This window comes from Malaclemys terrapin, chromosome 21 (genome assembly GCF_027887155.1).
Source record: "Malaclemys terrapin pileata isolate rMalTer1 chromosome 21, rMalTer1.hap1, whole genome shotgun sequence".
Classification (NCBI taxonomy): domain Eukaryota; kingdom Metazoa; phylum Chordata; order Testudines; family Emydidae; genus Malaclemys; species Malaclemys terrapin.
The window spans coordinates 5,887,132-5,958,392 of record NC_071525.1 but is presented as its reverse complement, the minus strand read 5'-3'; the positions used below and the strand labels follow the sequence as shown (position 1 = coordinate 5,958,392).

Genomic DNA, 71,261 nt, shown 5'->3' with positions numbered 1-71,261 from the left:
CAAAGCAATCCCTGCTCCGGGTGGAGAGTATCAAGCAAACACGTCCCAACATCTCACGCCTTGCAATGCACCTACAGGCTATTAGCCAGGAATCCGCCAGCCGGCCCCTAATGCTTGACCTGCTTGACTGGATTTTTGTAGTACTGCCTGACCAGGATGATTGATAAATAAGGCTGCGAGCCTTTCACGGAGGTCACGGATTCCACGACTTTTGGAGACTTCCGTGACTTGTGCAGCGGCTGGTGCAGCTGACCCCACGGCCACCCGAGCAGCTGGGGCGGCCCCGGGCCAGCCACACTGGCCACTGCTCAGACGGCTCCAGGCAGCTGGTCCCAGGCGTACCCCGGAGCAGCGGTCCGGGAGCAGCAGCGGTGCCTGAAGCTGTGTCCCCCCGGGCCACCCCCAGCCATGGCAGGGCCAGGAGTGCCTTCCCCCGGGATCAGCACTGTCCCCAGAAGCGCCCCCTGCCCAGCACCTAAGATTGAGTTTGGGGTATTTTTAGTAAAAGTCATGGATAGGTCACCAGCCCGTGATGCCGGGATTGCAAGGTAGACCGATGGGAGATCACGTGTGCACACGCATACACATATGTGCGGACATGCACAAACACGTATTCACAGGCATACACACTTTGCACGCACACATGTATGCGCACACTCAGTGCACACACACGCTCATTTACACATACATATACACTCATATGCATGCATATGTACACACAACACACTCATCTACACACACATACATGTACATAGGCTCACGCACATACACTCACACACAGAGTAAGCAAACACATACACACATATGCACTTGCGTACGCACATACATGTGAACACACACACATGCATATACACACATGGGTGTAAACACACACACATACAAGTATATAGGTGCATATGCACACACACACTTGTACATACACACACATACCCAACCACATGCACACACACATGCATGCATACACATACCCCCTATGTGGGCACACACATATACACACACACCTTGTATACACACACAGTCATTTGCGTATACTCCCATGCCCAAGCACATGCCCTTTGCAACAGTCTGGTTACCTCTCTGCCCAGACCAGGTGCTCAAACTTTCCCTACTAAAAATCATAAAAATCCTGGCAGCGCCACAGGGCCTTAAAGTGGTCAGAAACGACCTCCCCACGCAGATGGAGCATAAGGGCCTTGCTCCCACCAGCAGAAGGGGCGGATCAGGGGCGTCGGGTGGGCCAGAACATGCTGCGCTACTGTGGCTACACTCTGCTTCTAGGGGACCATAGGGGACCATGGGCTCTGAGGGTAAAACAGAGCAGCCCTGAGAGAGAGAGAGAGAGAGAGAGAGATGAGGTATATGAGGATAGATAGATAGATAGATAGATAGATAGATAGATAGATAGATAGATGGGGTGTATGGAGATAGATAGATGAGGTGTATGGAGATAGATAGATAGATAGATAGATAGAGGGGGTGTATGGAGATAGATAGATGAGGTGTATGGAGATAGATAGATAGATAGATAGATAGATAGATAGATAGAGGGGGTGGATGTAGATAGATAGAGGGGGTGGATGGGGATAGATAGATAGATAGATAGATAGATAGATAGATAGATAGAGGGGGTGGATGTAGATAGATAGAGGGGGTGGATGGGGATAGATAGATAGATAGATAGATAGATAGATAGATAGATAGATAGATAGATAGATGGGGTGGATGTAGATAGAAAGAGGGAATGGATGGGGATAGATAGATAGATAGATAGATAGTATTTCTAACTGGGTTGAACCAATCTTTCTCAGCCTATGAGATGCTCCCAAAGCATTCCCCCGACTTGTTATTATTTGCTCATTCCTGATGTGCAATTGGTCACCAAAATCACCTGGCGCTGTTTCTGTTCCCTCATTGGACAACTGAACCATTTTAAAATTGGGGAATAATGAGCAGCAAATGACACTTTCTGCACTATAAGCCATCCAGGCGGCTAATATTCATGAACGCTTCGGGAGCCCTCGACGTTCTCACAGGTGCCCAGCAGACGCCTGAACATGACCCTGCGACTCACGACAAAATGGACTCAGTGCCTTGATCTGCCAACCCCACGTGTTCCAAAATCATCAATACAGTGGACTCCAAAGGTAATGAACTTAATTCAACAAGATTTAATTTAATTCAGTAAGGTTCATCCAGGATATTGCAGGATATTTTCAAAACTGTCACAAGCTGCCTCAAAACTCATTAAAATTGAGCAAATATAGGGTCCTGTATATTTGTCTTCAGCTCCTAGAGGTTTTATGGGTCATGTTTTCTAATGTCTCTATAGCCACAAGGGCTAGAAATATACTTAAAAAAAAAAAAGAAAGCTGAAATTCTCACATAATAACAGGACTCCAGCAGTTGGGGGCCTTCAAAATCTCAAGACCTGTGATAACATCATGTCAGAGGGCAACACCACTGTAAAGTTCACCCCATACACACAAAGAAGTTGGATAAAAAGATAGATTCTGTTGCTGGAATGAATAACACAATATTATTTCTTAGAATTCAGAATGATAATACACAAGAACCCAAAAACAGAGAGAGAGAAAACAGGCTGCTCCCTAACACAGAGCGCCTCATCTCACCCCATCTTGATTTAAGGCTGGCTCTTTCCAAATTGACTCTGCTCTCACGCTTTGCTACAGAGCCCCCCAGTCTGCAACCCAAGCAGCAAAGCCTCCCAGTATTAAAGCAATACCTTGCAATCCCAATGTGGTCCTCAATCCACCACAACCGCAAACCCAATCTGAAATCGATCGTCCCTTTTACGCTGCTGTCGTTTATTTCACTCCTCCTGGCAGTGTTGCCTCTTTCTGCTGTCTCTTTCCTTGCCCTCGAAATGATGCAGATTCTCCATTGCGCTACACTTGTGCCTCATTTTACACCCAATCCCCAGTGATGTAAATAACTACACCACTGGGGCTGAGAGCAGAATCCGAATTTACACCCGTGGGGGCGGCTGAGAGCAGAAACTTGTTGTCCCCCCGCTTTTTTTAAATACTATCCTGGAGAGCGTTTGCAGTGTCTTGAAAGCTGCTCTTGCTTTCACCAGCTCCTTTACCCCACTGATTTAAGGCTCTGCTCCTTATCTCTCATGGTGCCTATTTTTTGGTGAGCGCCAATTCTGTATGTAGCAAGACTCAGCCTTGGCTGGGGAAAGGTGTCCTGCTAGCGCCATGCAAGGCCACAGCAATCCATCATTACTGATTTCTATTCCTGTCATTCCGAGAGGCCACAGCTGAGAGCAAGGCCCGCATCGCGCTCGGAGCTGCACACGCTCATCGTCAGAGACAATCTAATGCCTGGCTTTTCAAAGAGCCTTCAGCAACCAACTCCTGGGGTTTCCTTCGAACAGCGCCAGCCTAAACCAGACAAGGATGGCATTGTGCCTTTTGCCCTTTATGCAACCAAAACAACACAAAGAAACCCACGCGTTGTGCTTACGAAACACACGCAAGCGGGCCTTAACTACATGCGTCCTGCGGCTTGGGCTGATTTCTCTGGCCTCTTCTCCAAGGCTAGAACTCAGCAAGCCACTAGATGGCTCACAAACTATGTGAAGAGAGGCCATCGCGAGCCTGCACACTGGGAGAAGAAACAGATGCATAGGGAAGAGGAGAAGCAACTTGCTTAGGTGACACAGCACAGACGGGACTGGAACCTAAATGTCCCGATTCCTAAGCGAGCGCACTACCCACTAGGCAACACTGCCTCTCAATTTAGCTGTTTTTTTTTTATCTACAGACTTTCTAGCCATCAGGCTCTGGCAGCCTGGCGCAGCATCGGAAGGGCTGCTTATGGGGCTGGACACTGATGCTGCAGGGATGTGCTGCCATGTGGGAAGCAGAGCGGGTATTTCTCCTTCTCTGGTGTCTTCAGGTGTTGCTGAGCTCAGAGAAAAAAAACAAAACCCTCAGCCAAGGGGGGAGGTGAACAGGCCGTGGGGCTCTGCCTCCCTGGGGCAGCTGGAATGCAGGGCTGTGGAATGCACAGAAGGCATGACCGAGCATGTCATGCAAAGGGCACCGGGGGTTGCGACCTTTGCTGGGGAGGGGAGGGAGGGAAGGGAGGCGAGTGGGGAAGACAAGGGAGCCCCTTGTTTCGTTTCTGACAACAAGGAGGGTTATTCTGCGGGAGGATGGGATCATGTGCCGGGCTGGGGGGAAAGGCGGCTGAGCCACAAGGAACCCCGGCACGCGCAGCTACCAGGAGGAATCGCCCACACCGGCGTCGGTGAAACCGACGAGTTCAGGGTGGCAAGTGAGACACTGGGAGGCAGAAGGGCCGGAAGGGAAGACACAGGCCCCAGGAATTGTGGGACAGCATTGGAGGACTCTCCAAACATCAACTTTAGCTATGTCCTCACTGCAAAGTAAGCAGGCTGGGTTCGTACCTGTACCCCTGGACGAGCCAGCCAGCTCTTGTGTAGACAGGGTGCAGGCATGTCTCAGAGGGCTTTGTGTGTGGATGGTAGGACATGTGTCAGAGCCCGGGTCCACACACACCACAGGAGTAGACAAACCTTAGGTTGCGGCATAGGCCTGTACTTGGGACTGGGTCTGTACCCGTGTCCACACTGCTGTATTTAGTGCACTAGCGCACGTCTGTCTAGTCGGGCTGGGAAGCACTCCCCAGCTGCAGTGTAGACATCCCCTTAGAGGCAAAACAGCTGCAGGGCTGAGAAATCAGATCCAAACGGAGAAGCAGGGAGTTGGAGTGACTCGAACCCAGGACACGTGCATGCAGCATTCAGGCTGGGTCACCCGTGGGGTGGTTGCTAGCTTGGAGGCAGATTAACCGTAGGGAGCTTCCATTCCCCGTGGAAAGGCATCCAGCCTGGAGCACAGGGAAGAGGGCCCCCAGGGACTCCAATGGAGTGACGCTGATTTATGCCAGATGGGGTCAGGGCCCATTGAGTTAAAAGGGAAATAACAGCATCACAGAAGACTGAGCCCTGGCCAGTCAGTTTCCCTACAGTCCAGTCCCCAGGGATCTGGTTTAAAAGGCCTACCCCTGCCTGTATGCGGGTCCACCAGCAAGTTTTGCCCAATATTCAGGGTCTATTTTCCTGTCGTTCATTCAACCCTTAGCCCTTTGTTATCCCCCTGGGGGTAATGGGCTGCAGCCAGGCACTTTTCCCTTGTCCCCTCAGCGCAGAAATCTGAGCGATGGGGCTGGGGTGGGGTCAGGAGGAGGCCCTGGGAATTTTCCCAAGCTCGGCCAATGACCAAACCACCTGTTGCTGAATAACTCAACCCTGATGTCCAGTCGCTCAGCATGGCTCTGGCTTCACCTGTTCTGGGGGTGGAGGGCCGCAGGGGTCTAGAGACCACTCAGTGGTTTCCAATAGCACAGAGGGGCAGTGAGGTCAGATGGATAATTTGGGCAGACGATGGCCCACTCCCTTTCCAGTGTATCTGAGAAACTGCCCGGCTGGTCAGAAATTTTTCGTCAAGACTTTTTTTCCAATGGCAAACGCAGTTTTTGTTGAAACCGAAACTGTTGGAAAAAGCGTCGGTGGCCGCAAAGTTGCATCTTGAAACCGCCCCCCCCCCCCCATTTTGATAACATCAAACCTTCCCGTTTCGACATTTTCCTGAAAGGACCCTTTCGATTTTCCCTTTGAAATGAAATTCATCGATTCTAAAAAAACAAAACCAAAGAAAACCACCGCCCATTTTAGACAGATTTAAAAGGCCAGAATCAGAACCAAATCAACACTTTCTCTTGGAATGTCACGTCGTGGATAATTCTGACATTTTGTTGTTTTCATAGAAATGGACAGGAAGGAACCTCAACGGGAGTTTACTCCACCCCCTTGTGTTGAGGCTGGACCAAGAATACCTCGACTATCCCTAACAGGTGTTTGTCTAACTTGGTCTTAAAAACCTCAAATGCCACAACCTCCCTAGGACGTCTATTCCAGTGCTTAACGAGCCTTAGGAACTGCTTCCTGAGATCTAACCCATAGCTAGTTCCCTCATCCCTGAATCGTTCCATTTCTAAATGGGACGCCGTTCGAAATGGCAGCCTTTCCCGTGAAATGGAAAATCCGGTTCCTGGCCCGCTCTACTCGCCAATCAGTTCAAGCTGTGTGGTAGCCAACAGCCCCTTCCGTGACTGGGGTAGCCAGGCCGGGAACGAGAGAGACCCCATGAGGGCGGAGAAGAGGCCAGACAAGAAGAGAGGATGTGCCGTTGCTGCAATCAGAAGGTGTGATTCAGATCAAAGCTAGCTGGAGGGATGAGAGCCGCGAAGCCACGGCAGCATGGGCTAGCCTCCATGGCATAGTACAACCCCATCCAGGACCTGGGTACTCACTGGAGCCTGCCAGGGCTATGCTGCCAGCTAGATCGGGTGCCACCACACCTCCTGCTTGCAGTGTAGACACACCCGGAGAGAGAAACGGAAAAGGCCGGGACTAGCCAGCAGGCCACATGCTCTGCGTCCTAAGCAGCTGGTAGAGCAGCGTGGGGGTCTGATGTGGCTGGGGGATACAAGGGGTATCGTATGAAGGCTCCAGGAAGTGGGGGTCTAGTTCGGTGGTAAGGAATGGAAGCCAGTGGCCGGACTGCTCTCGGGCAAACATCCCAGGCCTCTCTGCATGTAACACCGGCCTCTCTGCTGGCCGAGCAAAGATCTCTCTCCTGCAACTCTGCCTGCCCACCGCACGGCTTGTTGCTAATGAGCCCGGAGGGCCGGAGCTGGGAGAAAGGACAGTTTCTCTTTGCCGTCGCCGCATCAGCAGCGTGAAAGGGTGAGCGCCACTTGCTAAGCCGGCGCTGACACACGACCCTCCTGTTTCCTTGTCAGCCAGGGAGTTAATGATGAGGTTAAAAATATTGCCTGGGCCGGCGTCACCGGGTGGGATTGATCTGTTCCTGCGCTGACCTTGCGTCCTCGCTCCCCGGCCACCAGAGTCCCCACTCCGCCTCTTGTTTGTTTTGGCACTTTTCTGGGATCAACAGCCCCTCCCTCCTGCTGCTCCCGCGGAGAGGGGTCTGGAAAGGTTAGCCCAGCGGGGACTCCGAGCCCTGGGAAGTCTGAGTCCCAGCCCTGCTCCGGGCGCCAGCATCTTTGGCAGATGGCTGTAGAGTGGGAGAGGCCACCGGGGTGGGGGTGAAGTTAAGGCTAAACGGGGCTTGAATCTACCTAAACATCAGGGTCCCAGGGACAGCTCCATTGGCATGAGAGTGGCTGAGATCAGGGCCCCTTTGTGCCAGGGGCTGCACAGACACAGAGCGGGAGACAGTGGCTCCCCCGTGGGGTCCGTCTGCTCTGCAAGGAAAGGTGTGATTGTAGCATGGGCAGGCCTACCCGGTGGGGTAGCTTTAAATCTAGTTAGCCCGGGTTACAAGACCAGTGTAGACGTGGCGGCAGGGGCTGGCCACCGGAGAACAAGTCCAGGGATCTTGGGAACACATTCAGGCTGCTAGCCGGCGCTTCCACGTCTACATTGCTCCTGGAACCCGTGCGAGCTGGATTAAAGCCCACACGGGTACTCCTACCTGTGCGACATCACCCACGCTTGCAGTGTAGACATACCCCCAAAATTTCCATTTCCCCCCTCCCCCACCACCATTTCACAGGCGAGGAACCAAGACACACAGGATATGTCTACACTGCAAAAAAAAAACCCCCCAAACCGCATCAGCGAACCTCAGAGTCTGGGTCGGTCTCAGAGCCCAGGCTCCAGTGTGAGCCCAAAGTCCACGCGCTACTTTTAGCCCCATAGCACAAGCCCGAGTCAGCTGACGTAGGCTCTGAGCCTCGCTTCGAGGTGTCTTTTTTGCAACATGGACGTCCCCAGAGGGTAATTCTACGCTGCAGCTGGGAGCGAGGCTTCCACCTGCCTGGAGACAGGCTGGTACTAGCTGGGCTCACGCTCGCGAGCTAAATAGAGCAGCGTGGCCGGATGGCTGCTGGGCACCTTCTCCACCACGCTCCCTTCCGCTCTGCCATGACGGGCTCACCCATCCACTCCAAAATGTTTGATCTTCCAGGCCAGCCCAAGGAATTAGACTCAGTGCCGGGCTCCTCAGGACCGGCTGTGAAGCAGCTACCATGAGAACCTTTCCCTGTCCCATGGGGCACTTTGGTGTCTGGATCCCACCCACTCACTGCTCCTTGGCTTCCTGATCTGTTTATGTGCAGGACGCTGTTCAGCCTCTAGAGGTCTCTGTGGGTGGTCGAGGGTTCCAGGTAGGGCGTGGTCCCTGGTTAACAACAGAGACCCAAGGTGGGACTTGAACTGCGTGGAAGCCTGTTTGTGGTTGATTTCGTTTACTAACCACCTCCTGTCCCAGGCAGACTGTGATTCCTGTTCCCAGGACAGGCAGCACCCTTGGACTGTCCCCCACCCTGTCTGATTGTGATGATCCTCGCTCATTAAGACAGTGTGTTTTAAAGGGCTTTATCATTGGCAACATGGTTGAGTGGATATGACACAGGATTTCCAGTGAAGTGATCTGGGGTTCCTTCTTAGCTCCGCCACTGACTCACCAGATGTCCAGGGCATGTCGCTTCTCTCTGTGCCTCAGTTTCCTCCATCTAAACCTTGCAGCTCCTTATAACAGGCTGACTCGACAATCCCGGATCAGAACCATCCTGAACTCCTAGGGGGGCTGAATCTGAGTTTTGGGGGGCTCCTTAAACAGGCGCTATTGAAGATAATCCTGTCTCTTTAACTCTTCCCCCACCCCCCGTGCCTGTATATGCTGCGCTAGTTCTGCCCTCTGGGTTCAGCTGGTTCCTTGGGGTCCCGGAAAACTTCCCTTCCCTCCGTCAGCTCCGGCCAAGTGTTAACTCGAGGTGTCAGCCCGGGTCGTAAATTACAGCTGGATTTCATTCTTCTGCCTGGGCCTGACCCAGCCGTGACACCGACCCTGTCTTCCATTGCTCAGGGCTGAGGCAGCTGCTGCTGTCAGGCACCGGCCCCCTTTATCGGGAGGGAGCCAAGGGATTGTTTTCATTCCATCGGGGGCTTGGTCGTTCTGCGGGTCACCCAGCGCGGCCGGTTGAAAACGGGGTCTGCCCCCACCCCCGATCCCCCACCAACGCTCTTCCGGCCTTTAAAAACACAGCGTGTTTTTTAATGCCATCCATCACGCTGCGCGTCCGGCAGCCCGGTTCAGGTGGGAATGTGCTGTGTGGGTTTCTATTTATGGCTGGTTCCGGAGGAGGATGGGCTCCATCCCGAGAGGCCCGTTCGGGACCAGGAGGCTGGAAGCCTTTTGTCTCTGCAGGCGTCGCGGTCGGGCGGCGGTGGAGAGGGGGGAGGAATTGGAATGAGGATCAGGGAGGACGGGACGGGTTCCGGGTGTACAAACACTGTCACCCCATGACCCGCGTTGGTCTGGGACTGGAAGCTGCTCCTGGGTGATATGAATTTGGGAGGTCCCAGCCCAGCTCCAAGGGAGACAGGCCTCCACTGCAGTGAGCAGGCCTGCCCATGTTAGCAGTGGGGGGCGAGCGGGGGCAGCTAGCTCTTCGTTCTGTGCCTACACAGCGGGCCCAAGCGCTCGCCAAAAACAACAGCGGGCCCTGTCCTGGGAGGGCACTGCGAGCCCTCGACTCCAGATGGGTTTGGCAGGAGTAGACGGGGAGGGCAGCTTTTCCAGCACATCACATGCCGTGGCATCTAGGACGTTAGACTGGGACTCAAGAGACATTGCTTCTTGACCACTCCTCCGCTTGGGCAAGGTACCCCCCGCCCGCCCCACCGGCTGTCTGCCGGGCCTCTTTTGATGGTGAGCTCCTTGGGGCAGGGATTCTCTCCCGCCGCACGCACGTGCGCACGGGGCCCTGCACAAGCGGACGATTGGAAGACCCATAACAATAAAACAAGTCAGACCTACTGGACCCGCTCCCCAGCGGGTGTGAGATGCTGTAGCCCAAATAAAACAAACCTGGTGGTCCACCCCTCTCTGAGCCATTGTTCCAGGTGGCCTGCAGGGTCAGTGTCACGGTGCGCAGGCCCTTTAGGAGGGTTGGGGCTCAGTCTCACCTGTGCCAGGTGTAGCCCACCTCCCTAGGTGATGGGAATGAGTCCAGGGGGTCATGTGATGGGAGCATGTGACTCAGAACCAGGCCTGCTGAGAGTTATAACGGGCAGCCTGAGTTCAGATGGAGTGAGGGAGGTAGATCTATTTATCAACCCACCAACCCATCAATCACAGTGTCGCCGTACCTATCTAGCGATCTGATTTGGAGAAATAAAACTCAACCCTAAAGAAAAGGGGCTGAAATTCCATTACCATTGGGAGTGTTATTTAATGTCTTGGCTAAGAGGGTTGGCCAACCAGCTTACACTCAGACAACACTCCAGGCGGGCAGAACGCGTGTTGCCCTGCAGAGAGAGAGATCACTTCACCCACCCCAGCAATGCAGCCACCTCTCAGCTCAAATGCAGCAGGGGACGTCTTTGCAGCTGGAGGCACGCCTGCAGCCTGGCTAGGCAGACCCGCACTAGCCCAGCTAAAAATAGCAACGGGGCCACCCCTAAGACCTGGATACACACTCACACTGCAAGCTCACGCCAGGATCCGGGCTGCCATGTCTTTGCTGATATTTTTAGCCGTGCTAGCTAGATTAAAGCTAGCCCAGGTATGCCCCCCCGAGCTGCGGTCGCCTCTCCAAAGGCAGTGCATTCATACATATTTAACACCATTATAAATGCTGGAGGCAAAACAGGGTTTGGGGTGGAGGCTGCAGCTCGCGACCCCCCCTTGTAATAACCTCGCGACCCCCGGAGGGGTCCCGACCCCCAGTTTGAGAACCCCTGGCCTAGGAAATACTGGGATGAATGTATTGCAATTTCAAATGCCTGTGATGGACTGCTTCCGTATCCACCCACCAGCACCATCCCCCCTAAACTAGTCCAAAGGTTTAGCCCCAGTCCCACATCCCTGCTGCTTCGTCCGTCTGTGCTACCCACAATCTGTATTTTCCCCAACTCGGCTACAGCCTCTCTGGGCAGCGAATGCCCCATCTTCCTCGCGCCCTGCATCCGTTTTATTTTCCCATTTGGCTGCCTGCATCACGCCTATCAGTCCTTGCAATCGCTTTCTCTCCCCATCCATTATGGGAATGAGATGTGCAAATAGTTCTCTGTTGCTCTAAGATATGATATGGTGACGATTCCCTGTCAGAAATAATGGAGCAAGATTAGTCGCACAATTGCTTTTTAAATGGAGCGTCCCTGTTCGCGGCTACACTTTCCCTCTGCTTGGCAAGACAGCGGTAAGAGATTAGTGTGTGCTGCCCCGGTGGCAAATACACATGCTTCTTGATAAATGCGGATATAATCCGTGAGCAGAGCGGCTGCTAAAATCGCATGCATTCCTTTGAAATACTGAAAAAACAAAAATACATCTTGCATCTCTAATTTCGTAGGCATATAGGGATCTCTTTACCCACTATGGAAATGCAGCCTCCCCTAGAATGAAGAGCAGTAACTGATTAACGGCGCAAAGCTGTACTGTGATTCTTTTGCCCGCTGCTGAGGTGCAGCCACCTCTGGGGTGGGACGCAGCAGCTGTATAACAGTACACAGCAATGCTCTGCTGGGATCCCTTTGCCTGCTGCTGAAATGCAGCCACCTGTAGGGTGGAATGTTGCAGCTGTTTAATGACATACAGCAACATGGCAATGGGATCTTTTCACCTGGCTGCAATGCAGCCACCTCTGAGGTGGATCGCTGAAGATTTATAACAGTGCACAGCAACATCTTAGGACAAGAGTGAAACATACCATGTCCATTTGAAAATTCTGTGGGAGGAAATTTAGGAAGGCAGAATGTAAAATCCTCTTTTCTTGGTAAAGATACAGCGATTCTTGGCACCTAAAACCATAGTGACAGATGCCTTAGTGATAGAGAGAAAATAACAGATTTCCACCTGCAAGGAGGCAGCATTTCCTTTTGATTAAAAACTTCAGGGGACCAATTGAGGCAGCAGTGTTTATAGTGCACTGGACTGAGACTCGGGAATTCTGCATGCTAGTCCCAACTCTGCCACTGACCAACTGTGTGACCATGGGGAAATCGCTTAATCTCACTACATACAAGTTCCCCATCTGTTAAAGGGGGATAACAATTCTTCCTTTGTCTTGGCTGTTTAGACTGTTAACTCTTCAGGACAGGAACCGCTTTGAAATCGACTAATGGACATCACTCTCTAAGAGCTAGATACTTATTTATTAATTATGATAATTATTGATTATTTTATGTCTGTACCGCACCTAGCACAATGGAGTCCTCAGTCTCAGTGGAGCCCCTAGGCACTACCATAATACTACTAATTGCATGGCAACAGTTCATTGCAAATTCACCAGATCAGGACTCTGGACAAACACGCATTTAACTTTACACACGTTGACTTGCACTGGAGGATTCACGTGTATGAAGTTGAGCAAGCCTGTAAGTGTTTGTCAGTTATAACAGCATGAGCAAACAATCATCAGACAGACACACTACAGGTCCCATGGAAGTTGGGAGCCTAAAGACCATTGAGGAACTGGGCCTGTTGCCCTGGCTTGGATGGTCACTACATAGCCGTTGTTACCTTCTAGTCTTCTCCTTCATGATCTCACCACCGAGGGAATGAGAGCCTTCTACTCTGTAGCCTTTGCTGTCCGGAGCTGCCTGCCTGTGTGTCTCTACCTCCAGGATTCTCCACAGACAGCTTGTGTCTTAATTTCTCTCTCTCTCTCTCTGCATTATTTAACCTTGTGACACCTGAGGGTGAAAGACGCTGTCCACCAGAAGGCCCTGATGGTGCTTGTGAAGAGCATCGAGTTCCTTAGGCGTGCAAGCGTTTGCAGGATTGGGGCGTTAAACCAACCTGGGATGAGCTCACAGCGTTGCCTTCTCTAATCCTAATTAAAAGGGAATCCTTAGTTCTATTTTTTCCCCTCCTGGCAAATTATATTGCATGTGTGCGCGGGGGAGGAATCACTTCAAAAATATCAATATATTGTAACCAATTTTTTGAACAGGCGCGGCCCCCACAATTGGGCCCAGGCTTTGAAAGAGACCATCTCCCTTTTAGGCCCTTAAATAAGTGGGGAGGTTTTCCAAAGAGCTGTGCTCTTGAGAAAATCTGCCCATTGCTGTCACAGAGGGAGGTGCTGGCAGCTTTGAAAGCACAGCCCTTATTTAGGGCCCTGATTCTGGACGGCATCCATCTTTGGGACAAATTTAAGTGCAGGCTTAACTTTAAGCATATTCTGAATTCCCATTGAAGTCACGTGCTTAACTGCAAGTGGGCCAGCATACCCAGCATGCAAACACTCCTCAAACAGAGACTTGGGCATGTATACTGAATGAACGATGGGTGCATTCAAAAGGACATCCTCTATGGCGACTTGGCATCTGGATAAAGACCCAAAGGATGCCCAAAATTGTGTTTCAAGGATGCCTGTAAGTGAGACCTTAAAGAAATGGACCTGGATGTGGACAACTGAGAAGATCATCGGATCATAGGACTGGAAGGGACCTCGAGAGATCATCTAGTCCAGTCCCCTGCACTCATGGCAGGACTAAGTATTATCTAGACCATCCCTGACAGCAGTTTGTCTAATCTGCTCTTAAAAATCTCCAATGATGGAGATTCCACAACCTCCCTAGGCAATTTATTCGAGTGCTTAACCACCCAGACAGGAAGTTTTTCCTAATGTCCAACCTAAACCTCCCTTGCTGCAATTTAAGCCCATTGCTTCTTGTCCTATCCTCAGAGGTTAAGAAGAACATTTTTTCTCCCTCCTCCTTGTAACAATCTTTTATGTGCTTGAAAACTGTTATCATGTCCCCTCTCAGTCTTCTCTTCTCCAGACTAATTTTTTTTTCTATATTTCCTTACAGGTCATGTTTTCTAGACCTTTAATCATTTTTGCTGCTCTTCTCTGGACTTTCTCCAATTTGTCCACATCTTTCCTGAAATGGGGCACCCAGAACTGGATACAATAGTCCAGCTGAGGCCTAATCAGCGCAGAGTGGAGTGGAATAGAATTATTTCTCGTGTCTTGCTTACAACACTCCTGCTAATACATCCCAGAATGATGTTCACTTTTTTTGCAACAGCATTACACTGTTGACTCATATTTAGCTTTGGTCCACTACGACCCCCAGATCCCTTTCTGCAGTACTCCTTCCGAGGCAGTTGTTTCCCATTTTGAGCACAGCCTTTGGAACCAAGAGCTTAACAAAGGTCTCCGGAGTTATGAGAGGAAGCCGTCTAGTTTAGCAGAGGAGAAAAGAGATCACAGAAAGCCAGGGCCGCCCAGAAGATTCAGGGGGCCTGGGGTCTTCGGTGGCGGGGGTCCCTGCTGCCGAAGACTCGGCACTTCGGCGGCAGGTCCCGGGGCAGAAGGACCCCCCACTGCAGGTCTTCGGGGCATTCGGCGGCAGGTCCCAGAGCGGAAGGACCCCCCGCCGCAGGTCTTCGGGGCACTTAGGAGGCAGGTCCCAGAGCGGAAGGACCCCCTGCCGCTGAATTGCCGCCGAAGACCCGGAGCGGAAGAAGCTCCGGAGGCTCGGGCCCCGCGAGAGTTTTCCGGGGCCCCTGGAGCGAGTGAAGGACCCTGCACCAGGGGCCCCGAAAAACTCTCGTGGGGGCCTGGGGCAAATTGCCCCATTTGCGCCCCCCCCAGGCGGCCCTATAGAAAGCAGAGCCCAAAGGGTCGAAACATCACCTTTAAATGTGACAGATGCTGCAGAGACTGTCTCTCTCCAGTGAGTCTCTTCAGCCAGGGCCGCGGCCACCATAAAACCAACTGAGTAAATCTTTACCTCTCCGGGGTCCATACTCATGGTCTCTCGAGACTGAAGGATGCCTACTAACTGCTGTCCTAAACAAGGATAGGTTTAAGTACATGCTTAAGCACTGTCCCAAATCAAGGCATTAGGAGGTCAGATTTACAAACAGGTTCAGCACTCAAAATCGGGGTGTGATTTTCTAAAGAGCTCAGGCATCAGAATAAGTGGCTGGATTTTCAGCTCATGGGGTGTTTAGCTCTTGGGAATATCTGGCTCCAATTGTGGGTTCTGGACACTTGAAAATGTAGCCTGAGGCTCTTTGGAAAATCTGGTTCTTAGAAAGGAGGGGGTGGGGGGAATACAAATAACCAAGCGAAGTTAAAAGGCTGGCTGGAAAAATCAGGTTTTTAAAATCTCGAAGTAAGTTCCTCCTCCTCCAACCTAATTCAAAGCTGAAGTCACACCTGAGGGAGTGAATCATCCTGAAAGCTGAGACCACCCTCCCCCCTCGACTTTATAAATCACCCAACGGCCCTTGGAAGTTCTGACCTCAATACAAGGATTTCACTCCATCTTGAGGTAAAAGGTAATGAATTTTTCCTAAAAGGGAACCCAAAGCAAATTTATGGAGCTGGTGGCCCTCTGGCCCTGCAGGGAATGAATAATGAAATTTCAAGTGAACGGTTTTATGAGCAATTATAGGAAACAGCTTATTTACTGTCTCCTTTGACCAACCACACATAGCTTAAAAGGATCCTGGAGATGTGTGTGCGTATCTTAAAGACATCACTGGCTGCTGAGTTTGAACGAGTCCCTTACATTCTTAAAGGGGCTCTCCAAGGCCAGACCCTCAGCTCGTGGAAATCAGTGTAACTCCATCGGTGGAGAACCTTGCTGATTTACACCAGATGAGGATCTGGCCTGAGAAGATTAAGCCTCAGATGTATGGTTTGTTTGTTTTAAAGTTTTGTAATGGGAATAAAAGTGGTTTCCTGAGATTTTCTTGGAAAGGAGGGGAAAAAAGGGATTGGAAACAGTTCTGAGCCCGACCCTGCAATCGGATTCATACAGAGAACCCCTCTTAAGTGAAGGAAGGCATGGATCTGATCACAGGATGGGGACCATAGCTTGGATTTGTGCCTTCCTGGGAATCCAGACTCAACAGAATCTTGAGGAAAGCCAGAAAGTGAAACTGACCAGAAGCAAAAAGAAAAGAAAGAAAGAAATGGATCAGTTTGTGAATTTAATTGTTCTAAGTTCATGTCATGGGGATATTGCCTCTTGATTTCAAACCAAACCAGTGAAACAATCAGAACCCCCACCCCACACAGACACACGGAGACTCCATTGTTTCCATTTTTACACTGAACTGCGGCAGACTTTGGGAATTTCATCAGTGTTGTATACGTGCTGGCGCAGGGCAGACAAAGCTCAGAGTTACACACCTCGCTGCTGAGTCTCCGGGGCCTGATCCTCCAATGTCCTGCCCCTTGCCCTCTTATTTACATCAGCGCCAGGCAAGTGTAAAATGCCACCTTTCTGATTTGCCCTCATTTCATACGGGTGTCGATGACAGCACGAGGTGCCAGGCAATGATGAATCAGGCTCTCAGTGTCTTGATTTAAAGAGTTTCTGGTAACTATGGACACAACAAGTATAATTATCGGCCACTTAACGATGCAATCAAGACATTGAAGCAATCCTGAGCAGAGCTAAATATATCTATGTAGACACATGTGTATGATATATAGATATGTTTGCTGGACTGCAAAACCAGAGTTCCTTTTCCCACCACATGGAATGTGGCTAGTTTAATAGGTGAGCACTTTAGATTTCCTGTGACCTGGGAGCACAAGCGCATTGCATCCTGGTGCTCGACCAAAATTAGAGCCCCAGATGGTGATTTACAGTTGAAAAATGTAAGGTGAGACGCGAGCTCTCTGGAAAACTCCATTCCAGCTCTAAGTTAAAGTGACAGCGTTTCAGTAAGGCCAGACTAGTCAAAAGAGCTGATAGAGAACTCTGGATGACGCACTTGAGAATCCATCCTGCTGCAGTGTTGCCAACTCTCAAGATCTTTTCACGAGCCTTGCGACATTTGGTGCTTTTCTTAAAGCCCCAGCTCCCGGATTCATGTCATTACACGGGAATCTTTTTTTTTTTTTTTAAAGTGAGTTTCTAGCACTCGCGATTGTGAAGGGAAGCCTGAAAACATATCGCGAGCATGACTCAAATTATTAAATTAAAAAAGGGGGGCAAAAAAAGAGAACCCAACATTTATTATTAGTTGGGTAAAATTGCATGATTTTTAAGCCAATCTCTGGATTTTTTTTGGAGCCCGACTCACGTTTTTTGAGCCATTGGGATTAGCAAAGCTTCTATTGGCTCCCAGGTTTGACCTGACACTCCATTGCCTTTGTGTAGTCATTTGTACCACTGCAATCTCAGACCCCTTAATGGTTTGTCTTTCCTCCGCTTTTCCTAACAGACACACAAACGCAGGGCCTCTTCTTCATTGCTTCATTCCTGCTACTCCTCCCTCTCTCCTCTGATGCATCATTTGATTTCCATGAAGACGGAAGTGATGTCAGAGGATTATGACCTCAGACGGGGAATAGGTTGAATCTCCAAGCAACAAAGACCCTATTTTCATGCAAGTGGGGGGTGAAAAATACAAAGAACATGTCATGCAGAATGGGTCAGGGAGTGTGGACTAGTGATTACAGCTGGCGGGGGGAGGACAAGGAGTCAGGACTCCTGGGTTCTATCCCTGTTTCTGGCACAGAGCATGGGTCTAGTGACTGGAGTCTTGGGTTCTATTCCTGCTGCTAGTGAGGGAGGGTGGGCTGTGCGCGAGGGGCTGGCAGCTGAAATTCCTAGGGCATATTACCGGGTCTCACACATGCTGCATGGCCTTGAGAAAGTCACTTTATTTCTAAAACTCCAAAGGGCAGTGGGGATCTTCACTGATTGATGCAAGTGCTTTGAGCTCCTCGGACCAAAGACTCTCTATAGGGCAAAGATTTGCTCCGCAAAGGATTTCCAGCCAGTGGTTTCCGAGCTGCGTGTTGCATTCTGTAGCACGGGCCCAGAGGTGCATTCTCCAAGCCCCCCAGTGTCACAGGCTATGCCGGTTTGACGAGTTCATCCAAGACACCTGAGCTGTGAGGAGCCTGCAGCTACTCTCTGCTGACAGGCAGGAAAGGGAAGGGATGTCTCGTGAAGGTCAGCATGGAATTGAAAGAATCCAGTGAACAGGTGTGACAGAGAGCAGAGACCTCCTTACAAGAGTGTAAACTGTTTGCATCTTCTTCCGCTGACCTAACAGCAATCTCGTAAGAAAGACAGTCTCAGCTGGGTGTGTGTATCAAATAATACTACCAGAATGGCACAGTTACACTGTGGCAACACTATTGAGGACTGTAACATTTTTTGGACCATAAGGAAAAAACCTCTAATGTGCCCATCACCATGGCATCTGGTATCAGTATTATAAAAATTAAACAGCATCAGACTGTCTAGCCCCGTGGCCTGTCTCTGACAGTGGCCGATGCCAGTTGCTGCAAAGCAAGGTGCAAGAGATGGCCTGTATGTTATGCAGGGGGTCAGGCTAGATCACTGATACTCGGACTCGCGAGTTGCAAGTGGCTCTTTCATGCATCTCCTGCGGGATTTAATTAGTAACCAGTCGAAGTCATTAACCAGTCAGGATGCATTTACTGTATTATTAACCAATTGTAGTTGATAAAATAATAATACTTGGTAGGTCATACCACTGAGGTCTGAGTATCACTGGGCTAGATGATCCCTTCTGCCCTTAAAAATCTATGGGTGAAATCCTGCCCCAGGGAAGTCAATGGGAGTTTGGCCATCCCTGCTCTGATCTAAAATATTGTCCCCCTTATATGAAAGGGAAGCAGATGTTGGGGCCTGGCAGGTTGGTTTCTTACTGGAGGAGAAATTAGTGATACAAAGTCTGGGTATTTTCTTGGTGTGATTTGTTTTATTTACACCAGTCCAGGAACAGAGGTGGTCACAAACAGCATGCAAGCAAGCCCCTTATAGGAATCTCAGTCCAACTAGCAGCTCCAGGCTCCCAGGCAGCAATTCTGCCTCAAGAATTAACCCCAGTTAAATACATTAGGGGAGAGAGAGAGACAGAGAATCAACTCTCTTGTTGCTTGCCAAAACTCCCCCACCAAAAACTACATCACAACGCTAACAACAATGCAGCATTTCTTGTAAGACTGTATGATGCTTGCATGCTAAGACAAAGACTCTTTGTAACAGCACCACCTGGTGACGCCTGCCATAACAATACAAAGCAAGAGATGACAAGCAGCTCCAACAAAGGGGCACAAGGTAAAGGATGAGTATGATCAATGCTATATCCTGTAACCACTGTATAGCCAGCCTCAAGAGGGCATAGCTATCTATATGTGCCCCAGTTAAATTCACCACTCATGGCAGTCTCTTTTCTTACGGGAGGGAAGGGAAATACATGGAAAGCAAGACAGTGGGCCACACAGAGCACAGAGAATGGCACAAATTCAGCACCCGTGGCAAAGGGATCAGGATGCGACCCTGCTCATTCATTCCTTTGCCACAGGGTGATCTGGAATGTAGGAATCTCTATTTAAGGAAAGGCACCACGGCACCGTTTATAGGAAGGAGGTCCTCAGCTCTGGCAGACAAAGAGCCGAGCGGGTTTATGTCGCCGCCATGCCTTCGCCATCCTCCCCGGTTTGGTTGAGAAGCCGTCGGTTTCTTTCACTCTCTCCTTTTATCTCCCTTTTAGTCTCCTGTTTCTGTGGAGTTTTAATTTCGCAACCTCCTCTCCCCCCACTCAGTTCTACCTTTCACGGCACAGCGCTGGAGCTGCATGCTGATGAGACTAGCACTTGGTCGGCTTACAGTCAACCATTCTCCCGGGAATCTTTATTTTAAAATAACGATCCCCATGCCCCACTCATTTTCTGGGTAACGGGTAGGCCAGGTTAGGCAGTGAGAGCATGTGATTTTGGAGGTGGTACCTGGGACAACTCTGTTAACAAAGTAACATTTCTTCCTGGGCAAGGAACCCCATTTTTCCTCCCGATGGCTCATCTGGGAAGGGAGACCCCCCATACTTCTGGATGTGTTTTAACGCACATTTTAAGGATCGTTCAAGAAGGAAGGATGTGTGTGCCCGCGTGTAATGTGTAGCTTCAATTAGACACTTAAAAATCTCACTTGGATTTTTTTTTCACTCCTTCAAATTGTCACATCTTGACAGCTCTGTGCAGATGTATTCCCATCAGCTTAACAATAGGTCACCTTATTATTATTATTTTTTAAGCATGTGGTCAGCCTTTGTCGGAACTTTATGATTAATTCATGTGAGTTCGTTTCCTTATTTAAAAATATTTAGCACTTAGATAGCGCTTTACCTTTTCAAAACGTGGTGCAAACATTAGCTGTTTTTCATTCAGCTATTTTATCTTGCCAGTTGTTCTTTCTGTTTTGAGGGTTAAATCTGTGTTTTAAATCAAAGTAACAAATCATTCAAGTAATATAGCATTACCGCCTATTGTGAAAAGGTGTTTTCCCATCAGTTGGTTTGGTTTTTTAATCTCATCCTTACATTAATGTTTTGGTCCTTTTCAGTTCTCTCTTTTAATTTAATTTGTCAAAAATCTAAAAATATAAACAAAAAGATAAGGTTTAAGTAATTGAAATTTATATTAATTATAATGAATTATATTATATTATCAACCCATTCTGCAACAGTGGGAGTTATATGACTACCCCATCTAAACTATTTTTGTAATCTATTTAAAAACAATTAAAATCATTTCTATTGGGCTATATATTTAGGCTGCTCTTTACAAACATAGATAAGTGCAGGCTAGAAATATTAATGTAAGTAAACACATCAGGAGTTTTATCTTTTAAATCTTTGAAACAACCCTGCTCTAGCTAAAGCGAAACTAGTATTATTCGTATAGTAACACCATTGTGGTAGATCAGTGGTTTTCAACCTGTAGTCCATGGACCCCTGGGGGTCCGCAGACTATGTCTAAGGATTCAGCAAAAGGTTGTCCTTACCTTAGAACGGAGGCTTTTCAACCTGTGGTCTGCAGACCCCTGGGGTCCGCAGACTATGTCTACGATTTCCAAAGGGATTTTTTAGGCAGCCAGCAAATGAAAAAAAGGTTGAAAACCACTGTGCTAGATTGCACACTCAGTGAAGAGCTTGTGTCTATTTTATTTGGCTGTAAAAAAACAAGTGTAGCACCAATAGGGCGCTGCATGTGCACAATATATAAATGATTAATAATACCTGAACTAAGTTATCTATTTTCAGGACTATCTATATCACCCTGAAAAAAAACAACAGGGAGTCCTTAAAGACTAACAGATTTATTTGGGCATAAGCTTTTGTAGGTAAAAAAACCTCACTTCTTCAGATGCAAGAAGTATATACATATATATCACCCGTGGCATCTATGGAAGCATCATCATCCCATCCAGTGCTTTACCTCTTCAAACGTTCACTAGTCGGTCAGTGGACTAACTGATCTACTGGTATCAGAGGGGTAGCCCTGTTAGTCTGAATCTGTAAAAAGCAACAGAGGGTCCTGTGGCACCTACTGGCATGCTACAGATCTTGCATTTGCAGGCAGGGGGACAGCCCTCTGCCTCTCTAACTTCCCCGATCCCACTCTTCGGGTTAAACCAGAGCTTTAACAGGGAGCAAAGCCAGTCCCGTTTTGACTCATTCGAATTAGGCAACCTTATGAGACGTGAGCCATCCAAGGTGGCACTTCGCTCCAGGGGCGTTTATTAAGTCACCGCCACAAGCAGATTTCCCTGTGTCACTTTCCTCTCCCCACCATGTGCCAGACCTCCCAGCCCCTTTTGCAAGCGGGACCAAAGTGACAGCAGGAGGCGTGGCCCCAACCCACGGCGTCTCCACCCCCTTTTAAATCGCTCCCCTCGCTGACTTTGCACCCACTGACCAGGGCAAGCCACGCCCACCCACCCCCCACCCCCGCCTCCCGAGGGCTGCCCCAATCAGGGCCCTCCGCAACGTTGATTGAGGGAGGGCCGCGCCGCGTTGCAAGGGCTGGTTCCAGCCCCAGCCCCCTCCCCTACTTGGAATGTTGGGCCTTATAAGGAAAGTGTCTCCATGGCCACATTGTCAATGAATTCCACTGTCAGAGTTCAGCCGCTCTCCACGTGATCCTCCCCGGGACCATCTTCGAGGGGGAGGGGACTGGGGGGGGGGGGGGAGGACTGACAAGCAAAAGGGCCATTCTTTCACTTTAAAAGTTTGTGTGTGTTGCGATTTCCCCCCCTTCCTCCTCAGCCCCACCTCCCCCCCCCCAAAAAAAACCCCTTGCTTCTCTCCAAGGAGGGGGAAGAGGAGACAGAGGAAAATTCAAAAGGTGGAATCTGTCTCCATCTCATTTCAGATCTTGACTTTTATGAGCCTGCAAGTCATACGCAGACACACATACACAAAAAGAGGGGGGGGGGGGCGCGGAGGAGAGAAAATCTTGTGAAATGTGCGTGTGATTAATAATCTAGCTTTTAAAAGACACAAAACAGCAGCTACACTGTAGACCATCCTTCCCCAAGGCTGAGACAGAAGAGAAAAGACATTGCCTTTCACAAGGTACGGTACATTTCTTTTAAATGATCTCTCTCTATTTAGCTCTGCTCCCATTGTTCCCCCCCCCCACACACCCCACCCCACTTTTGCCTCTTCTGGGCGCGTTTCTTTTCCAATGTACATAGTTTGGTACATCTTGACCCCCCCCCCCCTTCAAAATAAAATCACTTTAAACAAAATGGTCAGGGAGGTCCGCTGGCCGGCTAGAAATCGAAGCGAGAAGAGAAAACGAAGGGACTAATGAAAACGATTCAGACTAAACAAAACACGCACAGAAGTATTGGCAGATAGTCGCGTGTGTGACAGAGACGAGGAGATAGTTCCTTCCATAAAGGGAAGGACGACTCGGAGACGGATAAACTCCGCAAAACCCTAGCGGATTTAAACGCTGCCTTGTTTTTTATGTTATATTTATTTTTCCCTAACCCTTTTACGCCCAACTTTCCCGCCTGATCAGAGGCAGTGAAATTGACGAAAGAAACCGAGCGCGGGTCCGATCCTAGTCTCTGCATCTAAAACTGAATTTGGTGGGATATCTGGATTGCTATTTGCATGAACTGGGGATAAGCGAGGAATCATCCGCTCTCCCAGTGACTGCAGGATCCCTCGGTGCGTGGGGAGGGCGTGTGGTTTTATTTTAGATCTTGGCGACCGGCTGTGTTTGTAATTAGGGTTCTCTGGGGTTGATTAGGAATTAATCGCTTTTAAATTTGGTGGGGGACCGGGGGAGAATTTTTTATTTTATTTTTTAGATCTGTTGCCAACCTGCGCGGTGTGTGTTTGGCTTCTGGCATTTTATTCAGCTGGGTTTGGAAGAGAAGCCACCGTCCAAATTGGCTGAGAGTTTATTGTGAAATACTTAACGCTTGGTAGCAGTTTGATGGGTTTTTTTTCCTCTCTCCCCCCTTTTCTCCCTTTCTCTGTCTTCCCCCCGCCCCGTCCCAGATCCGTAAGGAATTGGAAGTCCCTTGGGAGTTTCTGCGTCCAGCAAAGTTTGGTTGGGGTTGTTTGAATGGGGTGGAGAAGACGAGAGCGATGGATTTTTGGTGTGGCTGAAATGACAATAAAACCCTCCAGGAATCTGGCTTCGTCATTTTAGCTCTTTTCTCCCCCCCCCTCCCCGCCCCTTTCTCTCTGATTATAATTCTGCTCTTTGCAAAGACCAAATCGACGTTGCAAATATTAATTATTTGTTATTATAGCTACACACCCAGCAGGGAGAGAGAATTTAATCTAAACAAAACCTTATTTCTCCCGCTCCCCCCACGCCAGGACAGAGAGGGTATTTTTAAAAAGGAGGTTGTTGTTTTTTCTCTCTCTCTCTTCTCTCAAATCCTCCTCTCAAATCGTGGAGAGTTTGGGAGCCACGAAGAAACGGACCGAATTCAATTTCGATCATAGAAGAGAGACTTCAAAATACCTCTCCCGTTTTATTGATTCCTATCCTTGCTGGGTGGATTAACTTTCTCTCTCCTCCTCCATTGACCTATCTGCTCCCCCTTCCCTTCTTCCTGCCCTCGCCCCGACCCGAGTCTTCTCCACCACTCCTTCCTTCCTCCTTCCCCCCATCCCGAGTCTTTTCCTCCACCACTCCTTCCTCCTTCCCCCCATCCCGAGTCCTCTCCTCCACCACTCCTTCCTCCTTCCTCCCATCCCGAGTCCTCTCCTCCACCACTCCTTCCTCCTTCCCCCCATCCCGAGTCCTCTCCACTATCACTCCTTCCTCCTTCCCCCCATCCCGAGTCCTCTCCACTATCACTCCTTCCTCCTTCCTCCCATCCCGAGTCTTCTCCTCTACCACTCCTTCCTCCTTCCCCCCATCCCGAGTCCTCTCCTCCACCGCTCCTTCCTTCCTCCTTCCCCCATCCCGCGTTCTCTCCTCCACCACTCCTTCCTCCTTCCCCCCATCCTGAGTCCTCTCCTCCACCGCTCCTTCCTCCTTCCTCCCATCCCGCGTTCTCTCCTCCACCACTCCTTCCTCCTTCCCCCCATCCTGAGTCCTCTCCTCTACCACTCCTTCCTCCTTCCCCCCATCTCGAGTCTTCTCCTCTACCACTCCTTCCTCCTTCCCCCCATCCCGAGTCCTCTCCTCTACCACTCCTTCCTCCTTCCCCCCATCCCGAGTCCTCTCCTCCACCACTCCTTCCTCCTTCCCCCCATCCCGAGTCCTCTCCTCCACCACTCCTTCCTCCTTCCCCCCATCCCGAGTCTTCTCCTCTACCACTCCTTCCTCCTTCCCCCCATCCCGAGTCCTCTCCTCTACCACTCCTTCCTCCTTCCCCCCATCCCGAGTCTTCTCCTCCACCACTCCTTCCTCCTTCCCCCCATCCCGAGTCTTCTCCTCTACCACTCCTTCCTCCTTCCCCCCATCCCGAGTCCTCTCCTCCACCACTCCTTCCTCCTTCCTCCCATCCCGAGTCCTCTCCTCCACCACTCCTTCCTCCTTCCCCCCATCCCGAGTCCTCTCCTCCACCGCTCCTTCCTCCTTCCCCCCATCCTGACTCCTCTCCTCCCCCTCTCCTCCTGCCCCGGCCCCTCCCCCCGCTAGTATGGCCATGGTCGTGAACCCTTGGCAGGAGGAGATCCCCGGGGGCCCGCCAGGCGCCCAGCCCCCTCCAGGCCTGCCGTGCGCTCCGGAGCCGGGGGTGGCCCCTCCGCCGCCGGGCCCCCCGAAGGGCGCGGTGGCCCCGGGCCCGGCGGAGGCGGGCGAGAAGGGGGGCGCCCCGCCGAGCGTGGACTGCATGGTGTGCGGGGACAAGTCCAGCGGGAAGCACTACGGGCAGTTCACCTGCGAGGGCTGCAAGAGCTTCTTCAAGCGCTCGGTGCGCCGCAACCTGAGTTACACCTGCCGCAGCAACCGGGAGTGCCCCATCGACCAGCACCACCGCAACCAGTGCCAGTACTGCCGCCTCAAGAAGTGCCTCAAGGTCGGCATGCGCCGGGAAGGTGAGCGCCCCCCGGCCCGGCCCGGCTCGGCTCGGTTCGGTTCGGCCCGGCCCGGCCCCTCCGCTCCCTCGCTTTCCAGCCTCGCCTGGCTGCCCTGTCTTTCCTCTGGGGTCCCCCTCCCTGCTCTCCCTTTCTGTGGCCTCTTCTCTCTGTCTCTTCCTGGGGTCCCTTCCCTCTCTCTGACCTCCCTTTCTGTGGCCTCTTCTCTTTGTCTCTTCCTGGGGTCCCTTCCCCCTCTCTGCTCTCCTTTTCTGTGTCCTCTTCTCTCTGTCTCTTCCTGGGGTCCCTTCCCTCTCTCTGACCTCCCTTTTGGGGTCCTCTTCTCTCTGTCTCTTCCTGGGGTCCCTTCCCTCTCTCTGACCTCCCTTTCTGGGTCCTCTTCTCTCTCTCTCTCTTCCTGGGGTCCCTTCCCCCTCTCTGCTCTCCCTTTCTGTGTCCTCTTCTCTCTGTCTCTTCCTGGGATCCCTTCCCCCTCTCTGCTCTCCCTTTCTGTGTCCTCTTCTCTCTGTCTCTTCCTGGGGTCCCTTCCCTCTCCCTGACCTCCCTTTCTGGGTCCTCTTCTCACTGTCTCTTCCTGGGGTCCCTCTCTCTGCTCTCCCTTTCTTTCTTTCTTTCTTTCTTTCTTTCTTTCTTTCTTTCTTTCTTTCTTTCTTTCTTTCTTTCTTTCTTTCTTTTTCATCCCTTCTGTGTCTCTCTTTTGTTTCTCTCTCTGTGTTATCTTGCTTTCTTTTCTCTGGTTTCTTTTGATGTTCCTTCTTTAGTCCTTCTTTTCTCTCTCTCTCGCTCTCTGAGTTTTCTTTCTTTTTGTGTTCTCTCTCTCTGTTTTCTCTTTCTTTCTCAGGAAGAAAGAGGAGTGAGAGAGAAAAAAGGGAACGCGAAAGGGGAGAAAGAAGGAAAGGTTTTCTTTCTTTGGCCATTCCTCTCTCATTCCAAAGACAGAGAAATGAAAAAGAGAAAGAAAATCTGTCTTTTTATTCTTTTTCTTTTCTCTCTCCCCCTTTTCGCTCTCTTGAATTTCTTCATGCCTTTCTTTTCTACGTCTCTACCATTTTCTTATTCATCCACTTTCTCTTTTGTCACTACTTTTCTTTTCCTTCTCTAAATCTTTCTTCCCTTCCCGTTCCCTCCTCCTCTCTCCATCCCCTTTTCTCTTTCCCTAATTGTCTCTCTCCCTCTCCTCGCTCATGACATCTCTCTTTTCTTTCTTTCCCTCTGTCTGTTTTCTCACTCTCTCCTTTCCCATCCTTTCTCTGCTCTCTAGACAGGATGCCCACCTCTGCCGACCTCCTCTGCTCCCCCCTTACTGAAGGCAACAGGGTCATGTGTACCAGGCATCAGCCTTCCACTTGACAGTCCTCCTTGCAAGTGCCCTGTGGTTCCCTGTGTATTCTCTTCCTTCCCTACCTGCCACCCTGCTATCTATACCCCAAAGCCCTAGCCAGGGCTCTCCCTCTCTTGCTGTGACTTTACAGTTGCTACACTGCTGTCTTAGGGACTCAGTATATTCTTAAGATCATTCCCAGCCCGTCCCCATATACTCCCCAGCGCCAAGAGAATCCCAGGTCCCATTTCTTAACAGGGGATCAGGGTAAAGTGGAAACCCACAGGCTAGAAATGCGTCAGAATTGCTTTTGTCGAGGTTTTATTTGCTGCTTGGACTGGTTCTCCTTTCCTGTTCCATGCAGCTATTTTGTTTTTAAATGAAGGGCAAACTTCCCAGTATCTGATGCAGGCAAATATCAGGGAACTTTCATTCCACCGAATTAACTATTGCACCAGCCCTTGGCTGAAATTTCTGATCTACACAAAATCAGATGGTTTGTCCTTTTAGCCAATCCCAAATTTATCAGCACTCCCCCTTAACATTCCTGCATACTGATTCCCCAGTGTTGTCTACTGTACTTCCCCATTCGGGCCTGAGAAAGTAAAGCTTGGATATTTGTTGATTGTTTTTTAGCAAGAGAAAAGCAGAATCCTTAAAAGGCTAAATTTCCCCAAGTCCCTGTACTTGTCGATTACAACAAAAGGATCACGGGAAATAACCCTAATTCATATTTAACTTGACTATCCGATCAGCGAAATTAATCCTTTGAACCAGCGAACCTTTAGTTTCTCTTGGGTTTTTAAACAGGGCTTGATTTAGAGACAGTTGCTCCGCAGAGGTAGGAATTTTCACTGTTCCTATATGCATTTTATTTAGGACAAGGGAGGCAGTGAAAACAGTAGGAATAGAAATATTGTTTTTTTAAAAATGCATCTGTATGCAATGTAACCATTCTCCAGATTTAGAATTAAGCTAGGATTTAGCAGTAATGTAACAGGCACGGGTTCTCACACGAATATATTGAGTGGAAACAACAACATACCTGGCATTCAGATAGCATGTTTCATCGGATCTCAAAGCCCTGGAGAAATTTTTTTATTAAGTTACACTTGTGCAAATGTAGGATTGCAAAAAGCATGCGACAGCATGGGTATCGCTCAGTATAAGATACACATATAATGATGTGTGCATATACTAATAATACTCAGTATCTATGGTACTTCATTCATAATGCAAAATACCTTCTTTAACTAGTAACAATCAAGAATCCATACGACTTAAATAGGAATCACATTCTTTTTGAACCTTTTCACAGACGACCAGCATTTCAACCATACTATTAACAACTTCTCTTGTACATTTAATTTTCTCAGTTAAGGAGTGGGTTGGAAAAAGTGGCAAAGTTTCTCTCCCATGATGGGACATATTTAAGAAAAACATCAAGGCGAATCCCTTCCCTCCCCACTCCCCAGGGTAAAGATTTTTCTTTGAAAACTTTGCCCCCTCCCTTTCAATGAACATGCCCAGTAATTTGGCTGTAATAATGCATTCATGGCATTTAATCTTCTTTTGGTGAGATGATTACTGCAAATCCCCAGTGGGTACTAGTAGCAGATCTTAGCAACCCTTGTTACTCTCATTTATTTATATATACTTATATATATACAAGAAAGCATCTAATACATTTATTCTGCACAAATGACCATTCAAATCATCAGCATAAAATCCTTATGATTTATCCCTGATCCAAATGGGAGCTGGGATAGCCCAATCAATTTCCTTCTCCCCTTATTTTCTTTTCAGTTATGTGTGTTAATTTCTTTATTAAGCCCTCTGTCAAATCTGGCGATTATGTCTTCTCAGATCATGTGCATGGCTTTGAGAAAAGGAAGCTAGAAAGGGGACAGTTTTACCTCTATTATGCCTTTTACTGCGGCCCCTGTAACGCATTTGGGTGACATGGTGTTGGGCATCCAGCAAAGTGCTAGGTTAGAGAGTTTCATAGCATAAGGCAAAAGTTCTTGCAATCTGGAGCCATATTCACACCCGGAAACCTCTGCGTTAAAAGTCAACTCTTTAAAATAAAATTGATGTTCAAGCTGTGATTAGGCAGGGACCCCCTGGGCTAGTGCAAAAAGCTCCCCTGCAGATCAAACACACGCATCATACAGTGGCCAGATTCTCATTTGGTGTAGACTGGTCAACATGAGCTGAGGATTTGACAAAGTTTTTTTTTTTTTTGTAAATAGAGAGAGAAGCCAGGTCAGGAAACCCACATATGTACCTTATTGAACTGCTGAGCTAAACCTGATGTCTGTCATAACCCTACACAGCATTAGGTAGCATAATAAGAAAACTGTTGGCCTGTGTTAATTAACAAACGTGTCTTTATAGTCCAAGGTGAGCTTAGATCACTACAATTCTGGTTGAGTGGACACTACATTTTTTTAGTGGCTACTCAACATTTGAAACAGCTGTGCTGAGAGATTCAAAAAGCATTTTTAAACAGCTCTATTTTCTGTATTCCTTTTGATTTTTTAACATCCATCTTACTTGGAATTTTATTCCAGGTAAATATTTACATTGGCAAGTAAGCATCAACTGTTAGTTGAAAATAAACAAAGACATCTATCTATCAAGATACATCTACTTATTTTTTTCTGATTATGTAATGATACATTATATCATTTGTTCCATGCCAGTTTAAATTTGGGATAATTTTTTGATTCAAAGGATTTCAAGAGTTGTTTGAATGATTCCCTTGCTTCTATGCAGAAGACACACACTCAATTGAAACTATTGAGCGTAGGTTCAGAAATGATATTTTAATTCTTTGCCAGTGATCGTAGGCTGGGAATGATAGCTGGAGAAACCCCACAAAACCCCACTCAAAAAAAAAAAAATCAAATTTCCATACAAATCGTCAAATGCAATTTACAAAAACTGGGCTCTATGGAAAAATTCTAGAGTGTATTAGTGAATTACAAACATAGAATTCAAATTGTATGTTACAAGGGGTGTTTCTTATTGCAGCTTTTTTCCTCAGATCAAGAATATTTAAGGGAAATTTAATTACAAATAGACTTGGTCGTGAGTGATGACTTCGTCTGGAAAGTCATTTAACTTTAAAAAGGGACACATGGAAACAAATAGATTGAACAAGGACATGGGAATGGTCCAAGATAGGCGCTGATTTGCAGACCGTTACAATGTTTCATATTTTTTTAGTTTCATCAATATTATTTTATAGGGGTGAATTTACTCCGAGTATAGTGGCACTGAGTGAACTTTCAATAGCGTTATTCCCCAGCCCATTTTCCAGCAATAGAATAGTCTGAATTTTTGCTTTTCTGCCCCTCGCACTTGGCATTGGAAACGGGTCACGTTGCATTCCCCGCAGATGAGGTCTTTTGTTAATTATTATAACGATTAGGAGAAATCCCCTTTCGCCATTTAAACACCTTTGTCACTTTTGGTGGGCAAACGGCTAGCAATCTACTAGCCATCTCACTGAAGTTTAACCGCCCAGTTTAAAGGATTTGCCACTGGGGTCATAACGAAGGGTTGTCCTCAGTCCGCGGTGTTATTGTTAAATGCATTTCTATAGCATTCTGCTCTCACAGTATCTGGCTGATTTTACATACTCACTAGGTACATTGCATTTATGCGCTAATCTACCCCGGCGATAATCTGCCAAGTTTGGCCCAGAATTTAGGTTTTGCACAGATAAAACAGGGCGTCGCAGGAAGAAACTTTTTACAAAACCTAAGGCCAATGGAAACGTTTCTGTGATTTATTTATTTGTTTGTTTGTTTAATTCCAGAGAGAATAGGATTTTTTTTTTTCTTTTTAACCAAGCAACCATTCCCTTGGCTCGCTGGCTTCCCCTTTGCAGCATTGTGCATCAGGGCCTGAAAGTGAAATTGACTAGAAACAAGTAACATTGGCAGGCCACTGCCCCCCCCAAAGTACATTAGAATGTCACCATTCTCTCTGGTTTTACCCATGATCGAGGGAGTAGAATTTTAAAAAGTGCCGGGCATCTATTGAGAAGCACTGGTGGAAATCTGGATGGTTTAGGTAGGAGTCTAAATGAGAACTGAGCTCTTTTGAAAAGTTGGTCTGTAAAGCATTGTAATATTAGGGAGGAGAGAGGTTTGATTTTTAAAATGTGAGTGTCTATGTAGCCCTTTGATTTTTTTCAAAGCCATTTGATTTTTTTTTAAATAATAAAGGAATTATTTTAGGCATAAAAAAAACCAGCAATTTTTTGGGTGGTAACCAGTATTTTGCTAGCAATCACCAAAGATTAGAAACAATTCCCTCGGGGCCTAGGAAATACACGGCAGAGAAATGACTTGTCTGTTTCAGTTCTTAGATCTCTCTTCTTTGTATTATTGCTATTACTAATTGCTGTAGTCCCCCTAAATGCACACGGTATTTCACGAGAAAGAGAAAGGTGCCTTCCTTGTTCTGAAGAGTTTCTGATCAATAGACACAGAGCCATGGTTTGTTAACTCCCCCACTCCCCATCTACTTATGTAGAGATTCTGATCTGAGTTGCACTACTGGTGTAGATCCACTGCTGAACTCAACGGAGTTACTCCTGATTTAGGCCGGTGTCATTTGGATCAGAATCTGCCTTTTGTTTTTGGTTTTGTTTTTTTTGGGTGGAAGAAGCTGTCCACAGAAAATTGCTCTTTGTGGGACATGTATTTTCTCAGCCAGCGTGTTGCTAACTGGGCTCACCCTAACTGCTGAGACATGGGTGGATTTTTAACGTGTTCCTTCCATAGCTGCAAACAAATCAATGATGAGACTCTTCGGTACTTGTGGAAGGTAGACGGTTAATAGAATCTGATGTACCCTGGTATTGCATGCACAGCATGTCCCCCACCTCCCAGGAATGTTGTTAGGCTTAATTTGTTAATGTCTGTGAGGTCCTTTTCGATGCAAGGTCTTATAGTAGATTTAGGCATCTCTTCAGCGGGTCTAAGTTGTCATTGCTCCATTGAGCGATCACACTTGACGCCGGCGGCAGATCGGCTCCATAGTACAACAGTGTATGCGTTGTTGTTATTATTATTCTATGAAATCCTCAGACAGTGAGACTTTGGCAAGGGGAAGCGGCCTTCTAAACCGAGGGGCGGATTTTCAGCGGGTATATATTGTCATTGCTCCATTGACTTCAATGCCGGCAGCAGTCAGCCTCTCTTTCTGATGTTCCGTGTTGACAATTTACACCGACTGACCATCGGGCCCCCGAGTCCCTAAACGTCCCTTGTCGCCTGTTAGCTGGTTGGAAAAACCCAGCGCTAGGAATCCTTTCACACAGCAAAGACAGCTATTGACCAAAGGTCTCGTGCCCCTGAAATGCAAAGGCAGCTCTCATTCACTTGAGCAACGTAGGACTAGTCGTGGAAGTAAGGGAGATCGGGCCCCTTGTTTTTGAGGCAGCGGCAGTAGAGAAACCACTCACGTTTTCATTAAACAAAGCCCCTCTTTCCCCCCCTCCTGCATTACTCTCATGGCTTGATGGGGAAGCATGCCTGGTACAACCCAACTGTACTGCACATGGTTAGAGCAAAAACCCGTTTACAATGCAGCGGAAGGAAAGACACTGGCTGTTTTTAGTCAATTCCAATTTCATCTTGTCTCTCTATGTCCAGCTCTGTCTCTTGTCTATCCAGTGAAACTTGTATCCTCCCCAATGACTAGGGTGACCAGACAGCAAATGTGAAAAATCGGGACGGGGGTGGAGGGGAATAGGAGCCTATATAGGAAAAAGACCCAAAAATCGGGACTGTCCCTATAAAATCGGGACATCTGGTCACCCTACCAATTTCTAAGATCCACAGTGCGTCAGTGCCTCGTAGCTAACGAATTGTAGTTGTTCTCTGCTACAGAAGAGTTTTTGGACGTGTAGACATAATTTTTTGTACATAAAAAAAGAACAAATCCTTTCTATTTTTTCCACCTAACTTCACAGTATTATGCGCAACAACTAACTGGAACCACAGCCTGTGCTGTAGTTCACTGAAAGGAGCTTTAGGCTTTGACCTGAAAAGGATTCAAATACAGAATCGGTCAAGTCAGTCCATTCACTCACAATCCCAAGGCCTGAGCTAGGGGAAGGGTTTTGCTTCCTGGCTTTGTGAACATGGATGGGTTCATTCCCCTTTCCATGCCTCAATTTTCCCCACCCCAACCAAATGGGGGTTAGTGTTTGTAAAGGGCTTTGAGAGCCTCAGAGGGAAGGTGGTCAGTGGGAGAAGAGACGTCATTACGTGGGTTATGGTAACACCCACAGGCTCTACGGAAGATCAGGGCCCCGTGGCGCTGGGTGTCGTTGAAGAGAATCCTTGTGCCAAAGGATTTACAGTCTAAGTAGACCAGACAGACAAAGGCTTGGAGGGGAAACTGAGGCAGAGAGACGGGACGCGACTACTTGACTTGCAGCACGCTGGTGCTAGAACTGGGATGAGAGCCCTTACCGAGACCTCGCTGAGTCACAATCCACTGGACAATGTGAGGGTCTGATCCTGCCCTCCCTAGGGGGCATAGTGCCAATGGGTTGCCTGGGGAGACTTGTCCGAATCAGGCCTGCGAGGCTGCGTCTTTCATCATTGGCATGGCCTCCGTGTGGGCATTCTCGGGCTAAGTCGGTTAGGGGGGGATTTTTTACCAGCATAGTCGTCCCAATGCAAACCGTAGTGGAGACCAGTATCAAGGTGCCTTATACCAGTTTGGTCTATGCCCCATCCCTTATGGAGTGTACCAGACAGGCAAAGCCCTCCTAACGTGGACCAGCCAAAGAGTATCTCTTAGTCCGAGCGAAACAAGCGATACTGGAAAAAACTTGCTGGCGCCCCGGGGCCTATACCAGGCGCTTGTGCCAGGTCGCGTCTGTCGGTCAGGGATCACACCTCTCTGACCGACAGAGCAATGCTGGAAGAAGTCTGCAGCCTAGACCTGACCTGGCCTTAGGTTATACTGAAAAAAACTTGCCCATGTAGACAAGGCTTTTGAGTAACTGAAAGGCGGGTCCACCCATTCTGCTTCGGTTGCTTTTTCTGTCCGTGGGTGTAATGATAGCACAAAGGGCCCAACGGAAAAGCAAGCACCTACTTTTTGGGGGGTTTTCCACCAGTATAAAAACAGCTCTCAGCTTTTCAGGCCCTTACTGGTTTTTCACGTTTGTTGCTGGGATGCCGAGTAGGCTGACCTAGAACAAGAAAAATCGCCCATCTCCTCCACTTGCCCATAGAGCTGCACGGCCAAATCGATTTCTTTTGAATGCAGAAATCTAAACTCCGGGTGCTAAACTCCTCCCTAGCTCTAAACTCCATCTCTCCCAAGTCACGGAATCAAATCCCCTTTCCCCTCCACCCCCATTTTTCTAATGGTTTGCATGATCATTTGCTAAATACATCGCAATCTGATGTGTTCCTCGGTCAGCAGCGTCAAGGGCTTTGTCCCATATTCCCTCCCCCTCCCTTTTCACACATACATAAACACCTCCCTCTAGGAATGTCACAAATAAATTACTACCCCCACTCCAACTCGCAGACCCACAGAGTCCAAATTCTCCTGCATCGTCTGTAGCTGTACACCCCAAAGCAAAGTGGGCGTGAGAATCAACCAGTGTTAGCTCACCGTGGCCTCGGAAGTTTTCCGTGATCCAAGTCCTGGGTTTATCTTTTTCAATTATATCTAGGGCTGGCTGGAACCTTCCCCCAAAATGCAGAGGCAGGTTGACCAAAACATTGCGTGAATTCGTCTCAGGTTTGTCCAATTGTTTTGGCCGAAAAACAAAGAAAAAAACCCCGAAACGTTTCGTTTTGATGCTTTTGAAATGAAACGTTTCGATTTGAAATGACTTTTTGTTTTGAAATTTACTGTGGTCTTATTTTTAAAAAAATCAAAAGGATAAAAAAAAAGTGCCATTCAACCCCGAATTATTCCCCCCCCCCCACTTTTTCGATTCGCCAAAAATTTCCTTTGAGAATGGCCGGTGAACCAAAAACTCAATTATTCTCGCAGCTCTAATTAATACACCGAAAAATGCAAGGGTCTATTGAACCCACCTTTCCAATATGCCTAGCAATGGAGAGTTTAAAACACCTTGGTTTTATCCTGGCAGATCAGAGCAGGTCTTGGCTTTCAGACAGCATTCCAAACAAGACATGAGCGAAATTAATCAATTTGGTCCAGGACCTGAGGGCAAAAAAAAGTCTGGGTCAGAGTCTCATCTAGTTGAATGGAGCTCCTTTGAGCTATGCTGATTGACGCCAGATGAGGATCTGGCCCTCGCCCACCAGACTGGGGCTATTTGATGCTCAGATGAAGAAGGACAAACATTTGTTTTGTGAGAAGCCTGGCGTGTGGATAAGTCAGGGAGGGAAACCCTCCGCGTAGTCTCAAAGGTGCAACACGTCCGGGCATCCCTGGCCGGTGCGATTGGGATAAAACGTGTTGTTCGTTCTTTGGGGAACAGCGGAACAAACACAACAATTGTTCCGGCCAAAGAAACAACCCAGATTGAAGCCTCCGTGTCGCAGCAAACCTGCTTGTTATGGTGGGATGTCACGTTTGCGGTTCTTGCATGGGGGCTCTGTTGTAGTCGGGTGCGTCCTAAGGGCCAGCTCTTCACAAGAACTTAGCTCCCATTTAGCCACCAAAATAATCCCGAGAGCCCAGCACTGCAAATGCTGCGTGCTTTGGAAAATCTGGCCCTTACTGAGTTGCTTAAATAGCAGTCAAGATCTTGGAGAAATGGAGTGACACGTGTACCTTAGGGAAGATGTTTGAGCTAATTGTTAGAGCAGAGAGTGGGGGTCAGGACACATGGCTTCTGTTCCCAGCTCTGGGAGGAGAGTGGGGCCTAGACTCCTGGCTTCTATTCCGAGTGCTACCGCAGATTTGCTACGGCAAGTTATTTCCTCTTTGTGTGCTTCAGTTTACCTGCCTGTGCAATGGGTAGGCAGCTCTCTGCTTTGTGGAACGGTGTAGGAAGGCGGCATTTGTATTTAGGGGGACGCTTTGGGCGTGTCGGAGGACAGGTGCTAGCAGAGATTGTTCTAGAGAGCTCGAGTGGGGATTAAACCTTACGGCAGGCAATAGATACCGGTTGTTTGGGGGGGGGGAAGGCGGAATTTCCAAATCCCTGCTGTTTTCTCTCTCAGCCCCCCAGGAACCCCTTTCAGTAGCTCCTTTCCGGCAGGACAGATTAGCTAACCCAGCTTTGCAAAACAGTCTCTGCGCCTACTCACCTAGGCGGGTGGGTCGGGAGCTCGTTTTTTGACAAGTTAGCAAAGTCTCACTAATTTTTCCATCACTGGTGGGAAGGTGGATGAGCAAATCTTGTGCCTGGGCTGGTATGTTGATTTTTTTTTTTTTTTTTTGCAAGGCTGAGCTCATTGAACCAGTCTCTCTGCTCCCACATGCTAATAAGAAGGGCAGAGGCACAAAACAGCCATGCATGGGTGATGGCTGCCCTCTTGGCCAATGCGGTGGGGATCAAACCAGGGAACTCCTCCACAGCTAAAACCAGGAGCTGCTGCAGCTTGTGCTAAAACTCCGTGGCAAGGGGTGAGAACCCAGATCCTCAGTAGATCAGGAGCTGGGCAAAATTTTTCAGTCAAATACTTTATTCACTGCAAAATGCAGTTTCGGGTCAATGAACATAAGAATGGCCGTACTGTGTCAGACCAAAGGTCCATCTAGCCCAGTATCCAACAGTGGCCAATGCCAGGTGCCCCAGAGGGAGTGAACCTAACAGGTAATGATCAAGTGATCTCTCTCCTGGCATGCATCCCCACCCTCTGACAAACAGAGGCTAGGGACACCATTCCTTACCCATCATGGCTAATAGCCATTAATGGACTTAACCTCCATGAATTTATCCAGTTCTCTTTTAACCCCTGTTATAGTCCTAGCCTTCACAACCTCCTCAGGCAAGGAGTTCCACAGGTTGACTGTGCCCTGTATTTGTTTTAAACCTGCTGCCCATTAATTTCATTTGGTGGCCCCTTGTTCTTATATTATGGGAACAAGTAAATAACTTTTCCTTATTCACTTTCTCCACGTCACTCATGATTTTATATACCTATTGATTTATATGAAACGATTGCAAATCTGGGTCGAATTCAGCAAATAATTCCAGCCAGGAAAAAATAAATAAAAAATGGCTGTTTTCATTTCAAAATGACATTTCATTTGGAAATTTAGCTAGATTTATTTTAAATGAACAAAAAAGGATTTAAAAAACCCCAGACAACAAAATGCAATTTTTTCTTTTTTTGGTCAAATAAAATGATAAATAATAACAAATAGTTAGCCGGGAAACGACAAGCTACGAATTTTGGCCGCAGATCCAAAGATCCAGGGGTATCCCGTGTCTTGTGGTTTCTCTTTGCCTGGTGATCCAAGTGGACGGCTCCCTGTGAGTTCAGGAGCAGTGAATGAAACAAAATTTTGGTGAGGAAAAAAAATGAAAATTTTGGTTTCCGATTGACCTGAAACTAATTTTTTTCTGGATTTTTTGTTTTGGCCACCAAACCAAAGACTCCATTGCCCGTCACACACGCTCCCCAGTGGGCTACACATGTACTGTCTTAGCCCACTGCCAGCCTTTGCTAAATCTCCCCCCTGCTTTGTGATAGGCCCAGTAGCTGCAGCCAGGCATCGTATTTAGCCCTGCGGCAACCTGCTGCTCTGAACGAGATGGGAGGTAGGGTTCTACCTGTACAACAAGGCCCACATTTGCACCTGGCAATGAGAGTGTTTAAGACCAAATGGCCTGATCCTGAGGGCACCTGTCGTACCAACAGCTGTTTAGGGTGCGCTCAGGATCGGTCCATGCACGTCTCCTCCACCGTTTAATGCACGTCCCGGTGATGACAACCACAGCTAGGTGAGAGGCAGTTTCCTGCCTTTTGAGTGAGTTCCGCTGCAGCCCGGGAAGCTGCCCCATCAAGTTAAACTGAGCGCATCAAGCTATTATTGCAAGGCCCAGCAGCTGGACTCCTGTGTCTGGTTGTGGTCCGCACCATTCGAGGACGGTGGTGATCAGTCGGAGAGGGAGCCCAGAAGAGCCATTAGAAAACCTGACTCACGGGGCTCAATCCATTTTGCTTAACAAAGAGCAGGTTGAGAGGTGAGCTGATTCCCGTCTGTCTATATGTACGAGGGGGGCAAATATGTAATAACGGGCTCTTCCATCTAGCAGAGAAAGGTATGTCGCGATCCAATGGCTGGACGGTGAAGCTAGATAAATTCCAACTAGAAATAAGGTGTCCATTTTTAACAGCGAGAGTAATTAACCACCGGGCCAACTTCCCAAGGATCCCGGCAGATTCTCCATCGCTGACAATTTTGAAATCAAAATGGGCTGGTTTTTGAAAAGCTCTGCTCTAGGGATTAGTGTGGGGAACAGGGCCGGCTCTGGCGTTTTCGCCGCCCCAAACGGCAAAAAAACCCCAAACGCTGCGATCGGCGGCAGCTCTACCTCCGCCGCTTCATTCTTCGGCGGCAATTCGGCGGCGGGTCCAAGAGGGACTGAGGGACCTGCCGCCAAATTGCTGCCGAAGCGCTGGACGTGCCGCCCCTTTCCGTTGGCTGCCCCAGGCACCTGCTTGCTGTGCCGGTGCCTGGAGCCGTCCCTGGTGGGGAAATTCTCTGGCCTGTCAGGCCAGCGGATCACAACCGTCCTTGGAATCTATGACTCTCAGATCCACCCCTCTAGCTGCAGGGCAGCAGAATTCAATGCGGCATGCAGCAGACAAGGGCTGCTGTGTTTGCCATCGCAGGCTGTTTGAGCCCCCGTGCTGCAGCTGGACTCACGGGGCGCCGTCTGCTTGGATCTCGATGGCAAGAGAAACCACAAAGCACAGAGCATCCCCAGATCCAAAACATCTTTCAGCTTTGGGTCTGGAACCAAAAAATCTATGGCTTGTGTCATTGCTCTGCTATGATTCTGATGTCATTGTCTCCTGGTAGTACCTCGGAGCCCTAGTCATGGAACCAGAAACCCATTGTGCTAGGTGACGTACATTTTTTATTGCTATTAGGTGTATTACAGTACAGTAGATGCCCCAAGTCATGGACCAGGACCTCATTGTGCTATGGGCTGTAGATTTTTATTGCTATTAGGTGTACTATGGTAGCATCTAGGAGCCCCTGTCTCGAACGGTACAAGGGGCCGAACAAACCACTCTCACTGATTCAGTATCGCTGACCCAAAGGGTTCAGAAATCAGAACCACTAAAAATGAGGAGATTATTTTATAAAATGTCATGATTTTTAAGCCAATCAACCTTGGGGTTCTTTTCGTTTGCCCTCTGGTTTTATTGAGCCTTCAGGGGTCAGGTTTCCAGCCTTTCTCCGCGGCCACAAGGGCCAGACCGTTTTGGTTTTTTTTTGCTTGTTTATAATGAAAGCCGAGATTCTCCCATGATTCCGGGAGCTGGGACCCGGAGAATAACAACAAAGCTCATGAGACTTGCAATCCCATTGGGAGAGGCAGCAGCCCCTCCAGTGGGGCTGTTCCCCACCCTCCCTCCAATTACTCAACCAAACGAAAAAGTGCATCACTGCTGAAGCGAGGCCAATTCACTCGTATTACGTGCCCCAGCCCCTCGGCTCCACCTGCTCTGTGTCTTTTAGAGGGTACGTAGATGGGAAAGGAGGCTTTATGCATAGTGCACTGGACTAGGATGCAGGGGACCCAACTGAGCTCTGCCATTGGCCTACTGGATGGCCATGGGCAAATCACGTCCCCTCTCGGTGCCTCAGTTTCCCCGTCAGTAAAATGGGGATAATGCTCCTGACATCCTTTATAAAGTGCTGTGAGATCTACTGATAATAATAATAATAAATAATAATAATAATTAATGATAGAGCCAGGAGGAGTTGTTATTATTATCTGTGCTTTCCTAAAAGACCTGCTCTATTTCAGGCACAGTCATTGGACTGGAAGCAGGAATTAATTCAGGGGCGTCCTATGGCCCGCTACTATGCAGAAAGCCAGACTAGATGATCCCAGTGGTCCCTTCTGGCCTTCCTCCCCGTGGATCTTTGTCTATACAGCACCCAGCACAATGGAGCCCCTATCCTCGTCAGAGGTGCTGGGCAAAGAATTTATTCTCCTACGGTTTTAAGCCTGTCTGTGGTCCTTACCTGGTCCCCATCACCATTGTAACTGAGCATTTCACACTGCATTTGCCCTCACAACCCCTCTGTGAGGCAGGGAAGTGCTATTATCCCGTTAGAGAGACTATGTGACTTTCCCAAGGTCTCACGGGAAAGCTGTGGCGGAGCAGGAACCCCAAAGGCAGCTTTCCTGGCTAGCACTGGTCCACCCTTCCTCTCCAGAGCCCAGGCCCAGCTGCCTCTGTGCTGTTCTACAGTGTTTCCTTTGGCCCACGGGAGACGTGCAAACGTCCTGTGACTCAGACACCAAACCAGCTGATGCTGGGAGATTCGGATTTCATAGTGGGGGAGCGAGGAGAACTTGTTTGAGTAAGAGGCAGAGAAAATCTCTCTGTGAATGTCTGCGGAGCAAGAGAGATCAGGGCTGCGTGGCTTTCATTAGATCCGTCTCTTAGAAAACAGGGTAGGGGAGACTCGTTCAAACTAAATCAAATCTCTTTTCCTGTGAGGACCACCGGGCCAGAATTCCATTGGTTCAAACACCAACAACTGGGGACTGATTTTTTGAAAGAGCTCCATCCATTTGCTATGGGTGCTAATCCTGCCCTCCCCACCCAGCTGTGGACTAAGGGAGGTGACTAATATCTGGTAATCTGGCTAACATCTTAGCTCCCCGTAGGCACCTAAATAAAGTGGCCAGATAAGATTTCCAAGAGCTTTCTTCTCGGGAGATGAGAGCTTTTGAAAATCTGCCCCCTCCCCACCTCATGTCGGAAATGGCGCCGCTGATTTGCTTCTGACTAGCTAAATTAATGGTCTCTTGCAGCACGTGTTAACTCCTTACGCTTAACAATCTGTTCCACCTTGTATGGAGCTGGAGTACCTTTCCCAGACCTGAAGAAGAGCTCCGTGTAAGCTTGAAAGCTCGCCTCTCTCACCAACAGAAGTTGGTCCAATACGAGAGAGCGCCTCACCCACCTTGTCTAGCTAAATTAAATCACTCCAGGACCGTGCAGGCCAAGTTCGTGGCCAACGGAGAGGGAGTGTTTTATCAGAGGAAAGGGGTAGGAATTAGGCACAAAAGGCATTAGAGCTGGTAGGGAATTTTTCAAGGACATGTATTTTGTTGGGAAAAGCTGAAACTTTGTGCAGCAAAAGGTGGGTTTGGACCAAGATTTTTGACTTGAAATTTTTTTTTGTCAAAATGGGACCCTTTGACATTTTCCAAAGGAAAAATTTCATTTTTTCCTTAGTTTGAAATGACTTTTTGTTTTCCAATTCAAACTAACGATAGCACAATTAAAAAAAAAAATAAAGATGGTTGAAATCAAAATGAAACATCTAAATTATCAAACCAAAATGTTTCTACTGACCCGAACGACGTATTTTTTTTTCAGTCAGCAATTTTATGTATTTATTTTTATTTTTTGGAATTTCAACTTTTCCTCCTGATTCAGGTGGGGAAAAATTCCCAAATCTCAGCAATTTTCCCAGGATGGGAAAATTGTTTGGCAGAAACTGGGAATGGACGACAAGGGATGGATCACTTGATGATCACCTGTTCTGTTCATTCCCTCTGAAGCACCTGGCATTGGCCACTCTCAGAAGACAGAATACTGGGCTAGATGGACCTTTGATCTGACCCAGTCTGTCCGTTCTTATGTTTTTATTTCCCACCCAGCTCTCCTTGTAACCTTAACTCTAGAAAGGCTAATAACAGTAACGACAATGCCTAACGAGAGTGACCATTTATAAAAAGCTTGTCAGCGGTGAATCTCTATAGCAAACGGCTCCTGCACCAAGAGTCTTCAGATGCAGGTTTGTGACCTGTGCCCATATGGTCTCTAAAGAAAGATTCGGTGGCTTAGCGAAAGCATCATCAGTGCTTTGCAGAGCTTCGAGATGGCAGGGGAGAATTTTTTCCTAGCAAACAGGGAGGCCAGGCTGTTGTCTAGGGAGCAGAGTAGGAGCTAGGACACTTGGGTTCTAGTCCTGCTTCTGGAAGGGAAGGTGGTAAAAGCAGATAGGAGGCGGGGCTTCCTACCGCTGTCCCTAATGTGTGGGATTAGAACATGCCGCTGCCGTGCCTTAGTTTCCCTGTCTGTAATGCAGTACCATGACAGTGTATGGATTAATACTAGGACATATGGCTGGGTCCCAAACCCATTGACGTCAGTGGTCTCAGGCCCTTAGAGGGCAGGAGCGATAGAAATGCCAAGTGTTATCACAGTGTCAAATATTTTCACCTTCCTATTGCCAGGGAGCTACTTACTCAGGAGAAACCTTTTTCATTCACAAACCTCTTTGCCCAGGTTACCCCGCTCCCCGAACCAGCTGCACTTGACTCATGGGTGGAGCCTGATGCCATTAAAACCAACCCCCAGAATAGGCGGGAGGGGGCATTTGCGCCTCTCCTAGGACGAAACCATCTGCCCCACTCAATATCACGGCATCGCCCCCCCCATTTAGTGCTGTAAATGGTCAAATTGCTGCAGGGGGGAGCGAGAGTGATTGGCCCCCATTGCTGAAGTGGCTCCTACAGGCCCTGAGATCAGGGCCCCCGTCATGCCAGGTGCTGCACAGACACGAGGGAGAGCCAGCCCCTACCCCCAAGGATCTAACTCCAATGGTTCTCAACCTATTTACCATCGTGGGCCGCATCCAATACTACCCGCATGGCCCTGAGGATGTCACATGGGCTGATTGGGCTGCAGGTGGAGAACCACTGAGCTAGACAAAAGGTGGAAGGAGAATCAGAAGCGACTCAGGCAGGGTACACAGCCGGCACGACTAGAACCTCCTGAGCCCCACACCGGTAACTTACCCGCTGTCCTACACTGCCGCCTTTAACAGGGCCGGCTCTACTGTTTTTGCCGCCCCAAGCAGCGCGCCGAATTTCCGCCGCGGACGGCGGGGACAGTCCGTGCGCCATTAGGGCGGCACGCGCATTTCCGCGGGGGCGGCAATTCGGCGCGCTGCTTGGAGGCAAAAACACACAGAGTGCTGCCCCTTGCAGACTGCCGCCCCGAGCACCTGCTTGGAAGGCTGGTGCCTGGAGCCGGCCCTGGCCTTTAAAGCACCGCACCATGGTACCACGGTGGACGCTGCAGCTCTCCGGCCGCTAGATTCTTGGAATCCCGGCAACCTCGCCCGATTAAGAGGCATAGACAGATTCTCTTAATTGCTAAGTGCCACGTGGGATTTCAAAGCCACATCCACCAGGCCTGGCTCTTCCGCACCTCGTTTCATTTCTCTCGTATTCCGTCTCTCTCTCTCTTTGTCACACCCACCCCGGCACACGCGTAAATCGCCCTGGGCTGGAGCCTCCCTTTGCTCGCCCCAGCGCCACCTCCTGTGCTCATTTCAGCGGAGTCGCTCCTGATTTGTGCCAGTGTAAACAAGAAGCGCATTGGGCCCATTTTCTTCCTCCCCCTCAGCCTGTCCTTTTAGACTCTTTCAGTGAAACAAACAAGGCCCACTGCGTCCTTTTTCCTTTCTAGCCCCTTCTCTGCCACACAGGGCAGATGTTAAAGGGAATCGCACACGCAGATCGAAAGAGGGCCTCACCACACAGAGCGTGACTTGCCTACCTCAGCCCTAGCAGGGGCTTAATGCGAGATGCTCGCATTAAGGGCTCACTTTCGAGCACCCCCAGCCCACCTCATGCCTTCCACTGAGTTACAGGGATGTGGGGAACTAAGGCAGAAGACCCCTGGCTTTAGAACTGTGCCATCCAGCGAGGAGAGCAGCAGCTAACGCCTCGCGTTAAATACTCTCCATATGCCACGTTCTGCCTCATGGTGTCCCCATGGACTGCGTTGGGTGGGGCGCTCAGATGCCTCCGGGCTGCCCAGCTGGGATCGATGTTCCTCTCATAGCACGGGAGACCCTGCTCTCCCCTGCCCACCCGGATGCGTCCTCGGGGCAATTGGCCCTGAGATGACGGCCAATGCTAGCGCCAATTGACAAGCCCCAGGACCCCCAAGTCCTCTCTCTGCACAGCTGGGGAAGCGGCAGGGTGAGCTTCCCACGTACAAGGCCTTGACCCTGCCTCTGGGGTGAGAGGGGGGTTCAGCCTCCATGGCCCAGGCAGCCCTTGGCCTCCCTGCTGGGGCTGCCAGTGAGGCAGGTTAGAGCCTGAGACCCAGCAAACTCATTCCACCAATGGGAAGCGCCTTTGGGCTGCAAGGGAAACGGGGACTCAGAACCTGATGCTGCAAAGCCCTCACTCCCAAGAGTAATAAGTGTTCCCAGGATCAGCCTCCCCCACCCCTCCATTGCAGAACCTCCCCCTCCCAACTGGCAGGTCATTTTATTTTAGTCGGTTTCGTCTTTGTCTGGGAGGGAAGGTCCCATTTTAGAGTCCGAATTCAAGGGGAACAAAAAGGGCCCGATTCTGATCCTGTTTACACCGGTTTTACAAAGCAGAGACGCCACAGACTTCAGTGGACTCACTCCCCATTTACCCTGGCATTACTGAGATCGGAGTCTGGCTCCGGAAGTGGCGCTGAACCTGGGTTTGCTACCTGCGGGAGCCTCCTGGATTCTTTACCAATACCAAGCACAGAATCGCTTGAACCTGGTTCTCCTTAGCCCTGTGTCCCGTGTGGTCAGCGTCACTGGCGCAAAGGAGCTACTGAATCAGAACGGTAGCTTTTTACCCCACTTTGCATGCACTGATGTAAACATTTGCACAGGGTGCAGGGCACTGGAGAGTCAGGACTTCCCGACTCTGGTCCTAGCCAACAATCGCTGATTGCGGGTTTAAGATGCAAAGCAAATAACAGAAGCCCCCCAAAATGAGCTGAATCCTGCATTAGGACCAAATCCAAATTTTGCAGCTCCATGGAACGCAATACACTTAACGTCACCGGCTATGCCCTTGGGTTCCTGTGTCTCTTCCATTTCTTAACAGTGTCCCTCCCTCACCCCCCCATTTCCCCACCAAAACTGTGATTCAGAAGCAAGGGAACAGGCCCAGCATATAGGAGACGAGGGGGAAAGATTTACAAAACTTGATCTGCTTACGCACTCAGAGCACTGGCTGGGTTTTCATTTCAGCCCAAACAGGTTTTTAATTCAGACCCTTCCCTTGCCGTGCTGGAAATACAGTTGGGTGAGACTATGCCTCTGAAACATTTTTTGACTGCCCAGGGCAGATTTTGGTCGACCGATTCACGGGTTTGTGTCGATTGCGTTGAGTTGTTTTGGTTAAAACAAAATGGTGAACATTTGTGGTTTCATGTTTTGACATTTTGGTAACGCCACGTTTCCATTTTTCAGATTTTTACTTAAAAGGGTAAAATCATTTTTAAAAAGGTGGAAGTCGAAAGGAAACGTTTTGGTTCGGGTCAAACGAAACATTTTGTTCAACCTGAAAATATTTTTTTCCGATTTTCTGAAAATGCTGACAGATTTCATTTGCGTGTCCACCGAAAACAATTCCCCTTTCCCCAACTTTTCAGTCCTGCCAGCAAACCAAAAGACCTGTCATACACAGCTCTAACTGGAATCGCAAAGCCAAGATCCTTGGGCTACTGCAGGGGCATTTGAGAGTGAAACCGACTAGTAACAAACAAGTGAAATTGACCAGTGTCACTCTATCTAGCTCAGGGTTTTACACTGCCACTCATCATCGCAACATCTGGGCACATTCCATTTAAAATCTAGAGCAAGAGCAAAATCCCTAGTGGATTTCATGGTGTCTCTGGCACTTTTCCCTTTTAGGGGTCAAAACTCTGCTTGGGGCGGGGTGCTTTTAGGGGTTGGGATTTTTTAGATTTATTAAATTTCCTCTTTTTGTTTTGGTTTGTAGGTGTTAGGGTGCAGACAGGGTGTCATTGTTGGTTCAGGGGTAGATGGAGTGTCTGCATTGGGAGTCAGGGACAGAGTGGGTGTCAGTATTAGGGGGTAGATGGGAAGTCTGTGTTGGGGTTCAAGGGTAGAGGGGGTGTCAGTGTTGCAAGTGTGAAGAGGAAGCGCTAAGACAGTCAGCCTCTGGATTTGACTGATTTCCCCAGGGAGTTTGTTCCATAGCCAGATTTCCCCGGCCCCCTTCTCCCCCCCACCCCCCACGGTATGATGTTCCTGTGAGAGCTGGGAGAAATGCCAGCAAATAAAACAGGATCAATGGTGAAAAGTAAATTTAATTTTAAAAGTTCTTTCAGTCTGAATCATCTCAGGGCTTAGTCAACAAAAGATTTTTTTTTCTCCTGTAGAAGGAGCCTGGTTCTCCATTTGCCCCACACCTTGTGCAGTCATTTATGCCAGTGCAACGCCGGTGTGAAACTCTGCCATTCTGGTGTGGTAGCACTTTGAACCAGCGGCAATGACAGCACAAGGTGCAGGGCAGCGGAGAATCCGAGTTTGAAATGTTTATTGCTAGCAAACCATCTAGAAGGCAGTGTGGCTGAGTATATGGAAGACGCGGCCCTCAGCAGTACTGGGTTCTGTTCCTAGCTCTGAAACTGGCCTGGGTGGGTGACGGTGGGCATGTCACTGTCTTGCTCGGTGCCTCAGTTTCCCCATCTGTAAAATGGGAATGATGATATTGACCCTCCTTTGTGAAGCGCTTTGAGACCTATGGATGAAAAGTGCTGTGTAACAGCTAGGGATGATAATAATAATAATTAAACCCCAGGCTTCAAGGTTCAAATGAAGCTCAAATTAAGAATCAGGATGAGACCTTCCTGGGGGCAGATTTTCTACAGGGTTCTACACCTTCCTCTAAAGCAGCTGGCGCTGGGCGCTGTGGGAGACAGATCACTGGGCTAGATGGACCTCAGGTCTGACGCAGTCTGGCAACGCCTGCGTTCCTAATCAGACAAGATTTGCTTTTTGCTTTTCTAATTAACACCCCAGTCTGGACCCGGCTCTCCCCCGAGGCCGGTGTCAATCTGGAGCCACTCCAGGGAAGCCCACAGAGGTACACTGCTGTGAACAGACTCGGCCTTTCTCATTTTCCTAGGGGCGGCAGCAGGGAATGCCAGACTGCGATGGTGCCCTGAACTCAGAGCTTGGGCAATAAAGATCAACGGCCACGTTTACGGCAACGGCACCTGCCGGTCCCAGAGGCCTCGGCAGGGACTGTGCGTGCTCAGCACCCTTGAAAAAACTCAGGCCTTAAACACAGGAATCCAGAGTCCCTCTTGTCTGGTAACCTGTCTCCGAAAGCGTCTGGGGCTAGACGCCTCAGAGGACACCCCCTAGTGGACACCGGTGGAATAACCTACTCCTGGAGGAAGTTCCTTCCTGACCTCATCAGGGAGTGGCTAGCTCACGCCCTGAAGCAGGAGAGTTTATAGCCCTTATAAATTTAACACCATCTAAACCAGGTATAAATCTACCCACCTCAGCAGTCAGATTTTTCCCCCCACTGTGGTTCTTACCATCTTTGTGACCTTCTTTTCTTTTCTCTAGACTCATATGATTGATTAGTTCCTTTTAATGGGTTGATTCCTCCCTGACTCCGTTCTCTTTTGATCGGAGGCCTGGCCTGTTTCAGAAAGACATGTTGTACCTGTGCCAGGGTGATTAAATCTCACCCCTCAGGGCACAGAGGATTCAGAGGTCGCTGAAATCTCATGACACGTACGCCTGAGACATGGCAAAGGTTGTAGGAACAGGCCTCTGATTATACAGGGTTTCAGCCACTTCATTATTACCTGCCCTTGGCAGCTTGGGCCCAAATCTCACAAGCTTCCCCACTGAACCCAACTCCCAGTTCAGCCTCAGACCCGAATCCTAAACCAAAGCTGGTTAGGAACTTCCCGACCAAACGATTCTCATCGGGAAATGCTGAGGAAGGAAAAGCCCATTGCGTCTAGGGACAGATGCTTGGCGCTGCGACTCGGCCGACCCCGCAGCTAAAAAGCGGGGAACATGCTGGAGAAAAGAGACCTCGGACAAAGCGGAGAAGATTTTCTCTGACTTTTTCGGAAGCTTTGGTTGATCCCTCGTAAATGGAAACCAAGAGGTCGCTCGCCTTCCCTCTCCCTGCCCCCTCCCCGTCACAGCCCAGTCCTTTACCTTGCTGCTCTTTTGCCCCGCCTCCCATTTTCTGATTATTATTTTTTGGGGTGGGGGATTAAATACGGAAAATTCCAAGAGAGTGACCCACCCCACGTAGCCAGGTGGGGAGGAAGCTCATCGGAGATGTGGGAGACCAAGTTCTGAGTCCCTCGCCTTGCTTTCCAGCCAGCCCTGCTCTAAGTGTCATCTGCATCTCGGCTCCCTCCCCCAGTCGCTCTTTGTTCAAGCCCATTTCATTCCCCTGCAACCCAGTGAGTCTTTCTTTCTTTCTTGGTATGGGAGTAGAGGCCCCGGCCAAGATCAGAATCCCAGCTAGACGCTTCTGCCCCCAAAGAGCTTCTGATCCAAATAGGCCAGGTGGTCAAAGGGTGGGTGAGGAAAACAGAGGCACAGAGCGGAGAAGCAATTTGCAGTCACAAGGCCCAATTCTTATCGCAAGCTTTGATGGGGCGTCATTGCAGCCTGGGTGTCTTGCAAGTCCCCGGAGACGGGAAGATGATCTGGCTCAGATCAAGGGCAGGACTGGGATTAGAACCGAGTTACCCGAGTCTCAGGCCAGGTGGTTCCCGACAGAGCCAGAGCACCTCTGCTAGCCCCCGGCTTTCCCTGCAGCTGTTCTTATGGTGATCCTGTCTCTTCTCTTCTCTCCCACTCACCGCAGCCGTGCAACGGGGACGCATGGCCCACACGCAGACCAGCCCAGGCCAGTACCTGCTGAACAACGGAGACCCGTACAACGGCCACTCCTACCTGACCGGCTTCATCTCCCTGCTGCTGCGGGCCGAGCCCTATCCAACCTCCCGCTACGGGGCCCAGTGCCTGCAGTCCAACATCATGGGCATCGAGAACATCTGCGAGCTGGCTGCCCGCCTGCTCTTCAGCGCCATCGAGTGGGCCAAGAACATCCCCTTCTTCCCTGACTTCCAGCTCTCCGACCAGGTGTCCCTGCTGCGCATGACCTGGAGCGAGCTCTTCGTGCTCAACGCCGCCCAGTGCTCCATGCCGCTGCATGTGGCCCCGCTGCTGGCAGCCGCCGGCCTCCACGCCTCACCCATGTCGGCCGACCGGGTGGTGGCCTTCATGGACCACATCCGGGTCTTCCAGGAGCAGGTGGAAAAGCTCAAGGCCCTGCACGTCGACTCGGCGGAGTACTCCTGCCTCAAGGCCATCGCTTTGTTCACGCCAGGTGAGTGGCGCTTAGGGGCGGACTGGGGCAGATCTCTCCCCCCGCATTGGTGATTCCTGTCTCAAGCCCCTCCCCTTGTTCGCACCAGGTGAGTTGCAGCAAGGGGCGGGAATAGAACAGGTGACTGGTGTCTCTGAAAGCCGTGGCCTTGTGCATTCCAGGTGAGTTGTGTTGGGGGGACAGGGAAGGTCTGTCTCCTGTTTGTAGTTGCCTCCTCCCCATCCTTAGGGCTGGTTACAAATCTTTCATTGTGGCTTTCGGCCCCAATTTTCCACCTCGTTTGACATTTTCTCAATGGGAGCCAAATCCTATTGGTTTTGAGGTGTGTTTCCTCTGTCCCTTCGCCTCCAGGGAGAGAAGGGGCGGGGGGCGGCAGGGAAGGCGGAAAAAATGTTCATTTCTGTTTTCAGTGTCAGGATTTTACTTGGCTGGTGACCTTTACCTCGTTTGTTTCACGTTCTGCTTTTTTTTTTTTTTTGGTCAGTTTCCCTTTCGCCTGCTAGAGCAAAATGCTGGTGCTCTTTAGGGTTTTCAACAAGAGAATTGCATAAAAAAAAGTCATGAAATGTTTCCATTAATATCGGGTTTTGTTAAAACGCCTCCTTTTTAAAACAAAAACCTAATTTGGGAAGGTCGGAACTAAATTGACAGTGCGGTATTGCCAATGCTCATGATTTTATCGTGAATCTCATGATGTTTGCTAGTTTTCTTAAAGCCCCAGCTCCTGGATTCATGTGACTATGTGAGACTCTGAGCTTCATTCTTTCTGTGCTTTTCTTTTGTCGTAGCAGAAAAAAAGCTTGAAAACCATGAGGGTAAAAAGCCCCAAAATACAAAAACAAAAGCACAGACAGTGAATGCAAATGAATTCTCTTTCATTTTTTTTTATCATTTTAAAGTCAATCGCATGATGAGGGGGGCGGGCTCTGACTCATGGTTTTTGAACACAGGAGGTTCAAAAGGTCTTTCTGAAGGTGAACTTCAAAACAAAAAAAACATTTTTTTAAAGTTAAACCATGATTGTGTGTTCAGAGTCCCATCTCCATGGATCAGGCCAGGAGCGGCATCCAACAGTGAAATCAGATTTAGTTCATTTCTCTCAATCCTTCCTCCAGATTTTCAGAAGAATTTAACATCCAGCAGCTCTCATGTAGGCACCTAAACACCAACAAAGGGGCCAGATTTCCAAGGCCGTGCTGAGCACCCCGTAGCTTGCATTGCTCTCTATGGAAACTACTGAATTATAATTGTCAATAGGCGTTGCTGGTGGCTGAATCTGTTTGAAAATCTGGCTCTTGGTAGTTTCTGGCTTAATTAACATTCATCAGGCGGAATTTTGAGAGACGCAATTTTTTTGCTGAAAATTCTCCCAAACCCAAATTGTTCTCAAAACGGGGTCAGTTTCGATGAACCTCCCAACTCGAACAATTACGGGGGAAAGAAAGTTATGAGATTGTCAAAATGTTTCATTTCTGACATTTGCAAAACCAAAAAAGAGTCCGTTTCCCGAGACGAAACAATTGTTTGTTTTGAAATGTTGGTAAATTCAGACTAAAAAAATGGGGTGTTTTAATCAAAAGGTTGATGTTGAAATAAAATGTTTCAAAATGATCAAAGCAAAATGTTTCACAGCGACTTGACCCAATTTTTCCCCCCCATATTTTTGATTTGCGAAAATTTTTGAGATTTCGATTTTACATCCTGATTCAGGGTGGGAGATTTTTTGTTAATAGCGCAAAAATTTTCATGGGCCGGGAAAACAGATAATACCATGGCTTGCATGGAGACTTTGGGCATTCTCTATTTGCCCTGCACCTTGCTCAGTTATTTAGACCGATGCACAATGAATGCAGCCCACTGCCGTTCGGATCTGGGAGCATCTCATGCTCACTTTGCACTGCTGAATGTTTTCTCAGGGGCCTCAGTCCACACAGGAATCCTGGGCTTAGCTCTGGTTTCCTCTTTGCTGTGTGGCTGTCCTTGAAATCGGAGGTTTGCAATGTGGGGTGCCTGTAGCAAAGTCGTTGTGCTGGACTTGTGACATACGCCGTTGCTGGGGCAGTAGGTTGTGATGTCACAAGCACTGGGGGGGTCTGACTTCACCGCAACGCTGCACAGGAGAACCAGGAGTTGGGGTGCAAAGAAGAGCAGTCGTTAGAAAAAGCCACCACCCACAGCAGCACAAGAGGGCAATGACGGGTGGGGGTGTTTCCTTGTTCTGATTTTCCATGCTCACTCTGGTGCGGGAAAATCCACATGGAAGTGCTAGTTGGGGTCCGGGTGGAATCTGGCATTCACTCCCTTTGTACTGAACTGCACAGCGAGGCATATAATTAGATTGGGTCATCCAGCATTGGCTGTAGGTGGAGAAATATGAACGGGTTATTGGGCTATTCCAGCAGGACAGGGCTGGAGCATAAGTCTCTGAGGACACGGTAGGCAGGTGACCCGCAGACTGGATAGCTTAGACATTTGTTCCGGTCTGGCAAAAACCAGGATCAATAGATGAATCGTCTGTTCACCTCCTGGCAAGTCTGGTATTCCTAACCACACAGGGAAATTAATCTGAGAGCAGGTGTCCTTCAAAAAGTCTAGACATTTGCACTCAGGTCAGGCCTGCGTTTCCAAGAGTCAGCGGTTACGCTGCTGCGGCATTCCAGTCGGCGGATAGCTTGACCCCCGATCACCGGCGGAAGGGGTTCTAGAGCGGAAACCCGCTGAAGAATCAGCCCTTCTCAATTAAGGTTAAAATCCCGCAACTGATCCTAGTCAGGAAGGGATGATATTTTACTGGCCAGGGAATGCCTGGGTGGATTAGTGACCTGTAGGCCTGTTCTATTACTGACAGGTAGGAGTCACTGGAAATCTTGAGTCCAGGCCCCTCTGCCTAAATCACAAGATTGGCTCAAAAACCACAAGGGTTTTTATACAATTCTCTTGCTGGAAACCTGACAGATCGCCAGCATTTTGCGAGTTCAGGAGAAAGCAAAGCTGATTAAAACCAGACTGACACTAAGGAGATTCATTGAATCAGGGAAGTCAAAAACCCGCAAAGAAAAAAACAGAAATGAACATTTTCTCCCTCACCTCTCCCCGCTTTTCTCTCCCTGGAGGTGATTTCTTTTTCAATAGCAAATGTGGGCTTCGTGTTTTCCAGCTTCTAGCTGCAACCGGCGGGGCGAGAAAGGTACTTAAAAAATCATCATTAAAAAGCAGAAGAAAGAATGAAAGCTGAGATTCTCCCATCATCCCCTGATGCCGGGAGCTGGCGCTTTAAGGACAACCAGCTGCTGTCGCGAGAGGCCTGGCGAAGCTGTGAGAGCTGCAGCTCAGGGCTAGCAGGGTTACCCCTCCATCCGGGAATAGCCACGCGTGTGCCCCTTACGCGAGGGATCACACCGTGCCTGACCGCACGGCCCCCATGGCGATTGCCTGGGAAGGCAGCTAGAGAGGGGCTCCGACTTTGGAGCACCTACATCAAATGGCATCCATCAGGCTGATCTCAGTGTAGAATATGGGCAGGTTCGCGTCATAGGGGGGCCCGTCATCCTTTGATGCCGGCTTCCCAGGGGCCAATTATTACACTAGCACCCAGAGGCCCCAGCTGATCTTGCGGCCCCATGGCGCTAGGTGTTGTACCATGCCTAGTAAAAGGTCCTGCCTCAAAGAGCTGATAACCTCACCGGAGGGGGTGGAGAAATGATTTGCCCAAGGCCACCCAGCAAAACCAGCAATAGCACCCAGGTCTCCTAGACCACCTCCCTCACCACTAGACCACACTGCCTTTACTGGCCTCTGCCTCCCAGCCTGAGTGACCATGCGTTTTGCTGCCCCAGGCAACTCTCCGTGGTCCGTCTGTGTGCCACTTCACAGATCCCATCTCCTGTGTCTTCTGTACACAGCCTGATCCGATTCGCCATTTGCCCCACGCTGTGCACAGCCACTCACATCAGGGCCAAGTAGGGTGACCAGATGTCCCAATTTTATAGGGACAGTCCCGATTTTGGGGTCTTTTTCTTATATAGGCTCCTATTACCCCCCACCTCCTGTCCCGATTTTTCACATTTGCTGTCTGGTCACCGTAGGGCCAAGTGCCAGCCCGTTAGATAGCACCACGCAGGGCCCATGGAGAATCAACCCCTTTTTCCGGTCGAGGCAATGCGTGCGGCAGGGCAAGCTACCACAGCAGCTGTATACCACCCTCTGCCCCGGCACACTGCCAGCCCTGACCGGCAGACGAGCCGAGAAGAGAACTCAGTTTCCAGGCCACTGACCAGTGACATTTGGTCTCAACCCCATCAGGGCCAGGCTGCATGTACCCCTTTCTGCATCCCCTGAGCCAGCCGGTCTTACTCCACTCAAGTGAATTCCCCTGACCATTTAGAGCCAGCAAGTGAACCGGTTTATAGAAGGGAAATTTCCCAGGCTTCTCCACTTTCCCCCCAAATACATTTTCACTGTCAAGCAAGTCCTAGTGTGGGATTCATTTTCTGGGACACCCCCCTCCCCGACACACACACAATGAGGTCTCCTCCAGTGCTGCTAGCTCTTGTGGTTTTATCGCGAGTCTCCTGCTATGTCATCTGGTTTTTTTCAAGCCCCCGCTCCTGGAGTCATGTGACGATGTGTAAATCTCGGCTTTCAATTACCAAAACCACAAAGTTCCTAGCCCTTGTGGGAGCACAGACAAGCTTGAAAACGTCACTCCCAGCGGAAGGGAAATTGAAAAAGAGCCGGCAAGCTTGGGGATCACAGCAGTTCCTGCTCCCCCACTTTGTAAACCCGTTGCTGCCAGTCCATCGGACCGACTGTCTCTGTGCTAGAGTCGGAGAGCCCTGGAAGAGAAGAGCAAACAGGTCAGGGCTGGGGGGCATCAGCCAAGCTGGGGGGGGACTAGAGCTGGAATAGCAGGGGGGCTGCACGTTGCAATTGAGGGGCATCGGGCTTCATGACTGGTAGAGCAGGATGGGGTGTGGGTCAGGAGTGAGGTGCATGGGCAGAACTGTGCGGCAAGGGGGGTCCTAGGCCTGGAATAGGAGGAGCACTAAGGGCCATCAGCAGAGCTCTGGGGGGAAGCAGGGCGGGACGCGGAACAGGACTAAGGCGCATCGGCAGAGCCAAACGGCATGAGTAACCCGGTTGCTCACCCCAGGAAGAGGGAGGCAGCGTGGACTAGTGGCGGGGCTCTCACGAGACCTAGCTTTTATTCCTGGCTCTGCCACTGACCTGCTGTGTGATCTTGGGTAAGTCACATCGCCCCTCTCTGCCTCAGTTTCCCCAACCACTCTTTGGTCAATTTCGCTGACAAGTTCTTGGGGGTAGGGTCTGTCTCTTGCTACGTGTATGTACAGCACCTGGCACGATGGGGCCACGATCTCAGTTCCGCTCCCACGTTTGGTCGGTCTTGTCTATTGAGACTAAGCTCTGCAGCGCAGAGGCTGGATGTGCAGTGCCCAGCACCGCGGGGCCCTGATCTCAGCTGGGATCTCTAGGACCTGCCATAATAACAACGAAGCCGCAACACTGGGGAGCCAAGGGAGTGAGGCACGAACAGCCCGTCCCCTCTCCCCCATTGCACCTCCCAGGGGCACCCCAGCTGCCCAGCCCCTTGGTGGCCTTTGGAGGAAGGGTGGCATGATGAGAGTTTTTAGGAGCCGGCTATTGTTGGTAGCGTTGGATCCATTCTTTCAGCCCGGGCTAAATGTCTGTGTAATAGCTGGGCCGCGTTTGAAAGGCTGCGGGTGTGAATGTGTTAGCTCCGAGCCCCCTTTCAGAGCTGTCAATGGTGGTCACGGCCCCCGACTGAATGACGAGAGCTCATTCAGGGCTGTGAAAGGAGCCCCTTCTCCTTTGCCTCAATTCAGGCCGTGAATTGAGCAAACTCGGCTGGGCCTTTATTGCAGGCTGGGAAACACCGACCTTCACCCTGCTCCTCGCACACCGGGCCCTAGGGGAACCGCTCCCACTTCGAGGATGAATGGCTGGGGCTGGAGAGATGTGTTTGGAAGGAGCCCGGGGGTGAGCGTTGCTCTATAGAGAATAGGCCGCTGGGTAGAGGGCAAGGCAGGGAGGAGTTTGTGAATCTAGCCTCCTGGGGATTGGGGACAAGGCTGCACTGGGCGAAGGGGTTTGGAAGGGCGAGGAACGGAACGCTCGCTTCTCTTTGCTCACGGAGATGTTTATCGGCACCTTCCATCCCAAAGGGTCTCGAAAAGCCCTGGGGAAACAGCGGCAATCGCTGCTACGATGCAGCCACTGCTGGGGTGGGACACGGCAGCTTTGGAACAGCGCACAAAAACACTGCACACATTTTAGGCCTGGAAGGGAAAACTAGCGTATGTAGCACAGCGGGTTGAAAACGTCGAACCGAAGTGCCAGTTGTTTCCTTTGGGCCGGGTTCGAAACGGACCCATTTCTTTTCCCAGGATTGTTTAACAATTGAAATCACGATTGAAGATTTTCCTTTATGAAAAAATCCGGCTTTTGAGAATGATTTTGGTAAAAACGTGCCACAGAGAAAGAAAAGCTGAGAGTCTCTAGCCATGGATTTCGTTATTGCAAAAATGGCCATTTTTATGCTCCCAAAGAGTTTTCATTTAGAACCTTTCACTTAGCGCTGGTATCCAGCTGATGCTGGGGGGCGGGACTTTTGGCAGGGCATTATGTAGCCTATTGCAGTTTAAACAGGACTCTGACGCAAACTCCCTTACTCGGCCGAAGGTCACGGAACTCTAACGAGCTAGTGGTTTGGTTCAGGAATTATACAAACTGTAAAACCCGCTCATTTACCAAAACAAGCGTGCAGCTAAAATTGGGGAGTGGGAGGCAGGGCTCCTGGGAGAGAGGACAGTCAAGTGGCTAGAACAAGGGGCACTGAGATTCAGGCCTTGCTGGGTTCTATTTCCACCTGTGATCTTGTGACAGTCAATTGACTGATCAGTGCCTCAGTTTCCCAGGGTCTCTTGTCTCTCCACATCCAGTCCCTCTCTGTTGTTTGTTACTCATTTGTTGCAGCACGTGCATAACTGGGTTGGGAACTCCTTGGAGGAAAGCACCGTGTCTGTTTGATCTGCCTGTAATGTGCCTAACAAGCTTCTGGTCATTGATTTGATCCCCAGGGCCAGGGAGTCCCGCAGGTTAATTGGCTGTGCCAGGGAGACCCACAGGTTAACCTTTACTGTGCCAAGGAGTCCTACAAGTTAGCCCCAACTGTGACCTGCGGCAGGGAGTTCCACAGATTAACCCTGACCATGCCCTGCAGAACTGTACGGACAGGCTGCGCCGTGTTCCCTCACCCGCCTCCTCTCTTGCTCTCCTTGCAGACGCAGTAGGCCTCTCGGATCTGGGCCCCGTGGAGAGCATCCAGGAGAAGTCGCAGTGCGCCCTGGAGGAGTACGTCCGGAACCAGTACCCCAACCAGCCCAGCCGCTTCGGCCGGCTGCTGCTCCGCATGCCCTCCCTGCGCATCGTCTCCGCGCCCGTCATCGAGCAGCTCTTCTTCGTCCGCCTGGTGGGCAAGACGCCCATCGAGACCTTAATCCGGGACATGCTGCTGTCGGGATCTAGCTTCAACTGGCCCTACATCCCCATGCAGTGAGGAGGGCGGCAGGAGGAGCTGGGGGTTCTGGGGCAGCGGAGACGCGCCCCTGGATTCCGTCCGGAGCAGGAAGGATCGCCGTGACCCCTCCCTGCTTTGGAGGAATGGGCAGGACTCACCGCCGGCACGTTGGAGGGCGGGGGTTGACAGTCCCATGGCGCTGGGGCATGGGGCGTGAGGCCCAGCGTCTGGACTCCGGAGAACAAAGGGGAGTGGAACTGATTCTTGAGGGGATCGATTCTCAAAAGGCCCTTCCTGTTCCCTTCCCAATGGGGCAGGAATTCCCACTTGCCCCCCCATCCCAGCCCCGATTTAATCTACCAGTGTGACACAGACATAACCACATTTAATCATGCAGCTACCTGTACTCGTTTGCTTCTGTTTGACCTGTACACACGGAAGAATCTGGACCTTCCTCCTACCCTGGCCTGCGAGGGGACTCTGCAAACCAGGGACAATCTGCACCCTACCCGTGGGACTTCCAAGCGCCCAACGACTTGCCGCTGCCCGGCAGCCTGCGCGTACCGAATCCGACGGCTGGGCAGCTGAGCCCACGCGAGCCTGTCTCTGGCTTTTGACTATATCAGCATTTGGTATCCGGCAGCTGAGAACTGAGGACTCATTACCGGAGTGGCCTTGATCATGCGACAAATTGCTCTCTCCCTTTTTGGTGGGGGCAGGCGGGTTGTCAAAAAAAAAAAAGGGGGAGGGGGATTATGGCTTGGTAAGACACACACAAAGCTGAGCCTGCAATCTCATTGCCCGTGTGTGTGCGTGTGTGTGTGTGTGTGTGTGTGTGGTGGGATGGGGAGGGGTAAAGTTTACCAATCCCCTTGGAATAAAAGGCCTGAGGCATGGACTATTTATAAATAAAATAAACCTATATTATATCCTGAATTCTTCTGTTCTCCCCTTGAACATGAAAATGTATATTCCCCCCCGCACCCTGTCTCCTTTTGTTTTTTAATTTCCCCCTTCTCCTTTGTAAAGATATTTTGCTGTGGATTGTGGATTTCTCTTTGGAAACAAACAAAACAAAACAAAAACCCACCACTTTTTTATTTTATTTTATTTTTTTGGTGGAGCTGGCGTTATAATTAAAACTGATGATTGCTGAATTCATTCCAGGTTTTCTTCTTCTTGCTGGAGTGCCCCGGGGCTCTGCGCATTTGGGCAGCCGAGCTGTCTGTTCGCCAGCCACCGGCGGCGGAGACAGATGGTCCCACCTAGTGGGATGGGGCACGTGTCTCGGGAAAAATCGAGCCCAACCGCGACGGTTACATGTTACCTTGGTGGAAAGAATGTAATGGAGCCAGGGCCGGTGATGCAGATTCAGGGAGCGAGAGTTATTCCAGGGGCGCTTAACTTGAAGCAAGCGTGTAAGTGTCATTCCCGAATCTTGCATGCGGATGCTTTATTGAACCTGGACCGTAGCGAGGCCTAGGGTGACCAGATGTCCTGATTTTATAGGGACAGTCCCAATTTTGGGGTCTTTTTCTTATATAGGCTTCTATTACTCCCCACCCCCATCCCGATTTTTCACATTTGCTGTCTGGTCACCGTAGACGAGGGCAAGATCTCACACCCAGATGTACTCAGACTAGATCCGTAGCTCCAAACGCCACTGACCCTTGGGGAGGTTTGGGTCTCAACTGCATCACTGGATCTTTTCTGGAGAGTGGCCTGAACCGGAACCCCAGATCTGGCTGTTTTGTGGCTATGATTTGGGGACCTTTCATTCAGTGCATTGGTTACAGGGTTCAGTGCTGAGCATATAACAATGAGTGGTGTCGTCAGCTGCTGGGCCAGGTGTCCCATTACGCAGGCGACAGAGCCCGATTAGCCAGCCCCACTGAGTGGGACAGTGATACAGAGCCTAAAAAAAGAAATATTATTATAGCATCTAGAAAGCCCTGCCGAGATCAGGGCCCATTGTGCTAGGCTCTGCCCAGACAGAGAGCGAGAAACAGATCCTGTCCTGAAAAGCTTACAAGCTAAGTAGACCAAAGGTGGGCGGGGAAACTGAGGCACAGAGGCGGGATGGGCTTTGCCCAAGGTCACCGCGCAGGTCAGGAATAGAACCCAGATGTCCTGAGTCCCCTGCCCACTAAACCATGCACATTTCACGCCGCTAAACAAAATCAAGAGCTATGGGACAGCACCCAGGTCCCCGTCTAGCGCTGTAACCACAAGGCCATGCTGCCCCTCCCAATGATGCTGCCGTGCTGCAGTTCAGGCTGAATCCATCGCCTCTGGGGGCTGCAAAACTGACAGCCTGGAGCCTCCATTTTGGGTTCCTAATAGGGGAACAATGTGGGGTTTGCAAACACTTTTCTCTGTACCGAGCGTATCCCATTAGGAAGTCATCATCTTATTATCCATCTGTTCAGCAACTGCTGCTGGGGGCAGGCTCCACTGGGAACAATCAAGCTGAACGCAGCAATCTTCCACCCCTCGTGCCTGTTGTCAGCCGGGAGCCACAAGAGCCTAATTGTTTGTTTAGCTGTTATTCTCCGTCTCCTGAGCGCTTGAAGACGGCTTTAAAAACCTCCCCAGAGCACGATTCGGGCACTGGCCGGTGGGGCAGCCGGAACACAGGTGACCTGAGCCAGGAAGCCCGGGGATGTCTGGGGGAGATGCACGGTAACAGAGAAGCCGTTTTAGCCAAGGGAGATTCAGAGATCTTGTCTGCTGTGCACAAGACCAGGCCCGGGATCACCCGGTGGCCCGTCCCGTACGTGCCCGGGGTCACCCTGCAGATCTCTAAGAACCTCAAGTCATGGGATGAGGGCTGATCTAAGTGCACCGTGCGTGTCTCTGACCTGCCTTTTCTAATATAAATACACAGCAGTGCATTCCAAAAAAGGAGACCCTACCAAAATAAATCACCCCACCACGCACACAAAACTCTCCCGCTGGTGTGAGGATGAGAGAATGAACGACCCAAGACCAATGTTAGACCTGTTGTTTAATGCGCGACTGGAAGGGGCTGGGATAGGATGGTGCTGAGGGGCGGTACAAGAACCCAGAGAGAAGAGAAGAGAGAACAGTGTAGTGGTTGGATTCAGTGCAAAACCTTTGCCAAGCGGAGGATGCAAGTCAGCCGATGCAGGACTATCTGCATTCCATAACACCAACAGATTGCTTCGTCCGTGCAATCAACTGCAACCCCTGTACTCAGCCAATGTCAGACCCAGCTGCTCCCGCGGCCAGTTCCACAGACTTGGACGATGCGTCACTGGTGTCTTCTCTGGCAGTAATTCAGACCTACTGTGCTTCTAGGTACTGGCTGGACTGAGAGCCACAGAAATGATGACACACACACACACCACCAAAGAACAATTATCGGCCAATATAGGCCTTGGGCTGTTCTATTAGGACCTAATTTAGCAAGATGCCGAACATCCTGAACTCCAGAGTGATGGGACAGTGATAGGACACAAAAGACTATCCAAGGGTATGATAACAGGGATTTAAAAAGGCCCCAAAGGCTGTAAACCCTCATGCTTCAGGGCACAAAACCAACCTCGAATTGATGGGGTCAGGAGGAAAACATCCCCTGGGTGCAGATTATCCCATCACTGCAGAGGCTAGTGTACCATTCTCTGAAGCAGATGGTGGGGATGGGACACGGTGTCAGATGGACCCTGGTTCTGAGCCAGTCTGGCACTCCCTGCGTTACAAGTATAGAGAGCTTTGGGTTAGATCAAGCTCTCACTGTCTCCAATAGGCCATAACCACTGGACCATCCTTCCCCTCCGTAGCATCTCTGCCCAGACTATGTTTCGAGCAGAAAGGACCCATAGCCTTCTTAGAAATCAAAGGCTGGGAGGAGTGTGGGGGGGGGAGATTTGCCACACAGAAGGCAGCAATGTTTTATTACAGGTTTTTAAAAGCCCATTAGAGAAAAGTCAAAAATGGCCTTTTCAAACCAAAGGACATTGGCGCGGCTTCGTTTGACCCTTCTATAAATAATGTCTAGGGGAAATATTTTAAACAAACATTCGAGAGGGTGAATTACATACGTTACACGCATCAACAGGAGGGCGTCCTCTGGAATTAATTCAAGGACAATCTGGAAAGGCCACTAAGAAAAGTTATCACTGGGGGAGACCAAACTGAACAATCAAACCTATCTGCATTAAAGAAGAAAGAAAGAGGCTTCACACTCAGGCTCTTACACCTCTCTGGCTATGTTCGCCTACTCAGAGCCCCCTTTGTGCTACCAGAGCCGTGCAGAGGAGTTCTTCGTGTAAGTCAGCATCAGCCCCAAAGAATCAAGAGCTAGAAAGTTTCTACCTAGTTCCAATAATGACTTAAGAACATAAGACATAAGTGCGGCCATATTGGGTCAGACCAATGGTCCATCTAGCCCAGCTTCTGGGAGTGGTCAGTGCCATGTGCTTCAGAGGGAATGCACAGAACAGGGTAATTTATCAAGCGATCCATCCCCTGTCGCCCGGTCCCAGCTTCTGGCAGTCAGAGGTTTAGAAACACCCAGAGCAAGGGGTTGTGTCCCTGGCTATCTTGGTTAATAGCCATCGATGGATCTTCCTCAATGAACTTATCTAATTCTTTTTTTAAACCCAATTATACTTTTGGCCTTCACAACATCCCCCGGCAACGAGTTCCACAAGCAGGGGTGGATTAGCCACTGGGCCAACAGAGCCTGTGCCCAGGGGCCCTGGTCAATTGGGGGGCCCTAGAAAAATGGGCATCCCCATGGCCCGACCTGCTCCACTCACCCAGCGCTCCTGCCGGGGAACAGGGTCGGGGCACGGAGGCTTCCCCCGCTCCCTGGCAGGATCGCTGGGTGGGCGGGGGAAGCCCCCCCACGCCCCGACCCCATTTCCCCAGCAGGAGCACGGTGGCGGAGGGACTGCAGGCAGAAGGGGTGGGGAGTGGCCCTCACTTGCTCTGGCTCAGGGCCCCACAAAAGCTTAATCCGCCTCTGTCCACAAGTTGACTGTGCATTGTGTGAAGAAATACTTCCTTTTGTTTGTTTTCAACCTGCTGCCTATTAATTCCATTGGGTGAGACCCAGTTCTTGTGTTACGTGAAGGGGTAAATAACACTTCCCTCGTCACTTTCCCCACACCAGTCATGATTGATAGATCTCTGTCATCTCTCCCCTTAGTTGTTTCTTTTCTAAGCTGACCAGCCCCCCGTCTTTTTACTCTGAAGCTGTTCCACACCCCTAATCATTTTTGTTGCCCTTTTCTGTTTTTTTTTTTTCAAATTCTAATATATATTTTTGAGCTGGCATGACCAGAACTGCCTGCAGTATTCAAGGTGTGGGCGTACCGTGGCTTTATATAGAGGCATTCTGCTATTTTATGTCTTATTACCTACCTATCCCTTTCCTAATGGTTCCCAACATCCTGTTCATTTTTCTGACTGCTGCTACACACTGAGCAGATGTTTGCAGAGAACTGTCCACAATGACTCTTTCTTGAGTGCTAATCAAACCCCATCATTTTGTATGGATAGTTGGGATTATATTTTCCAATGTGCATTACTTTGCATTTATCAAGACTGAATTTCATCTGCCATTTTGTTACCCCGTCACACAGTTTTGTGAGATTCCCTTTGTAACTCTTCGCAGTCTGCTTTGGACTTTTCTACCTTGAGTAATTTTCTATCATCTGTAAATTTTGCCACTTCACTATTTGCCCCTTTTTCCAGATCATTTATGAACATGTTGAACAGCACTGGTCCCGATACAGATCCCTGCTATTTACCTCTCTCCTCTGTGAAAACTGACCATTTATTCCTACCCTTTATTTCCTATCTTTTAACCAGTTACTGATCCATGAGAGGACCTTCCCTCTTATCCCATGACAGCTTAACTTTGCTTAAGAGCCTTTGGTGAGGGACCTTGTCAAAGGCTTTCTGAACGTTCAAGTACACTATGTCCACTACATCACCCTTGTCCACATGTTTGAGGACATCCCCAAAGAATTCTAATAGATTGGTGAGGCATGATTTCCCTTTACAAAAGCCGTGTTGACTCTTCCCCCAACATATTGTGTTCATCTGTATGTCTGATCATTGTGTTCTTTACTATAGTTTTAATCAATTTGCCTGGTACTGAAGTTAGGTACTTACTGGTCTGAAACTGCAAGGATCACCTCTTGAGTCTTTTTTAAAAATCGGTGTTACATTAGCAATCCTCCAGTCATCTGGTACAGAGCCTGATTTCAACGATAGGTTACATACCACAGTTAGTTAGTTCTGCAATTTCACATTTGAGTTCCGTCAGAACTCTTGGGTGAATTCCATCTGGCCCTGGTGTCTTATTACAGTTTAATTGACCAATTTGTTCCAAAACCTCCTCTATTGACTTCAGCCTGGGACAGTTCCTCAGATTTGTCACAAAAAAGAATGGCTCAGGTGTGGGAATCTCCCTCACATCCTCGGCAGTGAAGACCAAGGCAAAGAATCCATTTAACTTCTCCGCAATGGCCTTATTTTCCTTGAGTGCTCCTTTAGCACCTCGATCGTCCAGTGGCCCCACTGACTGTTTCACTGCTTCTGGTGCCTCTAAACATTTTTGCTCTGTCTTTTGCTAGTTGCTTTTCAAATTCTTTTTTGGCCTGCCGAATTTATACTTTTATATTTGACTTGCCAGAGCTGATGTTCCATTCTATTTTCCTCAGTAGGATTTTACTTCCCATTTTAAAAAGATGTCTTTTTGTCTCCGACTGCCTCTTTTACTCTGTTTAGCCATGGTGGCATTTTGTGGGGTCTTTTTACTGTTTTTAGTTATTATTTGGGATATACACCTAGCTTCAGCCTCTATTATAGTATTTTTAGAAAGTTTCCATGCAGTTTGCAGGCATTTCACTCTTGTGACTGTTCCTTCCCATTTCCATTTAACGAGCCTCCTCATTTTGGTGTCATTCCCCTTTCTAAAGTTACATGCTACAGTGGTGGGTTTCTTTGGTATTTTCGCCCCTTACAAGGATGTTTAAATGTACTATGTTATGGTCATTGTTACCAAGCGGTTCAGTTATATTCACCTCTTGGATCAGAATCTGTGCATCACTTAGGACTGAATCAAGAATTGTCTCTCCCCATGAGGATTCCAGGACTAGCTGCTCCAAGAAGTCATTAATGGTGTCTAGAAATGTTATCTCTGCATCCTGTCCAGAGGTGACATGTTCCCAGTCACTTTGGGGATAGTTGAAATTCCCCATTATGACTGAGTTTTCTGTTTTCTGTTTTTACCTATTCCTGCATTTCTCTGTGCCTGCCATTTAAAATCAGAACTTTCTTTCCATCAAGGGGTGGCTGTGCATAAAAAAGTCTTTATAATAATTATTATATATATTAAATAAAAAAAAAGTTACTTCAACGAGTGCATCATTTCAAATGATCAGTACGGCTGTCAATCAATGTCGAACAGTGGAGCGGAGAGATGGCCTTCGAAACAAAATGGGGAACCAAACAGAAAAGAAATTAAAAATAAATAAAAAGAATGCTACTTTTAAATATTCAAGCGCCTATTAGTAAAATACAGGTCCTCCCCCCCTTAGCGCACATAAAAATACATATTTTTTTTCTTAATAGTCGATAATATGTCCAGAAAAAGTGTAAAATTGCCGTCTTTCGCTATCCACCTGGGGCTATTTTGAATTGTCAGCTCCCTGGTGCCTCATCTAAAAGCAACGAAACTCTCCCCGTGGTGTTGTCAGCTCAAGCAAAACTTTGCATCCCTTAGTTCTAATGTTCGCTGTCATGCTTTTACAGAGCCGGCTCACCGCGCCAAATGATAATAGACGAACCTGAGCTCGTAATTAGCACATCTTCAGGACATCAGAAAGGAAGAGAAGGGAAGCAGGGAGAGAGAGAGAGAGAGAGAGACAATAATAAACGTGTGCAATTTGAAGGAGCTTAAAAAGCCTTGATTTGATTTCCCCAGTTGCTTAGGTGACAAATAAGTGTGTGTTAAAGCTGCATTATCCATCTCACTCAGGCACAAGGTTGTGTAATTTACAAGGGGGAATCTCTTCAGTAGTGGCCTAGCACCGTCAAGAATTAGGGGGTGGGATCAGGCCCCAAAGTGGGGCCTTTGGATAAAAAGGATCCAATTAATGTCTATCGATATCAAGTTCAGATAAATTGATATCAGCTGATTTTAAATTGAATTCAAAGTGTCTATACCAGTGGTTCCCAAACTTGTTCCGCCGCTTGTGCAGGGAAAGCCCCTGGTAGGCCGGGTCGGTTTGTTTACCTGCCGCGTCCACGGCCCGGCCCGCCAGGGGCTTTCCCTGCACAAGCAGCGGAACAAGTTTGGGAACCACTGGTCTACACAGAGCTTTGCACTCATTTAGCTAAGTCAGTTTTGAAGCTGATACTTGGATTGTAAATTTTTTCAGGCAGGGACCATTTTTAGTTGTTCTTTGTCTGTACAGCCCCTCACACAATGGGTGCTGGGCCCTGACTAGGGTTTCGAGGTGGTACCGCAGTACAAATGGATAAATAAATCATCATCATAATAATGATAGCAACAATAAAAGTGAATGCAACTTTGAATATAAGACCAGGCCTTATATGGGCCTATCTACTTAGGTTAACCAGATATCTAGTGCCCAGTGCATGGGGCCCTGATTTCAGCTGCCGTCTCTAGGTGATACTGCAATACCAGTAATAATCCCTAGCTCTTATATAGAACTTTTTAATCAGTCAACTTCAAAGTACTTTACAATGAAGGTCGGTATCACCGTCCCCGTTTTACAGATGGGGAAACTGAGGCACAGAGCAGGGACGTGACTTGCCCAAGGTGACTCAGCAGGCCAGTGGGGGGACATTTACACTGCCTTGTAAATCCAGGCTCGGATTCAGGTTTGAACTCAACCCCCTTCATACCCCTGTACACGCACAAACCTGTCCGACTCATTTCTAGAAGCACTCAGAACCTGGATCATGGGATCCGCCTGGAGAGTGGGTCTGAGCCCGACTCAAATCCAGATTCAAATCCAGTGCAGTTACAACAGCATATGTCAGTAGCGCCCAAGGAAGAAATGGATGAATTTTATAACTCTCTATAGAGAACAATATGAGACGTTTCACGGCAAGACGTGTTATTGAGTGATGGACGATTTTAATGCAAAAGTAGGATTGGGCTGGATTTCCTGGGCTGGAACAATAGGCAAATTTGGACCAGATGAAGAAAACGAATGAGGAGAAAGTCAGAAATGTAGTAGCCTAAACCACAACCTGGTGATAACGAACACGCTATTTCAGCAGAGGAAGTGGACATGGATTTAACCTAATAGGCAAACGACGAGAATGGTAGACTTTATGTTTGTGAATCGCAGGTGGAAATCAAAGGTGTTGTCGTGCAGATCATAAGTTAGTGCGGGGATCAATGATGTTGAGCCTGAAAGCAATTGAAAATAGTGCCAAGAACTAATATCTAGGACATGGACAAACTGAAAGAGCCTGGGGTGACCAGACAGCAAGTGTGAAAAATCAAGATGGGGTAGGGGGTAATAGGAGCCTATATAAGAAAAAGACCCAAAAATCAGGACTGTCCCTATAAAATCAGGACATCTGGTCACCCTAAAAGAGCCAGATAGCAGCAAAGAATACAAAGAAGCCGTGTGGAAAAACTCCATGTCTCTGGTGGAAGAAGAAATGAATGTTGAAGAGACAGGGAACGGTGTTAAAAAACGAGATTATGAGAGAGGCTGAACAAGTGGCGGGCTACAAGGCCAAAGCGAAGATGGCAAGGTGGATAATGGATGAAGTGCTGGGTAGCTGAATGACAAGTGGGGAAGCTGAAGGGGAATAAAAAGGAAGACGTAAGTCTACAAGCTGGTGAATAGGCCGGAGAGATAAAGCAGAAAGTGAAGAGAGACAGAAACAACCGGATAAGTAAATAATGTAAGGAAGCCGAACAATGCGCCACAGGGGTTCCTTGGCAAGATAATAGAACTGAGTGGCACAGATGATTGAAGATGAAAAAGAAAGACTAGGAGCTGGAAAGACTATTTTGAAGAGCTGTACAATGTGCAGAACACAGGCGAGGAAACGGGTCCAGAGAAGATTCCCGGCGACAAACGAGGGAGAGGCAATGCCAGGATTTGTAGCAGAAGACGTAAAAATCTCAATCGAAAGTTCAAAAAGGAACAAGGCACCGGGGAGTAACAATGTCACCGTGGAGCTGCTGCAAGCGGGTGAGGAACGCGTGTCAAAGATGGATGCACAAGCTATTTGACCAGATTTAGAAACAAGAGCAAGTGCCGAGCGAATCGGGGGAAAACACTAATAATACCGATCTACGAAAAAGGAGATAAGAGAAGGACTCCAGAGGACGCATCTTATTGAGCGTGCCGGGCAAAGCATTCCCCGAGACATTGCAGAGGAGAATGAAGAGATACGTGGAAGCAGGATTTGCGGAGGCACAGGCCAGATCTAGATGAGGACGAAGGACAATAGATCAGGTTTATTTTTAATAAGACAGATATCGGAGAAGTACACAGAACATAACCGATCACATCAAACCGGCTTTGATAGCATTCAGCAGAAAGGATTGTGACAAGCTGCGAGACGGTATGGCATTCCCGAAAACCCAATCAAGCTGAGAGAAAATATCGGCAGCAAGTTGACCAGTGCCCCGAGAAGATGCCAACAAGATGGCTCAGGACGCCTGCAGGAGTGAGACAAAGATGCACGCTGTCACCAGATTGGTTCAGCTCGGTCCCGGACGCAATACTGGCGGCAGCATTGAGAGATGAAATGGGAGGAGTCATGTCACGTGGCAGGAAGTGCACGACCTTAGATTCATGGACGATATCAAGCTTACTGCACTGAGCAAGGAGGAGAATAACTGACCAGGTAGACCGGGAAAGCAGATTAGCACGGAGAAGACAAAAAAATTACGGCGATTGGAGGACCAGAGAAAGAGGGAAAGCTCAACCTCAGAGACAAAGAACTAGAAAAATGGAAAAATCTGTGTACCTTGGAGGAGGAGTATTTGAAGAGCTCAAAGCATGAGCTGCCATAGCTTGAGACAAAGAACCAAAACTCTGTAGCTAAAGGGCTGTAACACATCATACCTTCTGTAGATCGGCCCAGGAGACTCTCTCACACGCTCACCAGTAGGTTACATCTACTCATGGAGCTACTCTTTGACAATGGATTAAGCTAACTGTGACACTTTTACTGCAGAATTAGAGAGTCCACACACCGAGTTATTCTGGAATAGCTAAAGTGCTTTAAATTCACAGCCGAATTAATTTTCAAGTGTAGGCAAGGTCCTAGAAATGTATTGACCGCACTCTGTGAGCGGTCTGAGCATCTCACTTCTTTTTGTCACTAGTTCCTCTTGCGTGTTGTTTACAGCGGGGGGGGGGGGGGGGAAACGTACAATTCCGTAAAAGCCCTTCCAACATTCCAAGTTACTTAAGGTTTTATTTTAGTCATTAAGTCGGGAATTCAGCGGGTTTTAAAGCAACACTTTATCCAGTAAATACAGACGTGACAACATTTCCAACATCAATTTGAGGCAGCTTTAAATCCATTAGTGTATCTTTTATTTTAACTCAATCATAATCGGGAGCGACCATTTAATTCTTATAACATTGCCACAGATTATTTAACACTGTATGTTTTCCCTTCGATGTCTTCCTGGATCCGGATCTAGTGCAACCCTACAATAACAAACCAGGTCAGCAAACCCAGCAGCCCCACGCAACTGTAAAACAAGAAACTCACATGAGCATCTGTGAGCAAGCCTACAATAATAGATCAGGGCATGGAGCCCTGTATCCATGTGCAACCCTACAATAACAAACCAGGTCAGAAAACTTCACGTCCACACCAACTGTACAACAACAAACCGATATGAGCAGCTCGACCAGTGCATGCAGCCCCAGCGCCCAGAGCAACAATCCAGAGCGCAGCGCCCCAGTGCACACAAGCAACCCTACAACAACAATCTAGTGGAGGGAGCCCCAGCTAAAACAACAAACCCTTAGGCGCAACCCAGGTCTGCAGTCAAGTTTTACAGGGCCCAGAGCAAGAGGTAAAAGCAGAACCACCCCCATGTGGCCATTCCCAGCTCCCACCCCTCTTACAGCTGCCCCCTGCCATGGGGCTTTCCTCCCCACACTTACCAGCTCTGGCTGGGTCAGGTCACCACTGGTGCTTCCCTTCCTGCTGATGCTCCAAGCGCCCGTGCTGCTCCATGCATGGCCCCTGGTGTCGCAAGCCCGGCTACACTTAGCCCCTCTGCATCTAGACCTGCCTCTGCAACAGTGAGAACGGACACTGGTCTGGCTGGCTTCCTGGGTGCTGGCACAGCACACGAGCAACCCTACAATAACAAACCCCCAGACCCATGGCAGCCAGAACTTCACAGCCCCAGCTCTCTAGATCCTCAGCTGAAATCCCATTCGCAAACTGCAGCTACAAGGGGAGGACAACACTGCTGCTGGCTGCCGTTCACACCTGTTGCATTTCCAGGGTTCAGCAGAGAGAGACAAAGAGGCAGGGGGGGAGACCTCCAGGTGCACGTGGGCCTGGGAGTGTTTGCCCTGATGAGCTAAAGGTGAAGCAGTCCCTGGAGAGGGAGCAGCAGGGTGCGGCCGAGCAGAGTACATCAGGGGCTTTCCTCTAAGTCCTAAGGGCCTAAGCTAGCTAGAAATAAAGAGAATGGCTCCTAGGCTCAGATCTTTGAAGGGATTTAAATGCCAAAGTCCCCCTTGAGCAACAGCAGCCACTCTGTGTGTGGGGTCAGGAATATATTGGAGCAGTGAGAGGGCGTTTCTAAATCTGGAAAGTCAGGGACGGTGGAAGCTTAGATCAGGGGGAGGAACGAGAGAAGGACAGCATGAGAGAGAATGTGGAAAAAAACAGTGAGAACCAAGTCACAACAGACCAGCTCCTCAGGGGTGATTATGCATTGTTGGAAATTTGGAGCCTCAATGGATCTGGGACCTACAAACTTCCTTGAGCTCTGGATCAGGGCCTAGATGACGCTTACGCTTGGTCTGGTCTGTGAGTGTCCAGGGACACCTCAGCAGAACCTTCCCTAGAAGAGGGGGATTAGCTGGCGTCGCCTTTATTCAGTGTTGCTGCCAAAATCTTGAGATTGGCTTAAAGATCATGAGATTTTTTTTTAAATAATAGTAATTTGGGGATCTTTTTCTCTGTCTCCTGGTGTCATCGCCTTGAGGCGCTCCATTTTCGGGCTTTTCTCTGCAAACGCAAGGGCTAGAAATGTACTCCTATGTTTTTTTTAAATGAAAGTTGACTAGGGCTGGTTGGAAATTTTCCACAGAAACTGCTTTTTGATGGGGAATTGGGTTTTTGATCAAACGAAAATGTTCATGGAAAGGTGTCAGCTTCCTACGGGAAATTCTGAGTTTTCATCAGACACCAAATGCCTTAAAAGCTGCATAATTTGATTTGGAAATGTGGCTGCAGTGCCTCATGGGAATTGTAGTTCCGTTGCCTCATGTCCCCTGGGGGCCAAACTACATCTCCCATGATGCACCATGACCAACAACATCCATGAGGCACCACCTGCCATATCCAAGATGGTAGACTATCCTGCATAAAGGCATATATAGTCCAACTAGGTAGCCTTGACCTACACCTGAGGTTAGTATCCTGCCTAGTGCACGTGCCTGCTAGTGCCTTCTGCTGGACAGGGGCTGCTAACAGGGAGTTTCGCAAGGGAGTTTGGAAGGGAGCAGGAAGGGGGCGAGGGTCCCTTGCCGGTTCCATCTGTTTTCTCTTGATTCCCCTTAATACCTATAAAGCAACTACATTCTAACTGTTTGCTTAAACAACCCTTTCAGCTGACAGGGGGCTGCAGACGGGAGTTTGACAGAGGGAGGCTTACGATGGTTAGGAAGACCCGCAACACCTGTGCCAGCACTGCTACTGTCTCCTCCACCTGTGCCTGTAGCCAGACAGAGTGCCTAAGCATGGATGCCTCTACCCAGATCCTGGTGTGGTTTTGCAAAGACTGTAACTTGCAATTTCCACTTACGGATATCCAGGCTGGGGGGACCATCCAATGTGAAAGGTGCCTGCTGGTGGAATCTCTCAGGCAGCAGGTGAGAGAGCTACAGGAGGAGGTGGCTAGGTTGAGGAGCATCCGTATCCACGAGCAATTCCTCGACAGTGTCCATGTGGAGACAGCTGAGGTAGCTGTCCCAGTACACAGGACTGCTGATACACCACTGGTGGAGGAGGAGATGGCTCAGGGTGGACGCTGGCAGCTGGTTACTTCTGGCAGCAGGCAGTGCTCCACCCTTGCTCCGAACCCTCCTGCCGTGGTTATAGGTAACCGTTATGCTCTTCTTGATACAGGAAAGAAGGAATCACTCCCTACAGTAAAGGAGGAGAAGCCTCGTACCCCTAAGGCTGGAGAGTCTGCTGCCACCACTGCGAATAGGAAACGTAGGGTAGTGGTGGTCGGAGACTCTCTGCTGAGGGGGACGGAGGCGCCCATCTGTCGCCCTGACATTTCATCTCGAGAGGTATGCTGCCTGCCGGGGGCCCGTATCCGAGACGTTACGGAGGCATTGTCGAGGATTATCCGGCCCT

The 71,261-nt window shown here is 49.2% G+C and overlaps 1 protein-coding gene across 2 annotated transcripts; it reads left to right on the top strand.

The window, feature by feature from the left end:
• The first annotated feature begins 22,304 nt into the window (after window positions 1-22,304).
• Window positions 22,305-57,811, top strand: LOC128826822 (nuclear receptor subfamily 2 group F member 5). Of its 2 annotated transcripts, none has more exons than XM_054010317.1 (3): window positions 22,305-22,460; window positions 48,572-49,096; window positions 56,419-57,811. In XM_054010317.1, exons 2-3 carry the CDS (start codon window positions 48,589-48,591, stop codon window positions 56,691-56,693), a joined length of 783 nt encoding a protein of 260 aa, XP_053866292.1. In that variant the 5' UTR covers window positions 22,305-22,460; window positions 48,572-48,588; the 3' UTR covers window positions 56,694-57,811. The 2 variants fall into 2 exon arrangements, with proteins under 2 accessions (XP_053866292.1, XP_053866291.1); XM_054010316.1 differs by lacking the exon at window positions 22,305-22,460 and adding an exon at window positions 25,001-25,403.
• The last annotated feature ends 13,450 nt before the right edge of the window (window positions 57,812-71,261 follow it).

Bases quoted from the DNA above. Each gene is read 5' to 3' on its own strand.
- LOC128826822 (XM_054010316.1), top strand. From the start codon at position 25,007: ATGGCCATGGTCGTGAACCCTTGGCAGGAGGAGATCCCCGGGGGCCCG. The intron at 25,404-48,571 runs GTGAGCGCCCCC...CACTCACCGCAG, and splicing joins GGTCGGCATGCGCCGGGAAG to CCGTGCAACGGGGACGCATG. The intron at 49,097-56,418 runs GTGAGTGGCGCT...CTCTCCTTGCAG, and splicing joins CATCGCTTTGTTCACGCCAG to ACGCAGTAGGCCTCTCGGAT.